Genomic DNA, 71,630 nt, shown 5'->3' on the forward strand with positions numbered 1-71,630 from the left:
TCTTTTCAGGTGTTTGGTGGCCACTGTGAAGCACAGTCAGAATCCTAACCCTGACTCTTAGTCCAATTGATACAAAATCTTAAAGTTAATATTCTGATGTGTCATTTCTTTTATTACCAGCTTGTTTGATATTGGCTTTCCTGGACTTCACACATTGAGAATTCTAAGATGATTGCTTCTCCTCCTCTTCCTCCTCCTCCTCTTCCTCCTCCCCCTCCTCCTCTTCCTCTTCTTCCTCCCCTCCCTTTTCCTCCTCCTCCTCCTCCTCCTCCTCCTCCTCCTCCTCCTCTTCCTTCCTCTTCTTCATTCTTTTGGAAAGTTGGTTTTTCTGAATTAAAGTATCCAAGTTCCTCTGTTTCTCTCATAAGCATTGGAGTACCTGCTAGGGATTCACTAATCCTGCAGCGCCAATTTCATGTCCACACTCAGATGTTTTGTTGCTAGGAGACATGTGAATGACTGACAATTTGTTCAAGTGCTGCAGAGACTGAACTGTCAATTTTTAAAATGAGGATTCTTAATATAAAAAGAAAAAGTTACCTTTGTCCTATAAAACCAAGGAATAGTATCAAAATCCAAGGGTGGGGGCAGATTCTGACCCAGCTGGTTTAGGGCAAAGGAGATTTTTCTAACAGAAAGAACAACCCAGGAAGTCCATGCTGGCTGAGTAGGCTGGCCATGGCCTTCCAGCTTGACCTTAGCTCCCTTGCATCTCTTGAACTGCAGGTATTGGTGCCCACCACTTGGTGGGGGTTGTAAGATGTTTGGAAACTTTTGTGCAAACCATCTGGCTCAGTGCTCAAGTCTGGTCATTCCATTTTATTCTTGAAAAGTAGCAAACACTGTCTAAGGAAAGGCATTCAGGCAAAGCTTGATTTTCACCAAGAATATCCCAGAAAGAGGTCAAAGAGATGCTTGGCTTTTTTATGTGGTCTCCCTGAGTTCTGGGAACAAAGGGGAAACACAACTTACCCAGAAAGCAATGGGGATTCTCATTCCTAACTCCACAGCCACCTGCCAAGGTACCTGCCCCATTGGTCCAACTTGACCACGATGTGTCTCGACATTCCGTGACTTGGTTTCCCCACTGCTCCGCCCCCCTGTCATCCACACTGTGCCAAAACGACTCTCCTTTCATCTTTTACAGAAGCTCTTAAGGGAAAAGGGATTTCTCTAATTGCTTTCTCTATATTTCTCTATCGTCAGACTTGAGGGCAATGATGTCAGCCTCTAATGCACCAGGGTATCCTTCATCCTCAGTTCACACCACTGCCTTACTCAAAGACCTACAAGGCTGAGTGTGCTAGGTTACAGGAATAAGTATAGCAGTCTACCAAAAGCTTCATGAATTGAATAAAGATGATGTGCGAACCTTACCCTTACCACCATGGCTATGATGGAGTTGGGCAGATTGCACTTGAACACCATAATGTCTTTACAGGGACCATGGCATGATAATGCCTCCTAGAGATAGGTAGTTGCCTAACCCTTGCCTATAGGAAGCAGCCTCCTGACTGCGTATCTCTCTAGAACCATCAGTGTGTGTGTGGGGGGGTAGTAAGTGTTCATAGATACTCACAGAGAGACTGGATAAAAGACTGTGCAGCCTTGTCCATGACATGTAGACCTCACTGCTTCTCCCTCAGAAATACGCTTGACACATTTTCTCCTTGTGCCCAACACTGTGCCCATGGCAGGGACACACAGAAGGTCAGAACTGAAGGGAAGGTCAGAATGGACGGCTATTTTGTCTCACTGGTGATAAAGCAGCTTCCGACGTGTGACAAAGGAAATAGATGAGAGCTTCTGTGGGCCCCTGCACTGTACACTGGCCTGGGGCTGCAGGGGAGATGAGACCTCTGTGATCTGCCAGGAGCCTGGTCAGATAAAGTAGCAGGCAGCAAGAGTTACCAGGGGATTTCATACACAAAGATAGTCTCCATTTTGAGGATTCCCATCAAGGCATCTTGTCTTTTAAATTTCTCATTCTCAACTTGAACAATGTACCTCTTCCCCCCCTCCCAAAATTTTCTATTTGAACATGTACCTCTTTTTCCTCTCCAAATTTTCTGTTTATTTCTTACTTATTTATTTTGAGAATTTTCTTGTTTTTGTTTTTTTGAGAGAGACTACAGTTTTTTCTTTTTAACTCAGGCTGGTTTGGAACTCACAATAATGCTCCTGCCTTCACCTCCCAAGTGTTAGGGTCTCAGGTGCGAGCCAAGATATCTGGCTTCAAGTTTGCAAGCCTCACAGCAGTGACAGCAATATATCCTCAACCGTGAGATGCACTCAGTCTTCAGAGAGACACATAAGACATGGCAACCATAAGAAATCTACTTTTCAGAAACATTACAAAAGTAACAGAGCGTGCATTTTTAAAACTGCATTTTTTCCATTAATAATTGATGAACACAGAGTGTTTTATGGCATGGATTTTGCCAAAATAAATTAATAACCACTTTCCTTCCTTCCTTTCCTTTCTCTCTCTCTCTCCCTCTTTTTTTTTTTTTTTCCAGAATTAGGTGGTAAATGATCAAGTCTGCTTCTATTTTTCACTTTTGGTCCTTCACTGACATAAAGTCTGCACTGGTGAAGCAGTGTGTAAACTCTTAGTGAAGAGATCCACCCCTAAGAGCCCCTCCTCTGGGTTGCCATCCAGGGACTATCTGAGCATGCCACAGAACATGCTTTCTCCGCTCTGCAAATGATACCATGTGCTGGAAGTGCCTGGTCAGCACCAGAAACAGTAAAACTCGAGCTCCCCACACTTGGTTAGATTTAAGCCTCATGCTAATTCAGCTCTGGGTTTTGAGTCAGCAGAGAGGCTCAGTTTGGCCTTGCTGCCTGTGGCTATCTGCAGAGATATCTCTACAGGCTCCACCCCAAGAAGTCTGCACAAGAGCCTGGCCTAGACAACAGCCAGCTGCACAAAGTGAAGTCAGGTCTCTGTGTAAAGAATCCCTGACTAGAGAGAAATTCCCAGGAATCAACAAGGATAATCCCAGCTAAGACCCTAAGCAATAAAGGAGAGGGGGGCCGAACTGGCCTTGCCCTGCATTCAGACTGATAAATACTTTAAATATCCATAGAACCTTCAGCCAGCAATGGATAAAAAGAGAGGCAGAGACCCACATTGGAGCACTGGACTGAGCTCCCAAGGGTCAGTTGAAGGGTGTGGAGAATAAAAGTATGAGCAAAGAGGTCAAGACCATGATGGTTACACTCACTGAAACAGTCTATCCGAGCTAACGGGAGCTCACCAACTCCAGCCAGACAAGCATAGGACCAATCTAGTCCCTCTGAATGTGGTTGACAGTTGCCTGGCTGGGGACTGAGGAGTCACTGGCAGTGGCACCAGGATTTATCCCTACTGCATGCACTGGCTTTTTGGGAACCTATTCTCTTTGGGTGAATGCCTTGCTCAACCTAGATATAGTAGGGAGGCCTTGGACCTTCCCCAAAGCAATGTGACTTACCCTCTCTGAAGAGTGGATGGGGGTGGGGCGGGGGATATGTGGAGGGATTGGGAGGAGGGGAGGGAGTGGGAACTTGGATTGGTATGTATACTGAGAAAAAGAATCCCTGACTATAAAAAAGCCCCCAGAGAAGGGCTGCTGACGCGGGAGGACGGGCTGCTGACCCGGGAGGATGGGCTGCTGACGGGGAGGATGGGCTGCTGATGCGGGAGGACGGGCTGCAGATGAACCCTCCCGCTCTCACAAGCATGAGGAGAGCACAGGGTAGTAGAGAGGCAACTGGACTTGAGCAAGCTTTAAGGAAAGGGAGGTCCTGACAACCGTCCGGGGATGAGAGAATGAAAGGGGTTGTCAGCTCTGGATGTAGCCAGAGGAAAGGGATCATGATCACATTGCAACATGTGTGCAGAATTCGGTGTTTCTCTTTACATGCAACATGTGTGTTGTAATAGGAGCTGCGGGGTTGCGTCCTGGCCGCCCCGGCTCCCGCATGGCCAGCTTATGCCCTGAAATAATTACACAGAAACTGTATTCTTTTAAACACTGCCTGGCCCGTTAGTTCCAGCCTTTTATTGGCTGGCTCTTACATACTGATCTAACCCATTTCTGATATCCCTGTAACACCACAAGGTGTCTTACCAGGGAAGATCTTAACCTGTGTCTGGTGGGAGAATCATAGTGACTGCCTGAATCTGCTTCTTTCTCCCAGCATTCTGTTCTGTTTACTCCGCCTATCTAAATTCTACCCTATCAGAGGGCCAAGCAGTTTCTTTATTAGTTAACCAATGAAAGCAACAGATTAGAAAGAAATCACTCCCACATCACATGTGTGCACAGAATTCGGCGCGTCTCTTACTTTATATGCAGCATGGGTGCTCAGAATTCGGTGTTTCTCTTACTTTTGTCTCTTTTTGGAAATGCTAGATTTTCTATCATGTTTTCTGTTTTGTTTTGAGTTGTAAAACACAAACTCCATATTTTCAGGTTTGCAACAATAACAGTGAGGATGATGTCCTAGAAGGCAGGAGATTGAAGTGAATGTTGTCATTCAGTGAGACATCGTGGTGACATCCTTTATGGAAGAAAGCCACCAGCTTGCCAGGCTCAGAATAAAGCACCATGCACTGTATGTCCGCTATTTTCACACGCTTTTCATTACAATCCTGTAAAATGGGCTGGCATTCTTATCCCTGTTTCAAGGTAAAGAAAGAAAGGAAGGAAAATAGTCCTACAGGTAAGTGCCAATCACTTGCCTGAAATGTGCCGAGGAAGAGCATGAAACCAAGAAAGGGGAGAGCTCCTTTAATGGCGGCCTCTCACTGGCTGGATCCGCAGCCCGAGAGGATCTGTGGAGTGGGCGACAGGTGGAAAAGCAGAGGACGGGGCTCTATGTGAAGATAGCAGCAGGCAAGTTCTCCAGCTACCCCCACGTGCCCCACTGAAGAAGCCGCATGTGGTCCTTCTGCTGCATCTTGAAAGGGGGAATGATTGCATTCCTGCATTACTGTGGTATACCTACTTAGGTCGCCACCTCGGGAAAACTGCTTGCCATCTTTATCTATGGAAGTCGGCATCTCAGGGAGAAAGTGGGAGTTTAAGCGCCATGGCTGGTGGGAGGACGGTCTAGTCTGCCCTGTTACCTCCAGGATGAGGAATCATGGGAGGGAGGAGGCAGCCTCAGAGCCCAGATGGAGACATAAAGTTAGACACCCTGCATGGTTATAAAACACCGCACCTGCTGAAAGTTTGGATGACTTCCTACTGCCCTGGAGGGCAGTGTTAAGGGCCGAGAAGGGAAGCTCTGCCCTAGATGCTACCACAAAACCCTGCAGCACCGCAGAGCAGCCCCAGGCATGTTCCTGACTTTTAGCCCTGTGTGGCTGACCTTTGCAGCTTTGGTGAGAAAGGCTGGTGGCTCACAGCTCTGCATTCTGTGGGCCACCCGACTCCCCTCAGATGTTCAAGGAGCACTGAGTTGTTGCGTTCTCACAAACCCCAAATTTAGATGTCTACATCTTTTAGTTCTGATTTATCTCAATCTTTTGCTTTTATTGGCCTCAAGCTGCAACATTCAGAGAACCCCCTCCCTCCTATGTACTCAGCCCCATCAGCACAGCATGGAACCCAACTGTCCCTTGTCCAAACTGCAAACCTGGATGCACTGAACGGTGATTCTCCCAAACGAAAGCACTCAGCCCCGAGAAGGGCCACCTCTGTGCATTGCACATCAGAAGGCACAAGGCTTCCCATGCTGTGGTTAAGGCTAGAAATCCCAGGCTTCAGGCAAACAAGCAGCAAGCAAACCACAACCAAAACCGAAAGTAAAGTCAGATGTGGTGTCCTGGGTGGGTCACAACTCTGGTTCTAATTCCATGGAAGATGGTCACTGAATTTTGGTGTTGCAGGAGCTGGGGACAGTCTTAGAGCACTCAGACTGCTCATAAACCCCTGCAACAACGCATGGGATTCCATCCAGGAAGCAGGATCTTCTTTTCCTTTAGCTAACCAGCCTTCCCGCTCAGTCTATCCTAACAATAAAGTGGGAGCTGGCCTCACCATCTCCAGCCCGTGTATATCCACACGCCAGAGTCCTGCTGGTAATTTTCGCAATCTCCACACACGGGGTTCTGCTACTTGTCACCCAAGGGGGGGTCTTCATTCTGTCATCTGGGTACAAACTAGTAAGTTTGGGTCTGGGGAGATTTTACATGCATCCCCTTGATCTACTGTGCACACCGTCCTCACTGTCTGTGCTCTGAACACACTAAAGTCAGCACGAGATTAAGCCATGCCATGGGACCTCTGAAAGTCAAAGGCATGAATTTCCTGCCTATCCTGCATCGTGGTTTTTTAGTTGTTTCACCCATAAGTGTGGAATTTTACTTCTCTGAGGAAAAAAAAAAAACAACTTAGGTGTATGGGTGTTCTGCCTGCACACACAAATACACACACACACACACACACACACACACACACACGGAGATACACACACAGAGAGAAAGAGAGAGAGAGATAAACACACATACCAGTGCTCAGAATAAGAAAGAAAGATGGGGGAGGGAAAGAGAGAACCAAACAGTATATTATATTGAAGTATACCCTAAAATGTAATGAATTTTGAGTACTTTCACTTCATAAAACAAATTATAGCCAAATCTTCCTAAGGTGCATATCTGAATCTTTGTTTCTTCTTGTGCACCATCCAAACATGGCAGGATCTACAAGTAGAGATAATTTGGGGTTGGCATAATATTTTTACATGCTGTAGAATCATATTGCCACCTAAAATAATCTACTAAGTCAAATATCTCTTATATCTTATTAAAACAAATGCCAGTTAAAATACATCTCTACTGAAGTATTCCTGAGGATGTGTGGACACCGAGCAGCAGTGTGGCTAATTCAGGAATGAGGACAAACACTTCCAGGCTTCTGTGTCCGGCCCCAAGGCTGAGGATGAGCAGCTGCTTGCCCATCAGACCTCATCCTTCATAGCATCTGTAGCTTTGGGTTTATTGTTCTTTAGTGGCTGCAGTATTGGTCACATTTCTTTGGGGGATATCAGGCTACAAAAATATAAAGTGTCTTCCTGGCCTTGTCTGAACAGCATCCTAAGGGTTCCTGTGTCTAGGAATCTGAGGATCATGTCAAATCACTGGACTACTTGGTGGGCAGGGCTCACGAAAGATTTTTAAAGAATCGTAATCAGTCAAGAGGTCGCCGAGTCAAGTGGCTGATGCCAACGAAATAACAGTTTGATGCCCACTAATACAGACTAAACGCAGCCCCGTTACCCAGCAGGCCACTTCTTACTGATTTCATCACCTTGACAGCTTCACGTCTCGTAATCTGCAAAGCTTCTAGGTGGGAGAAGCTCTGTCCTCCCCTAGGATGTGTGTGGTGGTAAGGAACAGCAACTGCGCCTTGCCCTGGAGGGGGACATTCTTTCCTGTTCATTCTTTCCCTACAAGGTGCTGCTTCTACTCTGTTCTGTAACAGTAGCGATTACTATCAGAGAAGCTTCAAAACAAGATAAACTTACAGACAGATAGAATAGGGGTAACTAGATCAGTATCGTATGAACAACTTCTCTAAAGACAATAAGAATCCCACATTTTACTCATCATTAGAAAATACGCAGACGGCTTCTTAGGGTGACAGGTGCAGGTGAAAATACAGATTATGGGGTTCTTGTAACCCCCTCGCCTACCAAAAACTCTAAATTTGTACCACAGCTCTTTCGGACACTGTGCTGATAGATATTTTAATGTTACACCAAAGAAATGTAAATGATTTTTTTGTTTTTCTGCGTCTATTCTAGGACAGGGAGGATGGTTGTGTGGGAAAAGCACTTGTCAGAGCATGAGGTGAGGACCAGAGTTTGGACCACCAACATCCAGATAACTGGTTGCACGGTAGGCAGAGGAGTCAGCAAGCTGAACTAACCAGCGAGAGACCCTGCTTCACATATAAGGTGAAACATGACCAGAGAAGATGACATCAGCCTCTGGCCTCCACAAGCAAAGGCACCGAACAGTGCCTGGGCACACCGCCACGCGTGTGCCCTCACTCACATACATGTGAGTGCGTACTACACATCACATACAGAAGTACACAAAATTGCCTGTTTCAAAACTGAGTTTCTCCTCTGGTATGATCTCATGTTGAATTCAATTAAATCGTTTTGTGAGAAATGAACTTTTAAAGTGTTAGCTAAAATGCTAACACTTCGGATCGTCCTGTGGCCAGCCACCCCATTCTTGTGTGTAAACGGCATCTCTATGCACTGGACCATAGGGCGGGATTCCTGACTCCGGACAGTTGTGATAGGTTGGAAAACTGTTTGCCTTTAAAGCCATGCTTTAAACTTCAGTGAAGTGTTTATTCTCGGATCTTCGTCTTCCTCTGCTTGGCCACCTACACCTCATTCCTCAACCAAGTCAGTAAATGTCTAAAATTGGTGCTGGTTCTGGTAAACACGATGATGACATCAGCCTGTGTTCCAGCTCCAGAACAGTGACCACTCAGCCACTTGTGGCCAGTTAGGTCCCAGCAGCACTGCCTTGTCTGCACAGGCTCCCTGACAGTCACCATGGGATTCTCAAAGGCTTGCTTTGTCAAGATCAGGGATCAGGGAGGGTGGAGGAAAAGAAGAACCACAGAGCTGTTTCAAGGGAGATCTAACATCAGGTTGCACAGCAATATGACGTCCCTGACTTCACTGAACTGTACATATGTGATAAGTGGCGTGCTAACTTTGTGAAAAGCTGTACGTGTGTGTGTGTGTGTGTGTGTGTGTGTGTGTGTGTGTGATGGGCAGCAATTGCCCACACCGCGGGGCTGCTGCTCTGGTCATCTGTTAAGTCAGGTTGCCTGCATCCTAAGTAAGCATCCATTCTTTGCGAATTAGCAAACCGCCCTTAACCACAGAAGTTTCTAGCTACAAGTGCCCCAGAAGAAAACCTCAAAAACACCATGTGAGAGTAAGGGATAGGGATCATGCGGAAGCACCGCTTCCTCTGGCTGGTTCTTTGATGGACGGTGTGGGGAGCCAGGGACTGAGGCATCCTTAACCTCTGACTCTTGGATCACATAGACTTGCCCTTAGGAGCACAAGACCCCAGTGATAGCTCGCCAAAGGGAGGGTGTTACTGGGCTGAGAGTCCTCCACTGCGGTGTACACACTGTCTACTGGCTTTCCAGAGGTAGAGGCGACTAAGCCTTCCCAGTCTTCCCCACAGACAATAGCTAACTGAGGAAGGACCTTTAGCGTCTGCGCAGAACTACAAGGTGCCAAGGTTAGCTGCTGAGTGGAGGGGCGGCGGCGCGGCTGAAGCCCTAAGAGCGGGAACCTGCCAGGCTCTTGGGTACTGAACTTCCTTTTGCAGCAGAAAATCAAGTTCGGGATTAGAACTAAAACACGGGTCGTTCGACTAAAGTTGTTATCACATCCGTGTTCATAACGCAGGGAGCAAACGTCAGGCTTCACTGGCCCTGAGACGGCCCTATAGACTCCTGCGCCCAGGTTGTCCACACTTTCATGTGCGCCTGGAAGGTCCGGGCAGGCTGGCACTTGCAAGCTCCACAAGCGGCTGAGACGCTCGGCTGGAGGCTGCAACCCGAAGCTGCAGGAGCAGCGGCCTGGCCAGCACTCGGGGTGCCACACACTTTCAAAAGTTTCCATTTAGCGCTTATCGCTACTAACGCCCCACCCTCACAAAAACTTACCAATAGTGGAGACCAGCAGACAGACAGCACACACATGATTCCCATGAGTTGGATGGCGGTCTCGGTGGTAATCCGGCCCCACTGGGCGCTGGACTGCGAGGCGGCGGCTTTGGCCCGGCAGCGGGATACTAGGGCTTTGATGGTCGCCAGGTTGCAGGCAAAGGTGACTATCAGAGACAGCAGCCCCAGGCATGCAAAGGCGGAGGCGAAGGCCACGCTGCCCGGCTCGCGCGCAGGGTCGGTCTCGTTGCCCGTGGGCCCGGTGCTAATGAAGCACCACGTGCCGGGCCACTGCACGCTGTAGCGGCCCACCCCCAGCACCGGCAGCAGTGCGAAGGCGAGCACCGCCAGCCACACGCCTAGCAGCACCGCGCGCGTAGCGCGAGTCTTCATGTGGCTGGCGTACCAGTGCGGCGCGCGGATGGCCAGCGCACGCTCCACGGCCATGGCACTGGCCACCAGGAGCGAAGACAGCCCGAACACCGTCATGGCCAGCCCGAAGAAGGTGCATAAGCGCCCTGACGGATCGAGATGCTCCCAGCGCCGCTGAGACAGGTACACGAGGATGACCACCGGGCTAGTCAAGAGCTGCCCTACCAAGTCGGTGAGCGCCAGCCATCCAATGCACAGCAGGAAAGACTTCTTGCGCTTGCTCTCGCGGCGCCGGTAGCTGCGCGACACTAGCAGCATGGCCAGCGCGTTTCCCACGAAGCCGGTGACCATCATGGTAATGGGGAAGGCCACGGACACCGAGCCGCAGTCCTCCGCAGTGCTTGACAAGTTGCTGCGCGTTTCGGCGGAGCGACCCGGCGGCCACATGCCGGCCAGAGTAGCGGGGCCGCGGAAAGGCTCGCGGGGCGAGGGTCTCCTGGTTCAGGTGCGGGGAAGCGGCGCGCGCGGGGCGACGGCGCGGGCTCGGGCTCTGCTCTCCATCACCCGCCGTCGCCCGCGCCCGGCTGCGGGGTCTCTGCAGGCGCCGCCCGACGCTGCGCGAGGCTCCACCCGCGGCTGAGAGCCCGAGGGGCGGTGCCGCGCGTGGGCAGGCTAAGGGCGGTGTCGGCCGGGATCACCTGGCGCAACGCCCCCTCGGCCACACTCACTAGCTCCGGGGCACTTCCCGCGTCCTACTCTATAAAGCGCTCAACCGGTTCCACGTCTGACACTGAAGAAAAGTAAGGGCGAACAATGCTGATTTCTAATCACGTTTGGCTACCATTGAATTCTTTTTGTATTTGTTTTACTTAACAATGAGACCCACAGCTGGAAAAGAATAGGGATGAGCTTGCGTTTTAAGTCCTCTTCATATTCATATTGCCTTATTTACTTTGAACCAATTCCAAATTCATATTGGGAAAGTATTTTTCTAGGATAATGTCAGTTTAAAAGTTTAACAACAGCTGACGTCATTCTTGGATGTAAAAGCAAGCAACCACATGGATGAGAGTACACACTAAATTCACTTTTCCAGCACCGAGTGAAATTCTAGTATAAAAAATTTAAGAGCATTTCAGAATTCATTCATCAAAGAAAATAATGCCATCCTATAGTTAAGTAAAAAATGTCTATTTACTAATAGACTCATAAATTAAACTCTATTAATTTGTAATATTAATTAAATATTAATGTTTATATAATCTCCCGCGTCCCACCGTGTGCGCTTGTGTGTGTGTGTGCGCGCGCGTGCGTGCGTGCGTGCGTGTGTGTGTGTGTGTGTGTGTGTGTTTGCATGGAGGTCAGATTTCAACACTGTGACTCCTGGGGACTCTCTCCCCACACCCAAACACTGGGGTAATAGCACAGCAGCTAGGTTTTTACTCAGGTGTTGGGAAATCTCAATTCAGGTCTTCATGTTTTAATGGCTAGCAACTCTTATTTACTGAGCCATCTCCCCAGGTTCCAGAGCTTACTGAGAATGCCCACAGTGTCTCTTCTTCACCTTAATTAAGTTTCAGTAACCCTTTCCTGTTACAGCATTTTTCCATCCCTTGTTATCTACTTTTTAGCTGTTCACCTTGCAAATAAACAACTTTGAGTCTCTGATGGTTGGTTTCCTGTTGGCACTTTTTGCTATCTGCAAGAGTTGGCTGAGTTCGTCTGAAACAACACTCCCCTCTAGTGACTGAAAGGCTAACATGCACTCAAAAATTTTTAACCTTCATTGCTGTGGCTCTATATTAGAGCTTGATGTCAGGGATGGTGATGCCTCCGGAATCTTTTATAGTAGAGGATTGTTTTGGCTACTCTAGGTTTTTCCATATGAAGTTGAGTATTGTTCTTTTGAGGTCTGTGAAGAATTGTGTTGGGATTTTGATGGGGATTGTATTGAATCTGTTGATCGCTTTTCATAGGATTACCGTTTTTACTATGTTGACCCTACCTATCCAAGGTGTGGGAGATCTTTCCACTTTATGCTATCTTCCGTAATTTCTTTCTTCAAAGATTTAAATTTCTTGTCGTACAGGTCTTTCACTTTGTTGGTTAGTGTTACCCCAAGATATTTTATGTTTTTTGTGGCTATTGTAAGTGGTGGTGTTTCTCTGATTTTTTTCTCTGCCCTTTATCATTTGCATATAGGATGGCTACTGATTTTTCTTTTTCTTCTTTGAGTTGATCTTGTATCCTTCATCCAGCAACTGATGTAAACAGATACAGACATCTACAGTGAAGTACTGGGCTGAGCCACCGGAAACTAGTTAAAGAGAATGAGGCGCAATGATATGAGTGGAGGGGTCAACACCATGATGGGGATACTCACAGAAACAGCTGATCTGAGCTAGTGAGATCTCACTGACTCTGGACTGAAAGCAGGGGAACCTGCATAGGACCAAACTAGGTCCACTGAATGTGGAAGACAGTTATGAGGCTTGGGCAGTCTGTGGTATCACTGGCAGTGGGACCAGGATTTATCCCTAGTGCTTGAACTCGCATCTAGGAGCCCATCCCTATGGAGAAATATCAGTCTAGATATGGGGGGGGGGGCTTGGTCTTGCCTTGAAGTGAAGTGTCAAACTTTGTTGACTCCCCATGGGAAGCCTACCGTTTCTGAGGAGTGGATGGGGGAGGGGTGGGAGGAAGGGTGAGGTGAGAGGAGAGGGAGTGGGAATGGGGATAGCTATGTAAAATAAGAAAAGTGTATTAAAATTTTCTTAATAAAAAAAGAAAAGATTAACCTTGTGTAAGTATATGTGTAAATGTGTTCATGTGTGTATGGATGCCCATGACTGTGGAGGCCCAGGGACAATCTGGGGTATCATTCCCAGCAATGCTGTTTGTAATGCTATTTCATTTGTATTTTAATAAATAGAGTTTGCCTGAAGATCAGCCCTGCTGGTCAGCTTTACAGATCAGATAGTGGTGATATGTATCTTTAATCCCCGTAGCAACACTAGTTTGCCATAGAAACCGGGCAGTAGTAGTGCACGCCTTTAATCCCAGTCCTACAGAGGAATATAAAATGGGAAGAGACAGTCTCATTCTGAGGATTCCTGGAGGCAGAATCATCATTTAGAACTGAGGTAGAGGTTAAGAGCCAGTGACTGGCTATTTTGCTTTTCTGATTTTCAGGTTGAACCTCAATTTCTGTCTCTGGGTTTTTGTTAATCGTGCTACAGCTTTTCACTTTCTTTGAGGCTGGGTCTCTCATTGCCTGGAGCTCACCAATTGGGGTAGAATGACAGTGAACTTCAGGGGTTTTTGTCTCCCATTCCCCAGTGCTGGGTTTATACATCCACACCACTAGACAGAGCATGTCCACATGGGCTTTGGGGATTAAGCTCAGCCTTGTACTTGAAAAGACACCATTCCCCCTTTCCTCGTTAAGGACAGTTTGCCAATGGTCACTATCTGCTTTTCTTAGGGAATCTGATTTCTTTCTTAGAAATTTAGTCATTAGTAACAGTAATCATTGCCCTCACCCCGAGTTCACAAACTTGCATCTCGTATTTGCCAACCAACCAGTAGAGACTGAAATTTAAGGGTCGTGTTTTCATGTTTCAAAAAATTTCAAGCTTATATTCACATATCATATTTTAATATTTAATGTATATGAACTTACTTCATATTGAACTTCCATAGTAACACTAGCCTCGGAACTAGACCCATTGCCTTGTGGAGAACCTACAGTTAGTACTGAAGTGTATTTTTCATTCTTCGCCCATTTGGTGAGCACTCACTGGACACCTGGTCTGTCAGATACTGTCTTCGTCTTAGAGATACCAACCAACACATTGAAGTTTCTACAGTTAGCGAATTTAACATTAAAACATTGATTTTCAAAAGCCCCACGAAGGAAGGGAAGGATTCAGATCCCAGAGGCTTTTGTCTTTGTAGAGTGATTTGTTCTGGAGGTGGCATCCTATAACTTAGTGAAAATTATACATTGTAGTGACTCTGGATTGCACTTGCTTTCCTCCTGTGGACACTTGGCTGTCCCACTGGGAATTCCTGTCCTGAGGTTCACACCTCTTTCTATCTCTTTCCTTCTCTCAGACCTGCTTTTATGGCTGTGTTCACTGCAGATGGACTTGCTCTGTGCTTCTGTAATTTGCTGGTCAGTGATGGGGACCACATTCTCTGGTTCTGATTCTAAGGTACTTCTTTCAATCTCCTGCTGTGTCCTGAATTGGCTGATGTGGGAGTGTCATATATCAATCTGTTGATTTCATTGGTTAAGTAATAAACACAACACTGCTTGGCCTCATAGGTTAAAGCATTGGTGGGAGGAATAAACAGAATAGAATTCTGGGTGGAAGAGGAAGTGAGGTCAGACTCTGCTCTGCTCCCGGAGAGACTCTGCTCTCCAGAGCACAGACACCATGCTCCACTCTCCCAGGATGGACGGAGGCTAGAATCTTCCTGGTAAGCGCACCTTGGGGTGCTTACACACATCATTAGAAATGGGCTAGTCCAGGTGCGAGAATTAGCCTGTAAGGGCTAGAGTTCATGGGCCAAGCAGTTCTTAAATGAATACAGTTTGTGTGTTGTTATTTCGGGCATGAGCTAGCCAAGCGGCCGGGGTGTTGGGGACGCAGCCCCGCTGCCGCTCCCTATTTCAACAATTGGCCATGGTGGGCAGACACTCCTTTAGAACCATCCATGCTGTAGACATGGTCGCCAGCCTAACCATGTCAGGTCTGGCTTGTGACTGTGTTTCTCCTTCATGGAGTCTCTGCTCTTTGGACAAAGTTGAGCTGTGAAACATGGATCAGTGTGGGTTCTTTTGCATCTTTTCTGTGGGCCCAATTGTGAGAATCTCTTCTTAAATCTGTGACTTCAGTACTGGCACCTCTCACCTGTAAGGCTGTGTCTTCCTTGTACCTGCTGTCCAGAGTGTTCTCATGAAGGTGGAGCAGCAGCCTCATTCTAATAACGGTTCTCAGTCCCAGGCTTCCCTTTTTCTTTTAAAATTAACCCCATTTTGTCTTGAATAAAATTTAATTTAAATATTTTTGATATTTAAAAACTAACATTTATTGGCATCTTCAAGGCAGTGTGATATTGGCATACAGAGACATTGCTCTTGTTAAAGCGTCAAAACGTCTTATGATGGTTTCAGAAGTAAAGGATATATATATATATATATCCTTGAGCATACACTATTCTATCCCAAGTACATGGAAGGAACTAAGGTAGATATAAAAGTCAGTGAACGTTCTACAACTATACAAATGAAATAGATATGAGTATGAACTCTTTATTACATATACACACACCACAGTAATCAATTATTTTTTTGTCACAGGTGTTAAAAAGAACAGTCTCCAACAAATGCTATTATGAAGTTGATTATAATACTGCACAACTGCAGTCTCAGCACTGGTGAGGCTGAGGCAGGGGAATTTCCATGAGTTTGAGGACTCTGGTGAAGGCCATGTGACAAGATCATGTCTGAGACAACAAACCTCTGGATCAAAACAGATTATATGCATAGAAATAAAAAATAAATGAGCCTTCCTACACATAGAATGAATAAAGATTTAAATGCATGTTTGAGGGCTGGAGAGATGGCTCAATGGTTAAGAGCACTGGTTGCTCTTCCAGAGGTCCTGAGTTCAATTCCCAGCAACCACATGGTGGCTCACAACCATCTAGAATAAGATCTGGTGCCCTATTCTGGCATGTAGCCATACATATAGGCAGAATATTGTATACACAATAAATAATCTTTAAATGCATGTTTGAACTATGAATCTATACTAAAACAAAAACATTTTCATAACTCTTCAACAACTCTAGGAGAAGCCCTGTAGCATATTTTGTTTAGTAGCATATGATCACCCCTTTTCTGAAAATCTTTCATCCTTCTTGAATGCTAATAATCTGACCAATTATTTCTGAATGTTTGGTAATTTATTTTTACTGTCAATTTAGTATTTAGTTGCCTAGAAGACACACCTTTGGATATGTCTGTAAGGGTGTTTCTAGAGGATTAACTAGGGATGGAAAACTGGCTCTGGGTGTGGGCAGCTCTACCTACTGAGGGCCCTGATCGAAAAGGGAAAGGAGGAAGCCAGCAGATCTAGGAGCATTAATCTGCTTCCTGACTGTGGAGTCAATGTGACCAGCTGCCTTGTACATCTGCCAGGGTGACTGAACTGCACAATGGACTGTTTTCCCACCTCACCCCACCCCACCCCAAACAAACAAAAGCTGTTGTGTGCTGGAGAGGCTAAACTGGAAGGTGGATCTGCCAATCCTGGTGGAGGCCAAATTAAGACAAGTTCCTCAGATGCTAGCTGCTAAGATTTGATGTTTGCCCTGCTGAGTTTTGGTCCCACTTTTATCCAGTTTCCCATATGTCCCCTTCCTCCCTTTTAGAATGTGAATGTTTATTCTGTGCTGAATATTGGAAATATTTTAACTTACATTTTTGATTTTTGTAAGGTATGGTGATTTGAATAGGAATGTCCCCCATAGACTATTAGTTGTGCCTTGCTGGAGTGGGTGTGGTCTTGTTGGAAGAAGTGTGCCAGCCACTGTGGGGCTAGATTTTGAGGTCCCATATGCTCAAGCTAGGCCTACTGTCAATTTCACTTCTGCTGCCTCAAGATAAGGATGTAAAACTATCAATTCCTGAAAAACAGTAACTGTCTCAAACCAGAAGAGAACAAAATATTTAGGGCAGTATTCTTGGTTGGTTCCTGGTATAGAAAAGACATAACTGTAAATTAGTGAAACCTTATTAAACCTGAAGTTTAATAATACTGGTTTCTTAGATATTACCTATGTACTTATAAATAAAACTGGATGAGGACATAGGGAACTCTATTGTGAGACAATTTTTTTTTTTTTTTTTTTGGTTTGGTTTTTCGAGACAGGGTTTCTCTGTGGCTTTGGAGCCTGTCCTGGAACTAGCTCTGTAGACCAGGCTGGTCGCGAACTCACAGAGATCCGCCTGGGATTAAAGGCGTGTGCCACCAGACAATATTTTTGTACACTGTAAGATGTGTCTCTGCCTAAGGCACCTTCTGATTGGTTTAATAAAGAGTTGAATGGCCAATAGCTAGGCAGGATTTCCAGGGAAAGAGAGGAGCTCTGGGAGGAAGAGAGGTGGGAGACACTAGGGAGACACTGGCAGGAAGTCAGACTTATAAAATGGAGGTGAGAAGTCACATGGCAGAACCTAGATGAATAAAAAGGAACAAGCCTAAGTTAAAGCCAAACTTTCATAATTAGTAAGTCTCCATGTCTTTATTTGGGAGGGGGTTGACGATCCAAGAAAGTCTGACAAACAAAAAGACCTGCTACAATTTGTGTCCAATGTACATGTAAATCCACATAAGACCTGAGAAAGTTGCAAAAAGTTCTAAACATGGAACCAGACACGGTTTTGCAATAACTGCATATTCACATGCAGTCTTGCTGCTTGGAGGCATACAGAGGCATGGCTTCTTTAGGAGGCTTTGCTGTTCAGCTGTGCATTTGAGCTGTCAGCTTGCTACTTGATGCTAGGTAACTCAGACTCAGCAAATTCGCAGAGCTGGGACAGTTTGGTGTGGCTGGCACAGTTAGGTCAAGTGCTATCAGGGTCAGTCACCAGCACCGTGTGCTAGTGGAGCCAGGCAGTGGGTGTTCTAAGATTTGTCTCCCATGGTCAGAGACTGCATAGGTGCATGGCTGCAGACATGCAAAGTCAGGCCCAAGCAGAAAGAAACCTCTTAAATAGAATGCTTAAAAATGTGCTTAGGTGCTGAAGAAACGGGTAAGACAGTCACAGAAAGTTTCAAAATAATATAGTCGTTTAAGAGAAAGTAAAGTAAGGATGAGAAATACACAGGGCATCTGGATCCTCTTTGGTGCTTTGTTGACTTTGAAGTTTTGAAATGCTAATGAACAAAAACCCAGCATCTGCTGATACTGGATTGTGGGGAAAACTGCTGTATTAAACCAACCTATGTATTTTAAGCAAGTCCTAAATTTAGAAAGGAAGTCTGAAAACGTGTTGCATTGGGGGAGATGTATAGAAGGTTAGAGGCATAAAAGCTTAAGTTGTTTATCTAAGAAAATAAGGTTTAAAGATATTTTTAGGTTGTAATACAAATTACAATAAAGTGGTTTAGGTATAAAACTTTGGAATCAAGATAGGATAGATAAGTTCTTCAAATTTGCCAAATACAAATCAGCCATTGTAATTTTTTTCTGATAACTGTTCTTATTATAGTTTTTACTGTGTTGGAGTTAAAAAATGTTCCTTTTTATTTAGAGAAATTAAGGAAATGTTGTAGAATTGTCTTATACACTGTAAAAATATGTCTCTGCCTAAAGCACTTTCTGATTGGTTTATTAGTTTTGTTGAATGGCCAATAGCTAGGCAGGAGAGATTAGGAGAGATTTCCAGGGAGAGAGGAACTCTGGGAAGAGAAGTGGGAGATGCCATTGAGACACTGAGGAAGTCAGATGTACAGAATGAAGGAGCTAAAAAACCATGTGGCAGAATTTAAGGTACAGAAACAGGACAATTTAAGTTGAGCTAGTTAGGAACACACCTAAGCTAAAAGTCAAGCATTAATAATTAATAGTTTCCCTGATTCCAACAAAAAAAGACCTGCTATAGTCTGCTGTCTTTGCAACCTTTCTGTTGTATGGGTTTGGAGTATTTCCCATTATCTTTATATTTAGTTCCAATGTTTGTATTTGTAAGGAGAGTACTAACATCTAATGCATAGCCCAGAAATGTTATATATAGGCATTATTTTCACACAAGTATGCACAACTGTCAATGATCTGGATTGGACACACACAGTTGATATATAAAACTTGAATTCAGTCACCAATCATTGCCTTGACTCAGAGTAATCACTGATTTCTGTTGGAGTAGCTAAAATATGGTCTTGATTTTTACGCAAATTCCTATGGTAAGTATGGTCTGGACACAGTCTGCTACTAGGTATGTTGTCGGCTCTAAAGAATCTATAACCACTCGGGTTAACAGTCCTTTTGGATGTCTACTGGAGATTAACCTGATTACAGCAACTGTTAGGCAGACTCATCCTAATTATGGACGGGACAATTTGCTAAGCCAGGAATTCTCAAGAAAGGGAACTAAGTAGCAGCATCATGCCCTGTGGCTTTTTGTTCATTCTCTGCTTTGAGTAGTTTTGAGTAGTTTCCATGAAACTACTGTTAAAAGTCTGTATTCCTTAATAAGTACTTGGGATAGTGTATAGGTCATTTTGCAGTGTTCTTCAGTGACTCAGGCCAGATCAGCTGGTGGTAGTTTTCTTAAGTCTTCTGTCATTTTCTACTTAATGACATCAAAAAGAAATCTGTATTTACCTTACCTTGTTGTAGCTAGCTTTTGCTTTATGTTCTGAAGGTAAAGATGTGTACCATGAAATGCCCTTCAATTCATTGATCTTTTATTATTCACAACTTCCAAATACACTTCAGAAGCTAACTCACTTTTCTCTTTCCTCTTAATTAGAACCCATTTCCATACAGTTTAGCAGACAGGCACAACTTTTCATTAACTGGGGTGTTTGCATCACTACCAATACTGTTTGGCTTTACCCATAATACGTTTCCCTGCAGTTCTTCTTTTCAGAGTATGCAGGATTACCTTTCTCATCCACAGGTTCATTACCTTTTGATTCCATTTTGAGGCCGATTTGGGGCTCAGTGTAAATTAGCTTACATTCAAGATGAGCTGGATCACAGTACCATACAGCCAAAGTACAAAGCTTGCAAAAGCATATTGCAGCTTCTCCCTTCCTCAATGGCATGTTGCATACTTTACTAGTACATGAGACCCACCAGACTATGCTTGCTAAACATTAAGTGTATTTATATTGTCTTATGCCATGAAAACTCTATGACAAAAAAATATTTTTTTCATAGGCTTTTTCAGAGACATGGTGAATTCTTTTAGCTCTTTAATAGTAGGTTAGTACCACATCTATACTGTATTTTAAGTTGCACGCTTGGCTTGCCTTGCATCTGCTTAGCTATTATCCTCTTTAAAGACCATCTTTCTCTATTGCTGGCTTCATTACACTTTTATTATTCCACTAGCGACACTGGATACTAACTTGTCCAGTAGCTTGGGAGCACTTATCCTGGTATCTTTCATTGTCTTACAAAGTTACACATAGCAACTATTGTATCTGCAGGCAGCAGGGTCCAAACTCCTAACACACGTATCAGGCAAGGCTTCTTTGAAGCAGTCTCCCAACTCCACTGCTACAGGTCCCACTCACCCTTTGACAATTCTTCCACCTACTTCCTTTCCGCTGGAAAAGCGACACATCAATGGACACATAGGCCAACTTGAAAGAATTCTCAATGACCAAATATAAAACGAGTAACAAGTGTAGGCACGTGAAGAGATGAGTACATGGAAAAAGTCTGAATAACACCTCCAACAAGAGGTACATTTTGCCATTTCTTTACTGGTTAAGTACACTTATTTAAGAATGCTAAGGGAAAGGATCAAAATGCCCTAACTAAATGCCGAGGTTAACATTCCCAGGGAATGTAGGCTTCATGGACCAGAAGGGAATGCCTTCCCTGTGGTGTTCTTTTAAACCTAAAGCCCTAGTTCATAGGGAGAAAAACAAGCCTAACCCAGTGGGAGTAGGAAATAGTTATATGTGGTGGTTTGAATAAAAATGGCCCCCACAGATTTGCAGGGAATGGAATTATTGGAACCATGGCCTTGTTGGAATTGTCATCAGCACGGGCTTTGAGATTTCAGCCACTAAAGTCAGGCCTAGTGTCTGTTACCTGAGGATTCATTCATTTGTAGAACACTTGGCTTCTTCTCCAGCACCATATCTGCCCCCACACTGCCATGCTCCCTAACACGATGACAATGGATTAAACCTCTTAATTATAAGATAGCCCCAACTAAATGTTTTCCTTTTTAAGAGTTGTAGTCATGGTAATTCTTCACAGAAATCCCTCAAACTGTCATCAATGACAAACTACCAGCTAGAGAATAAGAAGGCAATATAATTTCACTTGTGAAGCTGAGGCAGGAGCACATGGAGTCTGTCTGGCCACATAGCAACTGTCTTCAAAAAACAAAGCCAGGATTTCATGTTAGCCCAGGGTGCACTGGCTCATTTTTCTTGTCAACTTGATATAATACAGTGTCACCTGGTAAGAGGTCACCTCAGTTTGAAGAACTGCCAGATCTGTATTGCCTATGGTCATGTCTATGAGAGACAACTTTAGTTGATGACTGATGTGAAGGGCCCAGACCACTAGGGATGGCACTATCTCTGAGCAAGCAGACCTAGGGTATATAAGAAAGCTAGCTGAGCACAGGGCCAGTGAGTAGACCGATAGCAAGCAATTCTGCCTTTGGGTTACTGCCCTCCCTCCTAAGTTGCTTTTGTTCAGAATGTTTTATCACTGCAACTGAGATTAAACTAAAATTGGGAGCCATTTTTCTTCAGCAAGCTAGTTGTTGGTAGGCTGAACCATGCTCATGCAGCAGTGACTGGGCTGTGGGTTATTTTTAAGAGAAGGCATGAACTTCCAGGTCAATAAAACCATGATGGCATTCTTATTTTAAAACATTTAACACCTGGGTCAAAAAAAAAAAAAAAAAAAACAAAACCCAACAAAATCTAGGAAGCAGAGGCCTCCTTATCCTCTACCAGACTCTGCAATAGTGGTCCTGAGCACCAGGCAACCAGGAGAAACAAACTGGCAGTAAGCACCCAATCATCTTCCCACCTGTGAATAGATGGCCTTGTGCTGACAGCTTGTTCTGAATTACACTGTTGAATGGTAATTCTAGGACACTGATATTCTCTAACTGACCCCAGAAAGTGAAATCTGCAGTGTCCTGGTAGTAAGCAAACACAGATGCAGATTCTGAGTAACATCCCTAAGCTGTTACCATGTTTGTTATGTCTGAAAGCAAGGATGATAAAGTGATCAGAAAAAAGCATAAACAATTAACACAAGAAAAACCACTATGATCTTAGAAGTGAACATTCAACCAGAGCTTAAAATTTTCTAGTTTATTTCTAATAACCAACACTTGATGCTTGACTCACAGATTTTATTTACATTTGTCTACAGTGTCATTTCCTTATGAAATGAACTAGTACAGCTCAATTAAACCAAATCAAATCATAATCATCTGAACTGTTTGTAAACTTCTATTAGCTAAATTTATAATCTTGTATTTGCCTAGTACAGCCCAAGTGTTAAATACAGAAAGCACAAGAACAAACGAAGGCTAACACGTTGGATCTAGAAGATCTGGGCAACTGAGAAAGTCGACTTTTGAGAAGTCTGAGGCACAATCACAAGAGAGTAAGAGCTCGTGTGCAACCTACAGTAAATGCAGCAAGGAAAATAAGACAACACAGGAAAGCTTGTAAAAATATTACGAAAATATTTCTACATACGATATTCTGTTTTTATCTTTAGATCAATTGAGGTGAAAAACACTCACTTTAAAATAAAAACATTTTGTTTGATCTGTCTCTGAACATCCTAGAATGCTTTACTTATTTAAACTGCAGCAGACAATACTAAGAAGGGAGAAACAGGAACCACAGTTCCTCTAACAAGGAGCTCCAACACAACTGCTGGTCCCTTGTATACTTACCTTGTTTTGCTGCGGGAGAGACTGTTAGGAGAAACCTTTCAACTTTTAAACCAGAGAACAAAATGGATCTCAAGTGACTAGATTTTAATTTTAGAAATAAAACTCTGAAAGCATTTTAAGCCATATGTTTTTTCAGGTGAGAAAAAAAAAAGACTTTCCTTAAATGATGCAGAAATAAGGATTCTGTTACTTAGATATCTACAGTGTTGGAAAAAAAAAATCAGACATCTCAAGGCAAATCATTTAAATTCGCGTCTCTGTCAGCCTGTCACTGAGAAATAGGCTTCAAAAGCTTTCTTCAATTTGCTCATTAACTATGATTTGGCCTTTTTTAAACCTTTATCAATCAAGCACAATGTTTGTTAACTAGATTTTAAAAACACCTATCCTCTCGCGTTAGAAGTGGCGCAGAGCTGCTGAGACAGGGATTCTAAGGCACCCTCAGTAGAGAGAACGCAAAGTTCCCGGTTGTCAGCTTTGTGATGTCGTTAATTTCTGGTAAGAAATTACTAGCACAAGTAAACATAACCAGGTTGACCACTCCTCCCATATGAACATGAATTGGTTATTCCAACAAGTTTATTAGCCTTGCCCACGTGTCTGGAGTCCAGGCAAGCCCAGACAACCCTGTCTCAGTCAATAGGACATTTAGAAATGAAATGGACAAAGAAACCAAGGACTCAGTTACAGCTGTCTTTAAACGAAGCGAATGGTTGTAATAATGAATAGAGAGCATTTGTCTGGGGAACAGTATGGCTTAAAATGCAATTTACTTCAATTTCACAAATAAACACAGTTGTACTGTTTTGAAAAGCAATAAAGGCATGCACCTCTACTAGCAAATGTAGTAGCACTTCTGACCAAATGAGACATCAACTTCCTAAAAAATATGCTTCATGCACTGTATTCAATGTTTTTAAAGATGTAAATTTTAATACATTATTTCTTTTTTGAACTTGACCGGGAACCAGAATGGGTTGATCCAGAAGACGACCTGTGGTGCCTGTAAGACACAAGAGAGCAGCACAATCTGTAAACAGCACTGAGCCGAGCAAACACCAGAAAAGAGCAGAGCAAACACTAGGTATCTCGATGCTGGCAGGAGTAATTAAACCTAGGACGGCTGATATACACTTTTGGAAGTGAGCCCAGAATCGATGTGATTTTAACTCAAACTCCCTACAAGTTAAGAATAAACACTCATTTCAAATATAGCCACCTCTCAATTATTCCAGGAACGAAGGGGAAGCCCTGAAAAAAGCCTGCAATCATACACATGTACAAGAAAGGCGTATAATAAAATCACACCAGGTCTCTATGCACACAGCAGGTTTCTGGTGTATGAGAAGGTACACTCAAAGCAGTGAGGTTTTGGAAGTCTAGATCACATAAGGTGACTGTAGAGTTAGCTAAGTGCTAGAGTCATGCAGCCAATATGAGTAAGTCAGTATCAACCTGGGCAAAGTGGTGGTGGTCCGCAGGGGCTGGCCCTGGGCTCAGGGTTGTTTAATGTTTTCACCAATCACCTGGCTTATGGAATAGAGAACATGTGAATTAAGTTTAGATGACAACAATGGGGGTTTATATGTGGCTAAGATAAAAATTTGCAGAAGTGGTAAGAAGGCATCAGAATGAATTTCACTTAAGTACACAGTAATTTTCTTATAAAGAAACAATGTACAGAAAGAAGACTGGGCATAATCTTGAAGTCCGGGTACCAAGGATATCTAACTCTTTGAGAGCAGGAATAACATGATCCCTACCCACTGACCCTGGCCGTCACCAGACTCTATTGATCATTCTTTTCTTTCACAAGCTGAGAAGATATGGAAAATTTGCTAAGATTACAAATGCAGCTACAAATCATAAGATATTGAGAACAAGAGAAAATTAGTGAAACCGAGTAATCAACTCTGTTGCAGGCTGACTACGCTCATGACAAGTGCATTGTAGGTACAGGCACCCAGTGAAAGTCCTTTTCAAGAGAAAAAATAGATCTGGACGGCAAGAAGAAAGAGGTGCTAACTACAAGGAGTAATTTCCAAGGGCATAAGAGTCACTTGCTATGGAAACACACTTATTTGTATTTAAATGAGGATAGATTCCAATGATCTTGCAAGTTAATCCTGATTAGGTCCCCTAGAATCCCTACCATTTTGAGTATTTAATTTAAAAAACAAACACATAAGTTATTTCAACACACAGCTTTTGGATTTCAACACAAAAATAACCGAGAGTTGGCTATAATAATATATACATGGAAATAAAAATTCAAACAATAAAATGCTCAGTGAACAGTCTGTCCCATAAGTTTTTCTAAAGTTATTAACAAGCTAAACAAAGTAATTTGATTTCTGAAGTTTAAAGATGAAAAATATAAAGAACAAAGGAGAAAGAAACCTAACCCTAGAAAGTCCATCTACTCAATACATGTAAGAACACCCATTCTTATGCTACAGAAACCCAAACCTTTCGGGTGACCGTGATCTCGTTCGTCTTTTTTTGCGAACGGCGGGTGAAGAAGGTCTAGAGCGACTCCTCTTCCTGTCTCTCTCAGGAGATGATGAAGAACTCGAGTAAGATCTTTTTCTTGGGGAGGAAGAGCCCCTGTGGGACCTGGAGCTGGATCTTCATTGATTGAGAGACAAAGCAGACGTTTCATTAAGGGCAGAAGTGCAGACTGTCCAGTTCCCAAAAGCAAACAGGACTGTGACTATGAGAGCTTTGTAAGAAGGAATACTTACTGCTTACTCAGCAGAAGACTTCTGGGTCAACCTTCAACATGTTCTATTTATGCACAACCATTTTATCTTTAAAAAAATTCTAAATATTTACCCCTTGTAATTAAAAAGCAGCTTACGGAATTATGACAGAATAATTTTATAATTGCTTATAGCTTTACAACTTAAAATATATAATTAGTGAAATCAAGACATAAGTTCAATTCTGTGACTTCATGGTCAGAAATTAGATCCTTCCATTTTGGGAAAATCCACACTATATAAAATCTACTGAGGACAATGAACTTAACTTCTTACAGGTAAGGTGCAGCAGAGAACCCAGGGACACAGCCCAGAAAGACAGAACACTATGTTGTAAGTAGTCAAAGAAAATGGCAGCTTTAAAACTTGGTTTGTGCTTAGATCTGTGCCATGAAACATGAAGTTGTGACATTCACGTTTTAGGTGGAAGTAGATGTAAAAATTTTAAATGCAAATCTATGTTCATTTACATACTGTGGTTGAAGGAATTTAGCTCAAACTTCCCAAAAAATTCACCTTTGGGCTTAAAACAAAATGAGAAAGCCCAAAAGGAGAATTCTTTGGAAAGTTGTAAGCAATTACAATGTTTGGGAAGGATATGGAGGGACCCACCGAGACTCAAGGGTCTGAAGGAAGCCCCGACATGTCAAGACACATAGGAAAGCACCTTTGCTCTACTGCACTGGCTCAGTGAGGGCACGCACCACTCTCCTCCTCAGTGGGACTCAACGGTAGTTGCCCTCAAACGCTAGAATGGACTCAAGTAAGTGAACCTTTCTCCAGAAGAGCTGTTAGGAAACTTCAATGTCAATTCCCACAAGTGGGATTTTAGAGGCTTTCGTGTTAATGCTGCGTGCCTGCAGTAGACAACAATACAGTGACTTAACATAAAGGCAGCATATTTTGATGAAGTACAGAAAATGTTTTCAAGAAAGCAAAAAACTAGCGTTTCAATTGCTTCTTTACCAATCATTTCCCTTTGATATCTGAATAAACACAACTGAAATGTTTACAGCACGGCTTCTATCACATATGAGCTAACATCCTATTTGACTTAAGTTTTAAGAGGGATGATTGTTACACAGATAACTTACAACAGTCTTTAAAGTCAGGGAGACACTCAGTAGAAACCGAGATAAAAATGGCAAAGCTGTTTCTGTAAACAGCTGCCTGTAAAAAATCTATTCTAAAAACTGCATACCGGACTGGTCTTCCTTTTTTGTTTTGGCAATAATGCATCATTTGTATGTCAAATTAAATAACGACTGCAAACACAATCTTACACTAGCTACCTGGTGGAGTAACTTGGCCTCACCTCCCCACATTACACATCTTGGCTATGGATGTCCTTGCACACACTATGAGGTGAGACTGAGCCCAGGCAAGGGCACCAGCTTTCTAGTGCTAAAATACAACTGCAAATAGAAGCCGTGATGAGGGAAAGCAGCAGAGCCTTCGGGAGCCTTAAGTACTTTCCTCTCTGCCTTACAGAGAGGGGCTACCTCATTCACCTTGATTTCGAACCACGGGATCTGGAATGTTCTCTGGAACCGGAGTGAGACCTTGACTGCGAGCTGGAAGAGCTTCTTGAACGGGACCTGGAACAACATGGAAGCATTTTTTTCCCTAGGACCACATTTTTGAGCTCTGTGATATGAACACTGAAAAAAAGACATATTAAAAGTGCATTTTTTCACATAAAAGATATCTATGCAAGATATTTTTCCAAGCAAAATACTCAAAACAAGGTTTCTTATATTAAAGATTAAGCTTAAAACAAAACAAAACAAAACACAGTGCGACTTTCTGCACCAGATTAAATCTAAGGCTCCTAGACTGTAAGCAAATAGCAGCACGGGCTCACAATGCCACAGTTCACAATGGAGTTCTCCAGTGCTCAGAGGCCGGAAACACTACTGCTGCAGCACACCTCTGACGGCTACTCTTCACCTGTTTGTCTTAGAGAATTAAAGATAACAAACCTAGCAGTGCTCTACAGTAATTACATTACTGGCAAGAGCGAAGCCCAGGAAATATAAGATTTATACTCTGAAAACCACAAGTGACATCTCTGACACCATCTTTAGTTTGTCCCCACAAATGGGAACTGTCACACTTTTATTTCAAAATTATTCTGTTTTAAGGAAAGGGAAGGATTTGAGTTGAGCCTAGGGCCCCATACATGCTAGATAAAGCTGTATCACTGATGTATACTCCCCAGCCTTCAAAATTACTCAAATAATATCGTTAGGCTGTATAGTACTAATTTAAGTAGTTGGTAACACATTTTATTCTTACATATGTTTAAAAATAATTAGCCATTAATTCTGAACTGTATAATACACCATTTTTTTTATTACTAAATACATATTTACAACAACCTAACAGCCTGCTTTAATTTCTGGTTACTTGAGAAGCATTAAGTACCCAATGGCTAGATTTCTTCCTTTATTCAGAAGAATACCAAAATAAATTATCAGAAATTTTGCAAGTGTCATTAATGGCCAGATATCTCCAACTAAACCTCTAACATACTGAAACAAATATCCACTTGATAATGTCTGAAAATATGCTATCTACTTAAGTATATATCACTTACACAGTGCTTTTGAACTTAAGTTATTCTAGTCAAAGCCAAGAGGGTGACACAGAACAAGCAACTTCTAAGATTTGAAATTTCTGAAAATACAGGACAGTATCTGTAGGGTACAAAGATAAAGTCTAGCTAAGGTGACTTGACTGAAATATTTAAAATAAAAGGCGTATTTAAGTAAAATAAGGTTTATAAGTAGAAAGTTAGATACTGACATTTTGACTGGTGTTACCCTTGGCCTGCACCCGTTTACCTGGACCTGGACCTTGAACTTGAGGGGGAGGATGAGCGTGATGAAGATCTCGAGTGAGATGATCGAGACTTTGAGCGACTCCGCCTACTGGCTTTCTTTTTGTTACTGTCTTCTTCTTCACTGGCATCAAGATTATATTTTGAGAGATCAGCATCATCTTCATCCTCATCCTAATAAAATTTTAATTCTATTTAGATATTTACATATGGATGATACCCACCAAAATAGACGAATCTCCATTATACAGGACATTATCAGATGGATCTGTTACCAAATGCTTCAATGTAAACTTGTTTTCCATCTGAGGGTTCACCCACTAAACTCATTTGATAGAACCGACTTGAGAACTGGGCAGACAGTCTAGGCAAGATCCTAGAAGCTACCCCACTGGCTCTTAGAACATTTAACAAACTGTCAGCAATTTTTAATTTTGGCTTGAGTTCTTGGTCCACCACTACCAGCCTTAGTCTGGAACACCATTTTCTCATCTCTCTGCTACAATAACAATTTGCTTGGTTCTGTGCCACTAACACTTCAAGGTGCTAATCACATTGAAAAATAGGCACCCACTCTTCCATCAGCTTGGCTTAGAAGACTAAAAGATTTAATATAATAAAGAGATAAACACGTACCATTTGTTTCTTAAAACACACACACACAAACAAACCCCTTACATTCTAAGGTCTTAAGATAGCTGGACCATAAACTCATACTATGGCTCACTCCTTAACTCTTTACCTCAACCCCCCCCCCCCCCCCCCCAGGTCTTAAGATAGCTGGACCATAAACTCATACTATGGCTCACTCCTTAACTCTTTACCTCAACCCCCCCCCCCCCCAACAAGATAGTGCTGCAATGGTCCAGGTGTCACCTGAGCTTCAGAACAGTTCCAGTAAGATAAAGGGGAATGAGGGCAGGGTCGTTACCTCATCCAGCTTATACTTAGACAGATCTTCATCCTCATCCTCTTCTTCTCCCTCTGATTCTTTATCTTCGACTTCCTTTAATATAGATGCAGGACCAACTGCCTTCCCCCTGTATTTTTTCTTTTTACGTCCAAACTAGAGAAAAACAAAAAAATATTTCTTTAGGCTGAAACACAGGAAAATCATTTTATTTTCTAACACTATTTGTGTCCATGTGGAAAGACAGACGTTGAAACTTGAGCCTTTAAGTCCCTGACTTGCAGGTAGAGATGGAGGATCCCTTACTGGCCAGCCAAACCAGCCAACAGTTAAGTTCTAGGCTCAATGAGAGAACCTGTCTCCAAAAACAAGGTAAAGATACCAAGAGGAAGATGTCCAGTATCAACCTACAGCTTCTACAGATGCACAAATAAGGGCACATACACGGCTACTAAAAGGCACTCGTGCAAGAGCACATGTGCGCACACATACACAAACACAACTCTTCTGAATTCCAGGTTATTCTATCTATTTTTTATCATTTCTCTAACATAAAATGTAGTTTGTATACAGCTATTGAGAGCTTACCTCATCATACTCCCCATCGGATTCTTCTCTTTCTATATATTCAACATTTTCTCTTTCATTAAAACCACCTCCATATCCTTTAAAAAGAGGGCATAAACTGCTGTAACAACTCAAATAACAAAATTTGTATGCTCATACTATTAGATGAAAATCTAATCAATGGTAGAACTTGCAGAAGGAAAAGCTGCCTCTGGAAGTTAAGAGGTGGAACCCCAGGAAAGAAGAAAAAACCAGTGAATGTTATGTAGTAAGTGTCTTACATATTAAGAATTAAAAACAAACAAGCAAGCAAAGTGAGGAAAGAAAAGCTGGAAGGACTTGAATAAACCAAGTGTGGTGGTTCATGCTGGTAATAGGTAGCACACAGGAGGGTGAGGCCAAAGCTATTCCTGGTTATACACTAAGTCTGAGCCCAGCTAAGGCTACATAAACAGAACACAACAAAGCAAAGAGAAGACAGATTCCTTTTTCTCCCCTGTGCTCTCTTGAGAAGGTAGTAACTTCCTTTAGAAATTGCAATTAGAACGTGGCTCTATTTACCTGTTCTTTCTTCTAGCTTAGCATACTTTGGAGTATTACACATGTTACACTCCGATCTTCTGGCCCAATTCACATTACTGCAACTACAATTGTAAAAAATAAAATAAAATCAGAAGGCTCCCAAACATTGAAGAAATATTAAAAGAAATAACCAGTACCAAGCAATGTTCATAAGAAGTAATGAAAATTAAACAAAATACAACTTTGTTCTAGAGAACATGGATTCCCAGAACAGCCTGAAGTATGTAGGCAGAGAACAAAACCTATTCAATATAAATAATAGTTCGAGAAGTGACATAACTAGAGATTCGGCTACCTAGGGGAAAAACACTACTTTAATTAAAGATCCCATTATTTATCATCTCTGAATCCACCTTTCAAATATGGCTACCTTCTTATTCCCCTCTAAGGACCCCTTTGGAGTACACTAAATCCTCTGACTTACATTTGTTGCTCAACAATTTACTTGTATAGATTCAAGGTCTATCTATAGGACCAGCGCTTTATCTAAGATGCTTTTCTGGTCTGGTGCTTTTTCATATATGAAGGATTTATGTATATTCTATAAAATGTGGAGACTGGAAAAAAATCAATATAAAATGAAATCTAAATTTGAAAGACAAAAATATTAAGAAACTTGAGGCAATTTTTATGCATCTCAAGTGACTTTCATTTATAAAGAGGCAATTATCACTAACAGGAAGTAGACTACTTGGTGCTGTCAATGTCCCCATCCCTTTGGGTATCAGCTCATAAACACTTCACCACAGCAACAATTGGTAATACCCCTCAAAGATAAACATTTCCTTGTCACTATACTTAGGATGAAGACCAATAAAGTTGTGGCTGAAAAGGATACACTGTCTTGCCATGGAATTAGTAAGAGTTCACCGTATTAACGAGTGGTGATGGAAGTATCTTTACTGTGGTAACGGCAATCTGAAGCACATACGTTTTGCATTGCCAGTCATTTGCACTAAACAAGCCCCGGCTCTTCTCTGCCAGTGTCTTTCCTATTTCTGTGCCCCCAGCTTTCATCATCTTGGCCTCAGTTGTTTTCTCTCGACCACATCTGTTACAGCTTGTTCTCCTAGCGAAGTTCACATTTCCGCACCTGCAGATAAAATGAGAAGCACGTAAAGAAGTGATTCCTAAATATTAAAACTGTCTTACTACACCCTAGAACACAGAACAAGCTTACCCCATCATCTTCATCAGCATCGTTTGAGAGAAACAAGGACTGGATAAAAATCTCAACCTTGTATTTTCAACGACAGTAACCACTTCGGGATTGAAACCTTTCAACTCTAGACTAGCACGTGTCATTAGCTACACTAAACTCCCCTGTCCCAAAGTGCCACCTGACTCTTCCTCAACAACTAAGGTACCAGAGATGGAAAAAGAACACCGAATCAACTCTCAGTTAAAGCTGTGATGAACTTTAGAAGCACAATCCTAGGGACGGACCCACCAGGAAACAACAGGGGTTCCGGAGAACTGATGAAATGTCCTTTCAGAGGTAGGATGTGGGATGATAAAAAAAAAAAAAAAAAAAAAAAAACAGGCTATGTTAACTAAAAGTATACACTAAACAGTTAAGAAATTTAAGTAGTATAGTGTTTATCAAACCTAAAACATATCGGAAACCAAATCAAACCACGACCAATGAAGTCAAACCTTATATTAAACACTAAAGGTTTTATATTTTATACACTTACATGACCTTACTGATTACCAATTAATGCATGTTAGATACTCCAAATAGCATTTAATGTTTAAATTATGAAAAACAAGGGACTACCCGATTTAAAAAAAATGAATGTCAATGGAAGTGTAACACTAAACTGAACGGCACCATCCAACTTTTAGGTTGCTCTTCTGTTAAAAGATCCAAGTAACCCTGAAAATATGTTCTGAAAAAAAATGTTTCCCTGACTTATATATTCAGTAGAACTAACATTTTGTTTCTGTCAATGAGTTTAGGTGCACAGAACTACGAACGAAGTGTCCTCCCGAAATATCTGGGCTGGGTTTTCAGTAAGAACACAGAGAGCACATTTTCTACAAGTCACGCAAGGCACCAAGTCAGAAGCTGGTGTCCTGATCTCTGAATGGTTCCAAAGTGTCACGCCGTTCCCTGCAATGTCCAAGAGGACCTCGGTTCTACTCTGCTAGACGGTTATCAATCAGGTGAATGTGAGCGTCGTCATTTCCTTGCTCTCCACTCACACTACCTATGTTATTTCGGTGTTTAACTGTAAGCGAGCGGAGGGGCTTCAAGTTAGACGCTCGGTAGCGGAGAGAACTGGCAGGGCACCCGGGCTTCCTCCAGCTTTGGCTCTGGTTAAGAGCACGAGCTGGTACATCCCGGAAGATTTCCACCGCCACCAGCCGAGCACTCCGGCTTCACAGCCACGTACGCGCCCGGGCCTCTGCCTCCGGGAAGGAGGGTGCGGGGGAAAAAAAAAAAAAAGCCAAAGTCACTGGAAAGGCTCGGCAGGCCCGAGAGCAGCCCCGGCGGCTCCCGGGCGGGGACGGAGGTCGCAGCGCAGCGGCCAAGCTCGGAGGAGGGCGACCGAGCACAGAGCGCCGAGCTCCGGGCGGGGGTCACGTGCGGCCCGCCCGCGACCCGCTCAAGGCCGGCGGCGACCGTCCCGCCGTCCCCCACCCCCACCAAGGCCGTAAGCCCCGCCGCCGCCCCACAAGGGCCGTCCCCGGCCCCACGCCGCCCCGCCGCGCTCACTTCTTGTCCGGGCAGATCCAGTCCCCGTCACTGACTCGGAAATTCTTGGTCGACATCTTGGACGCCAGCAGCACAGCCGCCCGCAGCGACGTCCCCGACCGGAGCCGCGGGGCCTCGCGCCGGGCTGCCCGCGCGCCGCCGGACCCGCCCTCCGCTGTTGGGAGGGGGGACGGGGTCAGACGACGAAGGCCACCCGGGCCGCGAGCTTGCCGCCGCCGTGAAGAAACAACGCCCAAGACCCCGCCGCTCGGCCCGAGGCTCTGCCCCGAGGAGGCCTCGCCGCGTTCCGGATCAGGCGCTGAGGAGACAGTCCGACCTGGTGGCCATCGCGGCGTCGCGGGCGCGGCGGAGTGTCCCGTAGACTTAAAAGGACCCCGGAGCGATGCGCTTCCGTTTCCGGGGTGGGGCTAGGGTCGCGGAGGCGGAAGTGACTCGGCGGGGCTCGGAAGCATGGGCTTTGGCGTTGCCTAGGGTTCACTGGGGCGAGCGATAAGGTGGGCGGTTCGAGTCTTTGGAGAAGATATTTTGAGTTTTGAACAGGGTGTGAGACTAGTCCAGGGCGCCCTGGGTTTCACTGTGTCGTCCAGGCCGGCCCCGAACCTCCCTCAATCTTCCGTAGGCCACGTCATCACACCAGGTGTTTCTCCTGTTAGGTCCAGCTGGCTTCGAAATCTGCGTAGCCAGGCTGCTTAATATTTTACTAGAAAAGTCGTTATTAATAAACGAAAGCAACTCTCTTCTTTGGGATGTTGTTTAAAAACTTAGCTTTTAAAATATGTAATCTGTAAGGGATATGCCTGGCACAGGCTTATCGAAAGGGAGCTATCCGAAGGTTTTTAGAAATAGGACATTGCCAGTAGTGGTAACGATTACCGGTGTCTTCTGATGCTACCCCACTACCGCTCTCCAGTCTTAACGCTGGCCCTTACTTTAAATTTATTCTCTCGCTTTTTAAAAGATTTAGTTCATGCACCGTATGCTTTTTTAAAAATGAGAAATAGGAGTAATTTGCTGTTAGGGTAGTTTATAGTTCGGCATGGTTTCTGAGTCTGCAGGTCGTTGCACGTTGCTTACCTTTGTTTCAGTTACCCGTTACAGCTGCCACGTCTTTGTGACAGTTAACTCCCCAACCCCACCCACACCTTGTTGCTGTAATTAACCCTCATGTGAACATTCTTAAGCTAACCCCCACGCCACTGTAATCAGCACACGTGAACATTCTTAATGCACGAATTCTGCTACTTACATGAGAAAGGTTTTCTAGCATGTAGCTTATGTCTAGGAGAAAAACTGTTAAGCTACTTTTTGGTTTTAATGTCTACACCTTTGATAATTGTAATATCTTGATCATCTCAGTTGAAAACTGTTGGTTATCTTTTTATTTTGACAGTTGTTCACATCTTCCCAGTTATTTTGTATTGTATAACCACTGATTTTTTTCCTGATTTTTTAATCCTAGGTAATGTGGAATTTTTATTTTCTTTTAGCAAGCAATCCTTGCGTTGGCATCACAGGCTCAGTCTTGCGTGTGAGTACTGGTTCTATATCAGTTGACTCCTCTGAGTATTGCTGTGCTTTAAAAAAAAACCATTTTTACATGTATGGGTGTTTCGTTTGCATGTATGTCTGTGTAACGCATGCATGCTGGGTGCCCTCAGGTCAGGAGTAGGCGTGAATCCCCTGGAACTGGAGTTCCAGAAGGTTCTGAGCTCAGAGCCGTCAGTACTCTGAACCACTCACCGAGCTGTCTCTTCAGCCGGTGCTGTGCTGTTCTCTTGAGTCTCCTGTACCTTAGCACTTGGGTTGTTTGGGTACCTTAGCAGTACTTTCAGCTGTAGTTTATTACATGAATCATTCCCATGCTGCTTTGATTTGTTCTGCACACATTCATATATGTGAGTGCATAACTTGAGTGAGTGTGAGTTCATACTAGATTTGGAGAACATGCTTTCCCATCCTTTTTTTTTTTTTTTTTTTTTTTAGATTTTGCTCACATACTCTGTCTTGCAGTGTAATTTTTTTTCTGGTCATTTTGTGAGAAATAAAAGATTTCCCTTGAAGTTTTGGCAGCTTGTCATAACCTATAGCATTTGACCAGGGTCCTAATATAAGGTGAAGTGGTGAGGGAAAAGAGAAAGGTGTGGGATTTTTTTTTTCTCCACACTTAAGACTACAGAGATTTTCTTTCCTTGCTTTTATACAGAAATACAATTTCTCCTATACTCTCACTCTTTGGATAGGAGGAGAGCTGTGAAACAGTTTAGTATTTCCTTACAAACTGGTAGCTCACAAATGTGTCTTTCCCCAGTTCATATGGCTAGAAAAAGAGAATTAATTATTACAGATTGTGCTATTACTACAGACTTACTAGCTGCCAAGTCAGCTACAAGAGAGAAAAGGAAATGAAGCAACTGTCAACGAACCCATACCACTAAGTTCCGGTCCTCTCTGCTGCTATTTGTCCATTTTTATTTCCTTCTTGGTGCCCTCAGATAAGGAAGGGCTTTGAGTATTTTATCCAGGTTTTCCTTGTGATCAATGGGAAAGAGAATTAACAGTGGGCCTGCCCCATCCTCTGTTACAAATTAAACCATAATGAGGTGCTAGTACCCGTCTATCAAAGTGAACAAAGGAAAGCTCAGGTAGTCCAGGGGTTAGGATGACTAGAGTTCCCATGGACTGCAGGCTGTGTGTTCCTTCACATGGTACCCAGGGTAGTAACAGTGAGATAGCATGAAGGTGGAGGACTTAACTCCACCTTGTACAGTGTACAGTGTTGCTAAGCTATGGTGTTCAGTCAGTTAGGTATAGTCAATGTGTTTTCAGCTTACAATTGGTTTGTTATATGATATTTTCAATCCAGTGAACTTTATGCAACCTCAGAACAAGTCAAGTAGCATTTTTTTTTCCTCTGGAAAATACTTGTCACACTCTACTAAAATCTGAACAAATGCATGCACTATGACCCTGAAACTCCTCAGGGTGTTCCCTAAGCCCTGCAAATATTTATACTGGAGATGCAAGTAACAGTGTTCATAACTTCATTATTCATGATGTTCCCAGTTGGAAGTTTTCTGCCGTTCTAATGGTAGCCAGAGTAAAGAAATAATCATACAGTTGTTTAGTGAACTACAACATGCAGCAGTAAGAGTGACATTGAAGCCACATTGAATACTGATTGTAACCCGAAATACAACATTGAACTGGTAAATCCAGACACAAAATGGAAAAGTCTACATCATTCCATTTATGTTAATTTCAGTAACTTCAGAGTTAGTCTCCCACAGTGCTTACCATCGAGAACTGGAGATAGTGACTGGGGCTAGTAAAATGGCATGCAGTTACTGGAATAAAGGAGGGAGTGTAGCTGGTAAGGCTCTGGGAGAGTCAAATCAGAAAAGTGGAGACGGATTTTTCTGCCCCTCCTGCCAGCTCCCAGATCACAACATGAGACCTTGTTAATTATAAGCGTTCACCCAATAGCTTAGGCTTGTAACTAACTAGCTCTTACAACGTAATTCATTTTTATCTATCTTTTTGTCTTGTGGCTTTATTACCTTTACTCTGTCCTGCCCGCGCTGCTTCCTTTTCATCTGGCTGGCGACTCCCCCCTTCGTCTTTCCAGTGTCCTGTGTGTCTGAAAATCCTGCCTAACTGTTGGCTGTTTAGCTTTCTATTAAACCAATGAGAACGACACATCTTCACAGTGTACAAAAGGATTACTCCACGACAGAAGAGTCCTTTACAGTGAGTCTGGGATAGAATAAGTACAGTTGAAGTGTATGTCTGCCATAACTGCAGCAGGTGAGTTCAAAGACCATAGGGGGCTTTTCAGGGAGGGCCATTCCTAGAGTAGAAAGTGAATTTCTTTGTATTAACATGAAAGAAAAACCCAACTACCCATTATTTTTATTATAATTTTTTGATTAGTAATTTTGTCCCATCTCCTGGGTACACTTGACCTATCATGGTCAAACATTCAGAGTGAATTATCCATGCAAGTTACTCATACATGAAGCTATACTTATTGATTGATAAATAATCATGCAGACAAGCAAATCTTGGTCCCTAAGAGGTTAATCAGGTATGGTGGACACATCTGAGATTGTGAACTTACATAATAAAAAAACCTGTCTTTACTCTGTTAGGGCTCTCTCTACTTGCCAAGAACCAACATCAGAATATATGCTTTAACCCCTGCCCCCAAAGCCAAACCAAAACAGACAAAAGAGCTGGGGAGGTGTGTTGTAAAAGGTAGTCTCGTGGAATGTTGAGGCAGAAGTATCCTCAGGTCTGAAAAGGGCTAAGAGAAGCTCCTGTGTTTCAATAACACATTCATCTAAGACAACTGTTTCCGTCTTTAGTTTACAGGATTCTCAGGCTGCACTACGATGCTTAGACCTGAGCAAGCAGGCTTTTAGCTTGTCCTGACCCCATGTGCGCTTTGGAAAACCTTCCTTGTAGAGATCCCGGTCTCCTGTGTCTTGGGCCACACTAAACTTGGTCCTGTGTGGCTCCTATGTCTTTCATTACCCATGGTGGTAGTGATGGGGCACTTAGGTTGTGAGGTTCTCCGGATGCTCTCTTGTGTATGGTTCCAGCAGAAGGTCCGTAAGCTCTGGGGCTGGCTTCTGTGAGGTGAACTAGCGACCTATGGCCATGGCAGGCCCTGGAGGGAGGCTTGATTAAAATTCCCACTGACCAGGGCAGAAGTTTTTTTTTTTTTTATTTGGTGGGATCATACAAGTTTGGACCACTGAAATGGTGCTGATTGACTGATTGATAAGTGATATATTAAGAGGAGCGTATAGTGGGCAGGCCACAATACACTTTCCGTGAAACACGATTAATAAAAACTCAGAGGCTGTAATCAGGGTTCAACCTGAAGATCCAAAAAGCAAAACAGCCAGCCACTGGCTCTTACCTCAACCTTAGTCCGAAATGGCAATCCTGCCTCCAGTAATCTCAGAAGCAGACTATGAGTGAAAGCTGTCTCCTCCCGTTTTACAGTCCTCTCTAGGTCTTAGATTAAAGGAGTGCACCACAGTTTCAATGGCAGACTAGTGTGGCTATTGGGATTAAAGGTGTGTGTCACATTGCCTGGTCTGTAAGGCTGACCAGTAAGGCTGTTTTACTCTCTGATCCTCAGGCAAGCTTTATTAAAATACAAATGATCTTTGGACCTGAAGTCACCTTTGTGAGGTTGTGTGGACTCTCCTCTTTCCCCAAGGGGAATACAGGTAGTCATAGATCCCTTTTAATTTGCCCCTGCTGCCATTATTTCTACATCCAGGGCTGCAAGTGGCATGCTGGGTAGCATTTTTTTTAATGGTTTTTCTTGTCTCTTCCCAGGGCTCTTCCTGACTGTGGTAGTGCACAATCAGCTTGCCCCTTTCAGCCATACCTTTTCTTGCTTTTAATTGACACAGTATCTCCCTGCTCTCCTAGGTGGTTGAAAGTCTTGTTTAAATGATGGGCATTGCTTACCTCAATGAGAAAGTGCTTCCTCACCTGCCTAGGGCCCCTCACCTGTCCTTACTGCTGGTAACTGTGGAGAGAGCCAGGCTCCCAGTTGGCACTGCAGTATTCAAATTCCAGGGTTGCCGTGAGGAAGGCCCAGAAGGGTCAGAAGACGATGTGGATGGAAGATGGACTGCCCTGTAAATGTAAATGCTACACATTCTATAAAGACCAACAATTATGTTTTCTTCCATTTTATGGTGACACTTGTGTTTGCGGTCCTCCTCCACAAGTTCCTTGACAGTGTTCTGGAGGCCACTGTAAAGTGGCTCACAGACTGCACAGTGGATGTTGTGGGGTATGTGTAGTGACTCAGTAGGCACCAAGCAGATGGCATCAGAGAACCCAAGAGGCAAAGCAGCCGTACTGTCTAACTAAGAGACTGTAAGAGGGTGTCACTGGATAACACTGTCACCATCTTCTCCTTGCAGTAAGAGCTGTGAGATTAACCAGGAATGGTATTTCCGACAAAAATATAAACAGGTTCCTTCTGGGAATGGGGAAAATTTTCATGTGTACTGACTCAATAAATAGAATAGCCAAGCAATGTGTTTTTCTTACCCCACACATTTATCAACGAGTTGGCACACCTCAAGTGGGCCCTGTAGCTTGTAATTACTTTTATAATCAAATTGTTGTTAGAGAGAGCTCCTCCCAATGTCTTGGATGTCCTCATAGTATTGCTGGGCAAGGCACTTCTGCTAAACAGTCTGCACTTCAGACCCCAGTGAGTATCTTCCCTGTAGCTATATTTCCAAAGGTTCTGCTTGCTCTGGTTGGTTTCTGTGTGCACCTGTGACCCAGTTGGTTATGGTATTCAGGGCCATGATAGCCTCTAGGCAGTGCCATTTGGGAAAAACTACACAGGGAGAGGTAGCTTGTTTTGTTTTAATTAATTGATCTTTGTGTTTGTGTGCTGAATAGCAACTTAACACAAAATTAGCTCAAAAATTTAATCTCAGTTTATGTGACTGAGAAGGTTGGGAGGGGCTTAGTTGGTTTTTCTGCTCAGTGTTTCACCGTGCCGCGATCAAGCCGGCTGCAGCAGCTGTGCTGGCGGCAAAGTCATGGATGAGCAGCTATCTCATGTGTTTGTGCCCCACATTGGGCACAAGGTGATGTGCTTATCTAATTATCCTTATCAATAAAAGACCAGGAGTCAGATATCAGGTAAGAACCCGAAAGATCAGAGAAGCAGCGGAGCAGCTCCCAGAGGCTTCCTACCTCTTCCATCCCTTCCTCTAAAAAGGGCAGAAATCTTCCCTAAGCCCTGCCTTAACTACTTCTTCAGGCCTCTAAAACCTCTGAGGTTAACCTTAGTCAGCTAGTGGCTAACTCTGCCCTCTGATTCAAAGCAAACTTTGTCAGAATGCAATCAAAACATCACACTACAGTGTAGATTTGTAGTTGCAATCCCAGCTGAAGCTTGGAGTCTTTTTCTGAGCTATTCTGGTTTTTGGTTTTGTAGAACTCTGAATACTGAGGTCATCGTTTTCTTTGCAGATTCTGGCCAGGGCTTTCTCGCAGCTCCTAGAGACGGACCTCAGCCGTGCATCATGTGGCCCTCTGAAAGCATGGAGCTTATTGCTCCGAAGCCAACAGGAGAGCTTCTCCCAATTCTGCTACTACTGCTGTTGCAGCTGCTTACAACAGCTATTATTGTTGCTAGAGTCTTATATTCAATGTGACATCATAGGCGAAATGATTCTATTCTGTTTGCTGTACTACATAACCTAATAAAAGAAGGGACATCCCGTTATACTAAGTGCGTCAGGAATCTTAAGAGCCATTTTTAGGTCTCACTAGCCATGGTTCTTGAATGGGTAACTGCTGTCAGCACATGAAATCCTTCTTAAACAGGTTGTCTGCCTTTTTTTGACATTCTTTTGGGAACAGCCACTAATTTATTAGTGTACTTAAAAAGTATGAATTTCCAATGTGAATCTACATCGACACTCATGTCTCACAGACTTCAAAGGGACATCTCTGAGCATGTTTTGTCATACTGAGTTTTCCTTACAATTTAAAATAAATGTACTCTAAGAAATGATTAAACAGTGTGTATTTAATATAATTTATAACTGACATTTCAGAAAGTCAGTGATAGGAGACTGGGATGCACTCACATGCACACATACTTCATAACCCTTCAACTTAACAGCGTTTTCTTATTCTGTAGGAATCATTGGTGGAATTTATTTGCCAGCTGGTGTTTCAGAGTCCTTTATAAATTAATTATAGTATTTACTAGCCGTGTGGAGGTGAAGAGATCTAATTAGGTCAAGGAGCCTGGCCCTGCTGGAGACCCAAAAGCAAAGCCGGCAAGGTGTCAGCTGCAGATCCCTGTTGTGCTCTCGTGAGTACATGTTTAGAGGTGGGTAGTGGAACAGCAGAAAGGATATGTAAAAGTTTATAATAAAAATAGTTTTGATGAAAATTATTGAAGCTCGGGCGATGGTGGCACACACCTTTAATCCCAGCACTCGGGAGGCAGAGGCAGGCAGATCTCTGTGAGTTCAAGACCAGCCTGGTCTACAGAGCTAGTTCCAGGACAGGCTCCAAAGCCACAGAGAAACCCTGTCTCGAAAAACCAAAATAAATAAATAAATAGAAAATTATTGAAGCTGTCCATCAGTAAATGAACAAACAGACAAAATTCGAAAACCTTTTCGCTGACCAAAGCCTTCTCAGGTGTTCTATTACAGTGTAAGAACTGGATGTACAATGTTAAACGCATAGCCATGAATTTATTCCCTTGGTCAGTGAACAAAGCTGGTTGTGGTAGGTAAAGAGGATTGTATCACAGTCTCCTAAAGGAGCACAAAGGTGGCAAACACGTCTGTATAAGCATGAGAGAACTGGATTTTAGGCAGACTTAAGGGTAGGGGAGGTAAAAGCATTGATGTTACTCCATCACAAGTGTCAGAACTTAATCAGACAAACTTTAAAGGGTTGGGAAAGGAGCGAGGTCACAAGAACACAGAGCAGGAGTGAGCCTGGGGTGCTGATCCTGGAGGCATTGCCTGGTTGCTGAGCCTTTTCCCACAGTTCCCATGCTCTTCCTCTATTCATTCTCTCTCTCTCTCTCTCTCTCTCTCTCTCTCTCTCTCTCTCTCTCTCTCTCTCTCTCTATGAGAGACCTTTGAGAAAACTCATTCATAGTGATGTAAATAACCTAGTTTAGTATTTACATTCTTATAAGGGATTTCCAAGTTACCAGAAATAAAACCTCAAAATCAAAACCCTCAAAATTTACTGGGGCCTGTCGTCAATATAAATGAACGGCCAAGGGCCCGATTAAGACACTGGGGAGTGAGGGGGACTGTGACAGACTATTTGAGGACATGAAAACCTGAAAACAAATGCTGTTTCACCTGAAGCAAAAGTGCCTGCTAGATGATTATATCAGGCTAGTAGTTGCCCCTGTATCTTGCCTTTAAAGTTATGTTTCTAATTTTGTGGTAAAGAAACAGATCCAAGAAGAGGAGACAGTGTGTCAAGCCCTGCACACAATATTTTTCCTTCACCTGATCTGTTGCGGGGAGGTTCTGGCCAGCATCCCCCCAGCTCACTGTCTCACAGGCCCCCAGTGTCTGGCCCACCTTCCTGTCTATTACTGCTATTTGTTTTTCGTTTGCTGTAACCTGAGAGCATCAGAACAGATATGGAGACTTTTTACAGACAGAAACTACAGGAAATAGATGAACTAACTGTAGGGGTTCACACCATCAGCGCTCTCCAGCTTCTTGTCTGTGAGGAGCTGTGTGGTCAGCTCCCGTTGAGACCCTGCCTGCTCTAGCATCTCCAGGCAGTTCACACTTCTTTAGCCTCAGGCACAGTTTTGGATTTCGGGGCCCATGAAGCACAGTCAGAATATCTAGTCCCCTAATGAGGAAGAGGAAAATTAGCTTCTCCATAGGCCATTCACTTTCTTTCCTAGAAGGGCACCCTAGGGAAAAGAAAAGCAAGCTGATAGCCTGGTTGAATCCTTTGGTCAACAGAAAACCAGCTAAATGGAAAAATAGTTTTAAAAAGGAGGTTTTTATCTTGTTTTTCTTTTTTCTTTTCTTTTTTATTTTCAAGACAGGGTTTCTCTGTGGCTTTGGAGCCTGTCCTGGAACTAGCTCTTGTAGACCAGGCTGGTCTCGAACTCGCAGAGATCCGCCTGCCTCTGCCTCCCGAGTGCTGGGATTAAAGGCATGCGCCACCACCGCCCAGCCTTGTCTTGTTTTTCTAACACCATCCTGAAGGGGTCCCCTGGAGCAAGGATTAGTGGATTTCTGAATTTAGCTTTGCATAAGTCAGGTCTGCTCACTGGATGTTCTAGTCACACGGACCAAGTTTGAGTATTTTCTTTTTGTACAGGATTCTGCAACTTGGGACCACAAGTTCTGATTAATATTACAATGGCATTTTATATTGGCTGCACCGAGAGAGTCTAAGGACTTAGGACTTAGTAGCCTGCTAGGCAGGAATGGCTCTCAGGTGATTCTGTGATCTGAAGACTATATATATCGTAAATATTTCCTGAAACAGTGGGCACATATCAGATCTAATTCACACATAACCATTATTGAATTTTAAACAAGATTGCAGGCATTATAGTAATATTTTAAGCATCTTACTCTATCTACTTATGAAGGAATATTCTGCCTTATTCTTTTGCTAGATTTACTTTATGTGTGAACTTATTTGGGACTGTGCGACCAGGTCATAGGGTGTTTTATAAATTTGTCTTTGATTTAGGAAGCAAAACTCTAACAACTACTTTTAAAAAATATTTTAATTGTCTATGTGTGTATCTCCAGTTCCTCATAGACAGGGAATGAGTTTTATGTCCATAATTGGAACATAGTTGGTGCTCAATACTTTTGAAACACAAAAAGAGAAGAATTTTTTTAACCATTACTGACATGTACAAATCTTTCTGTACAGCCAAGGTTTCCTTCACTGTCTTCCAAATGTGCATAATTATTTTACTTGGTATGAAGCAAGCTGAAACATTTGCAGCAGTGAGCTGGCTCGCTCACACTGTCCCATAGTTTGGTCAGTGATGAAAATCCTGGCACTTTGGATCTAGAGAGCTCGTTCTGCCTCCTGATAGCCTTGCAGCCACAGCCTCCTTGCCTGGCTACAGGAGTGGATAAACCCTGTTCTCAGTAGTGAGAACTGTCTGTAGAACTGTTTGCTGGGGATCATCTAGACACAGTCAAGTAACAGCCAGGTAAGTGCCTGTTCTGTGGTCACAGTCATTGTTATTTCTAGACCTCATGCTCATCAAAGTGAAATGGAGACAATACTCTTTAAGTGTGTGGATTTTAAATGAGTAATTCTCGTGAAATGCCTGGCAGCAACACACTATTAACAATTTTAATAACCAAAATAGGAGTGTTGAATATTTAGTATAGCACACGCTCAGTAATAACCCCTGTAATATTTGTGTTAACAGGTAGACATCTGTACCAATCTGTTTGGATTCTAACCCATTGTTTGAGTGACTGATCCTGATCAGGTTATATAATGTCTCAGGATCATATGTAATAAAAAGAGAATAATGATAGCATCCGCTTCCTAATGTGGTTTGAGGTTTCATTGCCAAGGTCCCTCTAAAGTAATAAAGGCAACAGCAGGCGAACAGCACACAGCCAATAAACCTGAGCTGCCGGTACCTCTCTCAGCGTCAGCCCCTGCCAGTGGAGAAAGTGATTACGTCTGCTTGTCCGGGCTGAAGTGTGGTAGAATCTGATGGTGCTCATGGAAATAGCTAGTCAGTGGTGGGCACCCGATAAATGCTGGCTTTCTTTTCCTGTTTTTGATTCAGTAGACAACACAGAAGTTTATGATGCTTTGGGGTTACAGTATGAATGCCAACCTCATCTGTGTGTGATTACAGGACAGAAAAGACAGATGGAATTTTACCAGTGACAAGTATTAAACACTGTTCACTCAATGGACTATTTCATTGTCTGGTTTTCTTCTCAAAGTGGCTTCATCAGGAATATCCAGTAATTCTTAATTCTTTTGATTCTGGTCACAGATAGGGTGATTTACTCTCTGCAAAGAAAGATGGAGAAATAGGTTATTTTTCAAGTTTTTGGTGGCAAACCTTGACTCACAGCCTGCAGGAGCTGCAGGAAGGTGCTGTCAATCACAGGGTAGTCAGGGAGCTCAGGACTCATTACTTCTGGTTTACTTCCAAGACTTACACCCGCAGCTTCCTAATGAGCATGCCCTTTGGAGACAGCTGGCACTCTGCAAGGTGCACGCCTCGCTGAGCTGCTTCTTGTTTCAACTAACTTGTCTTCATGGCTCTGTTGGTCAAAGTCTTAAATGATGTGAGAGCCTTTGCTAAGGCTATAATTGGCTGAAACAGTTTTTAACTGGTCTACAGGAGCACACACTGATGGACCTGGTCTTCAGAAGCACACATTGCTGGACAAAGAATGGCAGGATTCGGGATAGTGTTAACAAAGAGCTTGGGGGGCGGGGGGATCTTCAAGGCGTTCATTGAAGAGAGAAGTTTATAGCAGATAATAAGATGTGATAGGCAAGAAGTCCAGCAGGTGGCAGCTTAGTAACATATAATCACAGGTCGTTGTGGGTGTTCAGGACTTTAGAAAAATCTCAAACTATGTATCTTAAACAGTGCGTATTTATTGTAAGTTTGTGTGTGTGTGTAAAAGTTAGCACATACCATCTCTGCCTATGATCTATGCTAGTTTAGAAAATCAGAATTGTCATGAGAAGTAACCCAGCTGAAGGGACATTGACATTTTCTGGGATTTTCTACTGTATTTAAACTAACATTCCATTATTTTGAAGCACATATATGCATTTTCCATGCTCAAAAAGATGGCTGACTTGAAATCATTTCTCAAGTAAAATGACATTGCAACCAACAATTGATCACTTTGAGAACTTGTCTGTAATTTTAGTACTTCACACATATTTTCTTTTAACAGTTAAGGTATTCAGGAAACTAAGGGATACAGCGAAAGAAGCTGAGACGCTTAGGGCAGCAAAATGAGAAGGCAGCTTTCCCAACAAGTTTTGGATATATAAAAAAGAAAGGCCAGCTATTCTTAAGATACAAACTCCAGAACTTGGCTTCTTCTTATGTGCATTTACCACAATATCTGGGTATTGAGAACATCCTGATTCCAGAGCAGAACCCCATAGTGCCTGCCGAGACAGCATTAGATCACCACACATTGCGGTTGTTTAACTGAGCTTATGTTACAGCCTTTGCCAACAAACCTGCACTGCATTTTACCGGGTGCCAAGGCCTGATAGAGTCCTCACACAAGTAAGGTGTTGGAAGTGCTGTGGCTTTGACATGAACTGGGTTTATATTTTGAGAGCCATCAAACAGGGCTTGTGTGCTTATACTTTTATAATAAAATTAAAGTCCGTCTATGGAAGGCCATTTTAAAATACATCACAGCATTTTAAGTGTGTAGGTCTCATGACATTCGTTCCAATTTCCTGGTGACAGATACTTCAGAGTTCCCTAGGAGATGTGTGGTTCTGGGTACTCATGTGTCACTCTAGGTGACCCAGGTTCAGAACAACATCACCATTGTTCTGCTTTCGAGGCTCAGCTACTGCACATAGTTCAGCTCTGTTTAATTGAAAAGGGTAAAATTCACAAAGTCTAGTTTATTTAAGTTAATATGACAGAGGAGGTTAGTATGACCACTAAATGCTATTCTGCTAATTTAATCAGCCTGACCCACATAATCCTACAGAAGAGACTTCCATCCATTTTCAGGATGATCATAGAATTTGGGGTTTGGGAGTGATGGTGGTTTTAATAAGAATGGCCCCCAAGGCTCATCTATCCATCACCATGGAATGATAGTGGAGAAAGACAGATGTTAGAATGGGTTTTTAGAAACTGAAATGACAAATCTTGATGGTCAGTTGCCAGGGAAAGGCAAAAATTATGGAGAAAAGTCAAGATAAATTTAGCTAGATCTAGGCCACATAATTAATATTGAAGTTTAGATAGGTGTTTACTGGATCATGTTCAAAAGTTTCTGAAAATCATAACACGAGGCTCTCCAAAGTCATTGCCAGTGGAAATGCTGTGAACTTTTGTGTCCTCAGACCATATGCTTGGTTCTAATCCCCGCACAATGGTGTTTAGAGATGAACCGTTGAGGAGGTAATTAGGTTTGGATGTTGTCATGGGTTCTCACGAGGGGATTAGTGTCTTTACAAGAAGAGGCCAGACAGACAGCTTTCCCTCTAACATGTCAGGATCCAGCAAGGAGGCGGCTGCCAAAAGCAAGCCCTCGCCAGAACTGGAATGAACTCGTACAGTAACCCTGCATTTCCAGCCTCCAGAACTGAAGTCATGAGATGTGTGTTATTTGGTCACAACAGGCTAAAGAGACTAGAATTATCAAACTGTTAAGGACTCATGAAGGCCATACAATCTCTGAATGATTCTGAAATCTAACCTCTTCATTGTTCTGCGTTTAGTTTGTGTCTGGTCCAGGGAATACAGGAGGAAAAGCACATTTTCCAGGGAGGATAATGTGTTCTTTAACATCTTGAGGCTGAAGGACCTTGTGGGTTAGGCAGTAGATATATTCAGAAGCGAGCTGGAAATAACAATCCAGTTTTGAATTTCAGGAAATAAACAGAGGTCAGAAAGTTAAGGTGTAAGAGATAGTGAACAAAGTCAGAATAGCGACCCTGAAGGCCCAGGAAGTAGACTTAAAGTGAGAAGAGAAGGGAAGGAAATTGTTCTGAAAATTCCTGAGGCTGTGCAGCAGGAGGGGTCAGTGGAGGATACTGAGAGGGAACACGAAGATGGGAGGAAAACTCCCTGTAACTGTGGCACGCATCCACACAATCCTGGGAAGAGTTGTGTTCTCTCCTGTGACCACATGTTGAGCAGAAACTTGGACCAGGATCTTAACTGTCTGCTGTTTCTGTAGGAGCCTTATTATACCCGAAATTTCTCATCTACAGCCTCTCTTCACACTGAGTTTCCCTCCACATAGATCGTGTAGTCATTTGAGGCAAGCTCACACCTCTTCCGTGATCCTCCAACCCTCCCATGAACTCCTGGGCGATATGTGAGCCAGTTTCTCTCCCGCCATCTTCATGTCTCTGTGAAAGCTCAGCTTATGGAATGTGTTTGGAATTCCCGTGGCCGAGCACGTATCTCTTCCGCTTGCCCACCGACTTCATTCACAACATACTTTAGTTGCTTTATTGATGTCCTGTCACTCAACCATGCCCCCCATCAAACATCTCACAGTCAAGAAGGAAGCATGCGTCCGTGTGTGATTAGTAAAACAATGGTGGCATATTACAGGTGCGGTGATGAAGGAAGTTGGAGCGATTCTACCTGAGTTAAAATGGGAACCGTATTGTTTAGAAGTTTACGGTTTAAATTCTGATCCTCAGAGCAGGCATTGGGTACGGATAGAGCAGGTCTCACTGTCGAGGGCCTGTGCTGTCTTTATTCTGCCCAGCCTCTCCTGTGCTCTTAGAAAAATTTATCAGCCCATTCCCTCTGTGGACATGCAATCTCATCACGTCTTCAGCTTTGTGCTTTGTAGATCATTTTTCTACCTCACCGAGACAGTCAGTGTTACACACTTTTACATCTCTGCCTCAAGGTCGTTTGCTCGCATGGCCTTGCTGACCTCATCACTGTGACAAGGTGGACCTGACCTCCCACCTCCTCTGAGGTGACTTGCAGCTCTCATCATCATTATCTTCTGCTCTTCTGACACAGTCACTCTGCTTTCTTGACTTTTGCTCCTGTCCCCAAACTTCTACCCCTGGCTAGATGTTGCTCAGAAATTATGCCATTTATTATATGCTCGGTTTCTGTCTTTTTACAGGTTTCCTTCCCCTTCAAAGCATGTGAAAGTATTCTCTATCCCAGATACATCCGTGTTCTTTCATACCCTTTGCCTATTCCTCCTTCGTTCATGTTTACTCCTTAACAGCCTGGCGCTTGACTTCAGATCTTGACTGAACAGTAACTGCTCAACGCACACACTACACATGTGTGTGTGTCTGATTTTCTAGTTATGTGTTTGTTCTCTCATTTCCATACTGGGGTAGAGCTTTACTGTCCATCTTACTTGTAGTGGAAGGTGGAGTACAAATCCAGTCACAAGGAACCTGCCCTTAGAGCAGTGGGAATTGGCTTGGCCATACTCACATGAGGGGTGAGGCCGACAAGATGCCTTTCAAAGCTCAATTGCATTTTCTTGACATTTGATTTTCAGAGCCTGTGCCGTATCATGGGTCAGTGAGTTGAATATCCCTGTCTCCCTCTTTGCTTACGGCTGCTTCTTGTGGTATAGGCTCACTTAGGGAGTTGAACCATGCATGCAAATCATCATTATTTTATGACCTGTGTGAAACATGGTGCTTAGTTGGCTCAGGGGAATCAAAGACTTTAGAGTCTAGACTTTCCCTTACGATAGACAGATTTCTAAAACAGAAACTTGGCACAGAGGAAGGGATGGGAGGTTTTTTTTATGGATTGTAGAGATGAATATTTTTATAGGTGAAACGGGGAATTCCTTGCACACACACATAAAATATATTTCTGATATTTCTAAAGGTATTTGTCATTACTTTTTAAATTTTTCTGTGTCTGAGTGCTTGTCTGGATGCATGTCTGTGCACTACCTGTGTGCCTGGTACCAGAAGAGGAGTTAGATCCCTGGCACTGGAGTTAAAAGTGGTTGTGAGCCACCATGTGGATGTTAGGAGCGAACCTTGGTTGTTCGGAAGAGCAGCAAAGCTCCTCACTGCTGAACTGTCTCTCCAAACCCTGTTTCGGATATTTTTAAATCAAGTATGCAATCCATTGTTACGGCTGAGAATGTTCTAAAATCCTGACTGTTGTGCTATTGTTATTAAAGGAAAATACAGTCTACAAATCAGGACAGCAATCCACAGGATTTGTTTTCTCTGGTAAATCTCATATTAGAGTGTTGTTTAACTGCAGTCTACCCATAGAAACACTAAACTCATGGGGAGTTTGAAAGCTAGCTACTGACTGGCCCTCACCATGTGTGACTTTCATCTTGTAGCCTGTGAGCTCATTTAACAGGAGAGGGGCTGGGATCTCAGTCTCCCCGCCCCTTTGGGAACTTGTTCTCTAACACTGACATTCACTACAGCCAACCTGACGCTAAGATGAACCATTATCCCACAACACTGCCGTGCCTTCCATTCTCCTCACACCCCAGAGCCTGGCTGATGCTCCCTTTGGGTCGAACGTGCACACATAAAGCACTTCATCAACAATTCTCTGCATTTTCTGTTAAATTGTGCTTACTCTTCTTACAGGAATTTTCCCCTAGGTACTTTTTTTTTTTTCAAATAATACATAAAGTATTTGAGGTAAACTAAAACTTTATAATAGGAAACTTTGTGACTATAAAAACTGAAAAAAGAATATTGAAACACTTTGGAAAAATTATAAAGCAAAAAAACTAGTCTAAATATTAAAATCAAAATCTCCAAGAGCCAGTGCTCCTTAAGTGGGGCTTCTTTGGTGTCTGCTCTACAAAGTAGCTATTTTACCATCAGAATTATAATAAAGCAGAGGAGCTGGGGAGCTGGTTCTGATGGTAAAGAAGATCTGAGTTCAAATCCCTCACATCTGCATGAAGAGTTGAGCTGCTCACCTGTCATCCCACAATAGAAGGAGGCAGAAACAGAAAAGTCCCTGGAGCTTGTTGGTCAGCAAGAATAGACAGTCAGTGAGCTTCAGACTTGGGGAGAGACTATGCCTCAAAAATAAAGTGCAGAAACAATTGAGAAAGTTAAACTGACCTAATAAATTAAAAAATTCCTAAATTATGTTCCTTGGAAGTTTTATCTTTTAAACACCACACCACACACACACACATACACACACACACACACACACACACACACACACACACACTGAATTTTAGTTATTTTCATACCGTTTCCCTCTCTCATACCGCCTTCTGCTGTAACTTACCTTTTCCTCAAGAACTCACCCCCCCCCATTTCATGTCTTTTTGGTGTATGTGACCCACTGAGTTTAATTATGTTTCATTCATTCACTAATTAGCTTAATTAGGGTTGTCTGCATGAGCGTGGTTGGGAGGCTTTTACCCGAGCATGGGCAACTTTGCAGTGGCTCTACCACTGAGGAAAGTTACATCGTTTCCCTCAGATGCCATTAATTGCCAGCTGTCCTCCTTGCTGGTGCTCTCTCTCCTTCTGCTCCTGATTTGGACCTTGAGATTTCAGTCCGGTGCTCCAATGTGGGTCTCTGTCTCTGTCTCCTTTCATCGCCTGATGAAGGTTAATATTCAGGAGGATGCCTATATGTTTTTCTTTGGGTTCTCCTTCTTATTTAGCTTCTCTAAGAACCCGAATTATAGGCTCAATGTCCTTTATTTATGGCGAGAAACCAAATATGAGTGAGTACATCCCATGTTCCTCTTTTTGGGTCTGGCTTACCTCACTCAGGATAGTGTTTTCTATTTCCATCCATTTGCCTGCAAACTTCAAGAAGTCCTTGTTTTTTACTGCTGAGTAGTACTCTAATATGTATATATTCCATACTTTCTTCATCCATTCTTCAATTGAAGGGCATCTAGGTTGTTTCCAGGTTCTGGCTATTACAAACAATGCTGCTATGAACACAGTAGAGCATATACTTTTGTTGTATGATAAGGCCTCTCTTGGGTATATTCCCAAGAGTGGTATTGCTGGGTCCAGGGGTAGGTTGATCCCGAATTTCCTGAGAAACCTCCACACTGCTTTCCAAAGTGGTTGCACAAGTTTGCATTCCCACCAGCAATGGATGAGTGTACCCCTTTCTCCACAACCTCTCCAGCAAAGGCTATCATTGGTGTTTTTGATTTTAGCCATTCTGACAGGTGTAAGATGGTATCTTAAAGTTGTCTTGATTTGCATTTCCCTGATTGCTAAGGAAGTTGAGCATGACCTTAGGTGTCTTTTGGCCATTTGAACTTCTTCTGTTGAGAGATCTCTGTTCAGCTCAGTCCCCCATTTTATAATTGGGTTGATTAGCTGTCTGCATTCGTTTACGCCGTTACAGAGATCAAGCAGCCATGGCATCTCAAGTTGCTGGAAGCCTAGGCACCTCCTCTCCTATTAAGGCTGGACCAGACAACCCTGTAGGAGTGGGTCCCAAAAGCAGTCAGTAGAGTCAGAAAGAGACCCTGCTTCTAGTTTTGGAGTTCCATAAGAAGACCAAACTACAAAGCTGTAACATGTACGGAGAGCCTATGTCAGTCTTAGGGTGACATCTTTAAGGGTCTTAGACAGTTTTGTGGGGGGTCTTTGCCAATTTGTCCTTGCACTCTTCTTCAGCCCAAGGGCACCGATGACGTCTGCTTATATTTTATAGTTATTCCCTTATCGTAGCTGACAATTTGTTGTGCGAAGCTTTCCTTGTTTGTCTCTCAGCATGGCTTGTTTCCAGACTGGATCTAGGCTGACAGATTTGGTGTCAGGCTTCCAAATGTATGACTGGGATCAGTGTCCTCCTGGCTTTGTCTCCCTTGGGTTGTAGCCAGCTTAGCCAAACTCCTTTCATGTGGTTTCATATTTATTTTATGATTTTGATGAGGTCAACATTCCTTTTTCACAGAAGGCACAAATTCAAATTCCAGCAGTTTGCCTTGGGTTCCATGCACACCACACACTCACAGTGTGAGTGAGGACTGGAATTCTTCCTCTCTGCTGATCTGGACTCTGTGAGAACCACATTTCAGGGCATGTTACTTACAACACACGGCTTCTAACATCGGATTTTACATCAATTTTACAACAGAGCTTTACTGTTGCAAGTGGCATTAACTTACCCTAAATCAAAGAGAATTTACTGGTTCATGACCCGGAGAAATCCACAGGTGAACCTGGATTTTGTGTGCTGTTTGATTCTGAGCTCAGATGATATCCGGAGGCTCCCCAGGGCTGCCCATCTTCCCATGCTGACTTTCCACATGAACACAAAGGACAGAATGGCTCCAGGCTTCTGAGCTTCAGGCACAAAGCAGTCAAGCCAGAGTTTCCCTTTTCCTGAAGTAGAAGTCTCAAGGGTTGCTATCGTAAGGTCTGAGTTAGGAGGTCAGTTGGGATGCTGTTATGGTCAGCTCCTAAGAATAATGTGGCAATAGACTAGCTAATCAGAGGTACTAGGAATGGTGGAGTTGAGGTATTAATTCTGTAGCATGTGTCTCCAAGCAGCAAGATTGTCAGTGAGCAAAGTGTGAAGTTGATGCAGTTATCACGCTCATACTTAGGTAGCGGTCGGGATAAAATCTTAGTGGACCTGTGAGAAGGTGGAGGAATTTCACTGAGGCTGTTTTGATTCTGAAAGACACTACTTGACTTATTAAGCCACTTACCAGCCTAGTGTTTGAATTTTTGACCCTCGTTATCTTCCGAGACTAATTTTCACTATTAGTGTTGGAAGATCATTCTTGGAACATGTGGGGTCTTTCTGGGAAGGAAGACCTAGGGCAGTAATGGGCAGTTAAACCTCCTCTTCCTCAGTGAACTCGGTCTGAAGAGAAGCCTTGCAGTTACCCAGACCTGACAGTCATGGTGTTACCATGCTACCCAGACTCACCTGGTCTGGGAGTTCGGGGAGCCTCAGTTATATAGTTGTGAACGTGATTCTGGTCTGGGTGTTTTCTTATTACACCGACATGAACTGTGTTTTCTCCTGTTTTCAAAGAGCACTCACTGTTCAGAGGCAAGTGCAGAGGGGGGCACAGATCTGCCCCGGGACCAGCACCCACCTTACCTGAATCACATCGCAGCCCAGGTGTGTTATTGCTCTGGCTGATTTATTTGTAGACACTCCTGGGTTGCCTGTCTAGAGGAGCCTATGCAATTATCCTGTGGCCTCATGTGCATTTCAGCACAGCCTTTCAGATAGAGGCTTGGTTTAATATCTTTAGTGATATTTCATCTGCCACTGTATCTGGAAAAGTATGACGACTCATTAAACTGTTTATATTGCTTCTTCCAATGGGATGGCTTTGACAAATGCTTCATCTTAAATTTGTTCTTTCCAGGACTGTGACTGTGCTTTCATAGCTCACGGGTGACACTAACAAGAAACAGAATTAATAGTATCTTATATTTCCAGCTACTTTAAAATTTACAAAGCACTTTTTACATCCATTATCCTCCATTGCTTCATGAGTGAGGTGTTATTACTTTGTTTCACAGATCAAGAAATGCAGGCTCAAGGACATACACAGTGTCACAGCTACTGGCTTGTGGAGATCAAATCCGATTTCCTCCTGTGAGGCTCAGTGCCATTTGGCAGTGACTCTGCCGTGATTGTCTTTCGTATCTGGCTGCCGATTTCCCTATTATCCTTCCACTGTTAATCAGAAAAACATCCTTGCCAGGTGAGGATTACGTGTATATTGAGTACATAGCATTTGACAACAACAGCAATTCTCAGAATTAACAGGTTAATTTACTAACCGAACGCAGCCACACGTTCATCTTCTTGCGTAAACTGTGCCTCTTACTGTCTTTCCGTTTGCCTCGGTAATCCTTGGACAGTGTCAGCGTAAGTCTCTGGGCAGTCGGGTTTGGCCAGTGTGACTGGACACCTGTCACGGCTCCTACATGGTACTGATAAGAGTGGTTCCCATGGCCTGACTATGTCATTCGAGAGTTGGCTTTCATCCTAGTCTAAGAATAAAGGCAACACACATGCAACAGTTTTGCTCAGTCCTCTTTTTGGAAATAGAGTCTTCTCTCTGATCACAGTTTCCCCTCCGCCCACTCCTCCAAGCCCTCCCCGCCTCCCCTCACTCCGGGATCTACTCGGTATCCATGTAACTTCAGAAAAGAGCAGGCCTCCACGAGACAACAGTGAAGCATGGCGAAACAAAATACAACCAGAGAAGGGATTAACTTGGTAATAGAGTCACAGGCTCGGAGTAGAGAAGCATTTCAAGGCGGTCCTGCTCTCCTTGGCGTGGGATCCTCTCTATCTTCCATGGAGTAGTAGCCAGCGTCTCTGCTGTGCTCTCTGAGAACAGTCCCTCGTCCCACTCAGTAGCCCTCACTTATGTTTCATTTCTGGCAGCATTGCGTGGTTCTCTCTGCTGCCTGAGGCTCAGTGTGAAAGCCAGTCGAGGTCCTGCCGCACCAGCAGAGAGGGTGCTGATGAGCCCTGTGCTGGATGGGGCACAGCAGTCGGCTTTCTCCCCCGAGAGACTTCGCCTCTATTTCCTGCCTTCATGTTCTTTAAATGAATTGCCCTGGCTCTTCTTAGTACCAAACCGAGTCTCCATCAATTCTGTGCACGACAATCAACTAGGGAATGTTTTCAGAATGAGAATTTTCAGACGCACCCTCCTGAAGCGTAGTTTAGCCGCACAGGGTGGTACACGAAGCCAAATGACAGCACATTTCAGGGGGCCACGGATGCAGGCAGAGTCCACGCTGGACTGAAAACTCATGTTCAGATGCTAGAACTCAGCTGAGGGTGGAGAGGATTACCCAGTGACTCCCAAAGGTGTGAACCTCAATTCCTCCCCTCATTCAGCAAGGCACCCACAGACATTAATATATACACTGTGAGCACGGGGGTGATAATGTCCCCAAGACTGAGGCAGAGAAATCACATTTGGATTCCTAAGTCTCGTGTACGGCAGGCGTTTTCAACAGCCTTAAAAATAAATGGACGAGTGCCTACGCTGTATGTCTCTATGTTCCACATTCCTCCAAAGTTTACAGTCTGGAAGTTTTTTTTATTATAGGCATGTTCCTTCCTACTGGTTAAAAACAAAAGTAAAAGCAAAACCAGTAGTTTCCGCTCTAGTTGGTTGGGTTTAGAAAAATAATAATATTGAGTCACGCCAATGTACCGATTTGAAGGAAGAAGTTCTGAGTTTTACTTCTCACTTGGCTCACAGATATACACAGATGCAGTAGGGCACCTGCAGGGCTGGGGAGGACGTGAAGAGGTTCAGAAGCATCATTTTGGAGAGTGCAGGAAAACAGGTTTATGTGAAATTAGTCTCAAACTTCATGATTTTAAAGGTTATTTTAATATAAATATCTGATCTTAAATTTGAAGATCCCTTCTATTGACCTCTACAATTTCTCACTCTAAACTTAGATAATTATAAAATGTACAGTCTATGCAATTCCTAGCACAAAATTTTATCTTTTGAAAAGAGTCTGTTTAGGATTAATCAAAGTCCAGATTAAAACACTTCAACGGATTCATCTGTTAACAGGCCTTGTATATTCCCTCTGCCTAAAAGTCCTTTAGGGATCTTTGCCTTCCTGCTGTAGAAAATATATGCCCATGCAAAGGAAATTAAACTCTGTGACCATGAAAATGTAGACGCTAACATTTCCTCTGAATTATAACTTCAGTATACTTAAATAACACACAATCTAAACCACCTAAATACTTTTGAATTCAGATAAACATAAAAGTGTATTTCAAACATCCATCCATTGCTCTGACAGTCGGGCTATTTTTGTTCAATAAACATACGCCTCTGAATATCACTTATTGCTAGAAGGAGACAATGACAGCATCAATCTATCCCACTTCTCGGATATAAGATCCGAGAAGATGCATTTCCATAAATAAGTAGCTAGGAGTGGAGCATCGGTTTAGCAGAACCACTCAAGCCGTTGAGCTCCTTCCAAGTTCCATGCCCACAATCACATCACTATCTATCATCAAAATTATTTTTAATGATCTACCAGCTGTCAGCTCAATTAGGACTTCTTTCAACTTTATTAAAGACAAAGAACTGAAACAATTTCAGAGCCATTATTCAGTTATTAGAGTCGTTTTCTTTCTCCGCACAGTTCCAATATTTTGAGCCGTACTACTGTTTGCAGCTAGAGGTTTTCCCACTTGCTGTCAACATCCATTAGTAAAGTGGCCAAGGGTACGATACACTCCACCCCTCCCCCCTTTTAAGTGTGACAAAGACAGGAGCAGCCAGCATGAGTAGGCTCAGGAACACATCTTAAGTTCATAATGCAGAAGTTATATTTTTGAAATCACTCACACATCCATAGTGTACAGATTGCAGTGTGAAATATGCTGGTCTGAGTACAGCCCCTTAGAAGATAGTCATTACTCATATGTGAAAACAGAGACAATTGGGAGCCTGTAGACTCAAGATCTCCTTTCCCAGGCTCCTCAGCATGCACTGTTGCAAGTAAAACCTGTCCTTCCTTGCTTTGGACTTGGGTGTAGGCTGTGTCTGTGATGTTGAATGGCTGGCTCATGAGGCTAGGCCATTAAAGGGAAGTTCTGTCTGGTCTTGGAGACATACTGCACAAAAGCCAACCTGCTCTTTTAAGTAATACTTTTCCTCCCACTCCTTTTGTATCGACACTCCCTTCCCCCTCACCAATTAAAGGTCTCCTTTCCCCCCTTTCTTCTTCCTATCACTTAAATCCTGGTATCCCCCCCTCTATTGTTCTTCCCATTGTCCTTTTTTACTTGCCTGGTTTCTTCTGTTCTTCCAGGCCATATACTCACATCTGAAGATTTGGAGCTAGGAGCTCCAGATGGGAGAGAACATGCTACACGTGGCTTTATGGTTCTAGGTGTCCCTACTCAATATGATGGGTTTTAGTCCCATTCATTTACCTGCAAAGTTCATGATTTTGTTTTTCTTTACTGCTGAATAGTATTCCATAGTGTGTTGGCGGAGGCTGCTCATTTGTTTCCTGGCTGCCCAGACCTGAAATAATCCCTCAGAAACACCATTAATTAAAATATCACTTGGACAATCACTTAAGTGTATTGCTAGCTAGTTGTTATATATTTTCTATTATTTTATATTTTACTATGAGTCTCGTGGCCTACAGGCAAGGTTCAGGATGTCTTTCTCCTTTGGTGGCTACATGGCAGCTCACTGACTCTGCCTTATTTCTCCCAGCATTCAGTTCTGTTTTCCCACCTAGAGAGAGCTCTATTCTGCCCTATCACAAGCCAAAGCAACTTCTTTATTCATTAACCAATAAAAGGAACACATATACAGAAGGACTTCCCACATCAATAGTGTATATGTACCACATTTTCTTTATCCATTTCTTGGTTTTAGGACACTTGGATTGTTCCCATTTCCTAGACATCCAATGAACATGGTCGATCAGGTATTCTAAATCATTGGGTATGTGCCATGGAATGGTAATAGCTGGATCAGACAGTACATTTATTTTTAACTTTTTGAGAATTCTCTACACTGATTTCCATAGTGGCTGCACCAGTTCCAATCCCATTAACAGCAAATGAGGGTTCTATTATCTCAACATCCTCTTCAGCCTTTGTTGCTGGTTGTTTTGCTGCTCCTAGACATTCTGGTTAATCTTAAAGTTCTGATTGCACTTTTCCAATTGCTAAGGACAGTGAAATATTTTTATATATTTATTGACCAATTTTTTTGAGAAGTCTCTGTTTAGACCCCAGGATTATTTTTTTAATTAATCAATTTATTTTCTAAAAAAACACTTTTTCATTTTACATACCAATTCCAGTTTCCACTTCCTCCCTTCCTCCCAACCCCCTCCACTTTCCCTCACAACCTACCCCACATCCTCTCCCCAGGGAGGGTAAGTCTTCCAATGGGGACTCACCAAAGTCTAGCACATTGCTTTTGAGCCAGGACCAAGGCCCTCCCCACTATATCTAGGCTGAGCAAGGTACTCATCCAAAAAGACTTGGTTCCAAAAGTCAGTACAAGCAGTAGAGATAAATCCTGGCCTCACTTCCAGTGGCCCCCCAGTCTGCCCCAGCCATGCAACTGTCACCCACATTCAATGGGCCTAGTTTGGTTCCCCTACTGTCAGACTAGAGTCGGTAAATTCCCATTAGCTCAGGTGAGCTGCTTCAGGGAGCATCTTTTTTATGAGTCTTTACAGTCTGAACATTAATCTTCTATGGGTGATACGTAGCTGATAAGATTGTCACCTGTCCTGTGGGCTTCCTCTTCACCCTGTTGATTGTTTCCCTAGCTGTGCCTCAGATTTTTAGTTTTACGAAGTTCCCATTTGTCAGTTTCTGGCCTTAATTCCTAGGCAAATGAAACCCCATTCGGAAGGTACATCTGTTTCTTGAAGGGTATTACCTATGTTTTCTTCTAGAATTTTCACATTTAGGTCTTTGATCAATTTGGAGTGCGCTTTTGTGCAAAGTGACAGATACTAGTCAAATTTAATTGACTCTATGTTCACAACTTAATTAAAATGCAGCCAGGGATACAGCTTTATATTAGAAATATTTTTTCCTTAGAATTCAGAAAGCCTTTTCTCTTAGCTTTTTTCAGCTTTATATACTACAGTCTAGGAAAGCCAAGATTAAGGAACTGTGGGTGTATCCGTGGGACAGTGTCACGATTGTTAACTGATTTAGGTGGACCCAGCCTGCTGTGGGTGTCAACATTACTATGGGTAGTCCTGGCCTGTAGACGGAAGCTAGCTATACATGAGGCTTTGAGGGAGCCGATAAGTAGCATTCCTTCATGGTTCCTGCTCGAGTTCCCTGGATGAACTATGACCTGACGTGTAAGTCAAATCAGCCCTTGCATCCTGTAGGCAGCTTTTGCTCACGGTGTTTCCACAGCAACAGGATGAAGCCAGGACACCCTGCTTCGCTAGGTTCTGCCGTCTCTTCCTGCAGTTGTTCAGCCTGACGCTCACTTGGATGTCTGATGATTGGTTTCCATTTATGAAATTTTTTGTGTCTTATCCTTCATGTTTTGAAACTTATGAGGGGCTTTGATATTGGTCTTTTAATCATGTACTGTGTTCAACTTCAGTGGTAAGCTTTCAGTATGAAAAGTTATTTTTATTATTTCTGAAAACAGTTATTTTTTGTTAAGTTTGGTAACTTTTTCTTTCTCATTAACTTCTTTTTTTTTAAGATTTATTTTTTTATTATGTATACAGTGTTCTGTCTGTCTGTATGCTCGCTGGCCAGAAGAGGGCACCAGATCTCATCTCATTACAGATGGTTGTGAGCCACCATGTGGTTGCTGGGAATTGAACTCAGGACCTCTAGAAGAACAGTCAGTGCTCTTAACCTCTGAGCCATCTCTCCAGCCCTCTCATAAACTTCTAGTTGGATGTTGGGCCTCCAGCAACAACTAAAATTGCCCGATTTAAGCATATATATTTGTTTTTCTACATTCCTTTTCCTCTACATTTTCAGAAGAACATCCTTAAATTTATCACCTATCTTTTTATTGACTATTTTCAATTATTTAAAAATTCCCATAACTATTTCTTTTCTTCAAGGCTTTTCCTCCTCCTCCTCTTCTAGTTTAAGAATCATTCTGATGCTATGGATACACTGATTACTCTTATCCCCCTAGAAATATTTGAAATGTATAGAGAATTTCTGATTACCTTATTTTCTCTGATTTTTCCCATTCCTTTCCTTTACTTTGATTTATGTATTTATTTCTAGAAACTTCTTCCTCGTATCTCTTCATGCTTTGGCATTTAAACCTGTTTGAGGTAGAAAGATCTGAGTAAAAATTTCTGGTTCTCCGTGTGGAGGGAGCTTGTGGACAACTGCAGAGCCATCTGCTTTGCAGGGGGAGGGGAGCTCTAAGATGTCAGCTCAGTGGATATTTTCTCTCAGGCCTCTAAGTTTCCCTGCTGGAGAGTCTTCCACTTTTCCTGGAGGACAGAGCCCATCTGGGTTCATTTGGACAAATTGGTTTGTTGCCCCCTGGGGTTGGGCATGCCAGTGTTTAGTATGAAGCATATTTTATCACTACCTCCAAAACAGGCTTCATTCCTAGAGTCAATAATGCCATTGTTCTGGGGTGTGGAGGTGCAGGCTCATCTCTAACAATGACACGGGCCATGTGGTACAGTAGAAAAGCAAGTCTTCTGAGGATACACTCTGTCACCGTCAGTTTTCAGTCCCTTAGTCCTGCCTGCACAGCCACCTGGTTTTGGAACTTCCTGAGATGGTTTGGGAATTCATTTGAATCTTTGACTTCAGATGTTGATACTTGGCTGTGCCTGTCCATGGTTGATGTGGGATTTCCCTCTGTATGCTGTGAATACCATTGATTAATAAAGAAACTACTTTGAACTTGTAGCAAGGTAGAACTTAGTTGGGGGTGGGGACAGACACGGACCACGGATGGACGGACTATGCTGAATGCTGGGAGAAAGGAGGCGGAGTCAGAGAGAAGCCATGGAGCTGCCTCTGGAGACAGACATGTTGGAACCTAAATACTGGAAATGGGTTAATTCTAGATGTAATAGCTAGCTAGAAATATGATTATGTGATTGGCCAAACAATGGTAATAATATTGTTTCTGTGTGATTATTTTGGTCTGAGCTACCAGGCAACCGGTTAACAAACAAGTGGCCTGCCTACTACACATGGTGTTAGTATCTCTTGTTTACGATCTCCACTGCCTCACCCCTTCTCCTTTTCTTTGTTTTATTTTGTCCATTCCTCATTCCTTATGCTTAAGCTAATGGTATTTCTGACTTAAATGTGTTTAATCATGTTTAGCTCGTATTCTGAAGCTTCTCAGAATATGAAGCCGTTCCATTAATTATGTCTCTGTAAGTTACTTTTTAAATCTTAGGATTTTGAAGTAGTCAGTGAGCATGTGCTTCTATGTGAAAACAGAAACACACTTCTTTATTCTTGTGTCTTGATTCATTAGCCTTAAGAATGGTGGGAAAGATGGCTTAATGTTCTTGTAGAGGACCTGAGTTCAGTTCCCAGCACCAAGATTAGTTGGCTGATAACCATCTCTTACTCCAGCTGCAGAGCATCAACACCTTCCTCTAGTGTTTGCAGACACCCACACCCACACCCACAACTTTAACAAAAAAGAAAGTGATGATGTAAGTTTTTTTTTTTTTTTTTTCAGGAAAATGGGAAAACATTTAAGGAGCTGCAGTGATACCTCTAGAACACAAGGAACAACAGGGAGGCTGCGAGCTTCTTGGCTCACTGACAGTCCGACTGGAATACTCAGGACTGGATCACAGAGCTGAGAGGTCACAAAGATCCTGCTTCCCTGTGACTCTCGCATATTTTCCCAAACAGCCAGATGCCACACTCACACAGGGAGTCCTGTCACTAGGAGATGGGACTCTCTCTACTGCTGGAGTCAGAGCCCAGAGCATCACCACACCTCAGCATCAGGAGGCACTAGGTCAACATCACCGTGAAACCAGCTGCCTGAGAAGGAACTCCAGCCTGTGCTTGCCCTGGACCGCGAGGCCCTTCTGTGCACCTCCCCAAGCAGAGTACATGTCGAATGCATGCACACACACTTGTACACAGTCACACTGACACACATAAACACATACTCACATATTCCAATCCATGCACACTCACACTCATACAGACATTTACACATGCTTCCATATACATACATACATACACTAACACTCAAACACACTTTCACACACACACACACACCCCACTATACACACAATCTCACACACATACACACACTCATGCACACACACACACACACTAGAATGGAACCATGCTGCCTGGGAGGGACCTGTATGCTGCATTCTTGGTTATCTTTCACACCATCCGGAAGACACACACATTTACACATTCACACACACAAGTACACTCTCATACCCACTTATATGCACACTCCCATGCAGAGCCCCATGGGAAAGCAGCTGGCAAGGAAGCCTGTCAGATGCAGTACCCAGGCTCCAAGCCATGCTGTGATACAGAGGAGATTCCAGAAGGCTGGGAAGGCTTCAGGGAGCCAAATGGTGCCCAGCCAAGGCAGACGTTTTAAAGGAAAAGGCAGCAACTGACTTGTGAATCTTACTTTCCATGAAGGCACGTCTACCTGGCATTTCCTCCCAGCGAGACACATTTCTAAACACATTGTGGGTTTTTTCTTTTTTTTTAATAGTCAGGGAGACTTTGAGAATAAAGCCTGAACTGCTTGTGGCACCGAGGTCTGGTACTTTTCCAGTTGTGGAGAAAATGTTACTGGGTGAGGATATTTCATTGATTGTTTTGGCATTTTCAGCACTTTTCTCACACAGGCTGTTTTTATTGACATTTGCAGAATTTAGATCAAGCATATCAACTTAACAGGTTGCTAAATGGGATTTTCCCATTGTCTCAGATTTTGGGTGAGGTTTAAAAACTGAGTTTCAGAGTTGTTAACTTCAAGGCAGGCAGTGGTGGTGCACACCTTTAATCCCAGCACTTGAGAGGCTGAGGCAGGCGAATCTCTGTGAGTTTGAGGTCAGCCTGGTCTACAGAGCAATTTGCAGGGTAGCCAAGGATTTTCTTATGAGAATCCCTGTCTCCAAAAGTCAAAATAAGGGAAAGAAAAAAAAAAAAGAGTTACTAAATTCCTCACATTCTAAGATCACTGCAAAGGCACCAAAATTAGCTTCAGAAATGGATGAGGTCCAGAGGGCTAGGACTGGGGCCAAGGCTGTCAGTATAACCTGTACGCCTCTCCCACCCCAGAGTGTCCTCCTCTGGCCCCAGCACACAGGTGAGTGGAAGTTGAACAGGTTTCCTCCTTGGGTTTTGTTTTGTTTGTTTGAGGCACGGTCTCTTTGTAGGTTAGGTTAGTCTTGAATTCACAGATTCTCCTGTCTCCACTTTCTAAGTTCCGGGATTATAAGTCCACACTAGTCCACATTTTTCCTTCTGAAACTTGATTATTAAGGTGTTTTTTAGATGAAATATGTGTATTTTTACTACCTAAGCAGATGGTGAATAGAATCCTGATGATCAGCTTGTAATCCTAGAAAACAAGAGTGTGTGAGTGTGTTGTCTGGTTCATGGTAGACACCTATGGGCTTCACTGTGAGACTTATCCAATATCACTTAAGAAATGAAAACTACCTTCAGATGCTTGTTTTGAAAAGGTTCCTCAATATTTTTCATTTTAACAAAAGCTGGTTTATTGTTTTTTAAATGCAGCTTGATGGGATTTAAATTCCTTTCTTTGTCCTCATATTAGTGCTGTAGACACAGAAGCAGTCCAGGAAATACCCTTTCTAGACTAACATGGTATCTGACTAGATGTTTTGGAGAAGTTCAGCCCAGGCGATTGAAAAAGGATGGCAGGCTGTGTTCTAGGAAGGCCGCTCTGATCACCAGCCAGTCTCCTAAGCAGTATTGCAGAGCACAATGAAAAATAAAGGAAAGATTGTATGTTCTTTCAGTCAGGATGCTCTGCTGTACCGCCTCGTTCCACCCACTCATCGGCTCTGTAAGGAGCCAGCATTATGATCTGTAGTTCATAGGACAGACAGCTGAGGGCCAGAGGACTTAGGGAGTCTGTCCACCTCCCCCGTGTCAGTCATGGCAGAGGTACGATGTAAACACATTGCACTCGACTCTCTGGCTCATAACCCTGATCATCACTCTCCTCTGATGGCTGGGAAATGTCTTTGTCCAAGAGAAAAGGTGTCTTTCAGATGAATCTTTGGAAAATAAATGTCTATGCTTTGCAAGGGGGGCTTACAGTTTGGCACTCTACACTCCTTTGTAGAGTTTAGATGCCCCCAAGACCTCCAGGTGGTGCTGTGGCTGTTGTGCTTACTGTTGGGTCTGATGTTCATTCTCTGGTGAGAACAGTGACTCACTTGTGTGTGTGTTTACATGTATGTGTGTGTACACACATACGTACATACATATGTGTATATATGTATATGTAAATATATATATACACACATGAGACCTATGATTGACTTCTTGGAAACAAATTTTAAAATGTTGTAATAAAGCTGGGTGGGTGTGGTGGTGCACTCAGGAGGCAGAGTAAGGCAGATCTCTGTGAGTTCGAGGCCAGCATGGTCTAGAAAAAGAACTTCCAGGACAGCCAATGTTGTTATACAGAAAAATCCTGTCTGAGAAACCATACACACACACACACACACACACACACACACACACACACACACACCATGTGTTTTAATAAGTGGACACAGGCTATTTTGAAGGGACTGAAAACCCTGGATCAAGTGTACTTCTACTCTCTATTTTACATATGTCTGTGATTTCATCAGGATTTTGTTTTGTTTTGGAATAGTGAATGGAGTTATCTTAACTGAACGCGAATGTGGTGAGTGCCAGGTGAGAAAGCCAACTGAAACGCTGTCACAGATTCCTTTGTTTTCCTGACAGGAGGTGTTGTGTTCTCTCCATTCCCCATGTACGGAGTGCGAACTGATAAACAGTTGGGAGATGAAGCTGTCAGTCACCATTATTACACTCAAGCAATTATCTTTTCTGATGGCTTGCGATGTTAGCCATGAAATTTAGGTTCTGAGTTGCGGAAGCAAAGAAAAAGTAAATAATAATGATAATAATGATGATGGTGATAATACAGATGTGATCAAAGACGGAATAAGGAGTAGGAAAATCAAGGGCTGCAAAATAGGAAGAACGACTTTCTGGTATTTTCGAGACCATTAACGGAAACAGAGCGAGAGAGAGGTGGACCAGGCTCCTAACGCGATGGAGACCAAAGCAAAGCCTGCAGGGAGACTAAGGATGATGAAGCGATATTTACGGCCACAAGCAGCAGCTCCTGGATTTTCCACTTTGGCTTCTCTCCCACTGTATTTCTCTTGCACTTTTCGGTCCTGTGGGAGCTCCATGCTTGTTTCTGAGGTGTAGCTAAGGACGGGTGAGTGGAGTATACATCTTATTTAAGTTCAGCGGGGTTACATCTCTGTATTTCTCATCGTTACTGCCTCCTCACTGTGGCACAGCCACACTTCCCGACACATCATGTGGTCAACTTGATGAGTGTGGTTACTCCCCGGTTGTGGCCAGAGACCAAGTATGTGACATGAGTATATCTTCAGGCTGTGAGAGAGCCTTGAAGGCACCGGTGTACACGATAGAGCCACGGTTTGAAGTGAGCAGAGCTAGCAGCTAGTCTACGGAATGTCTCTTATACTCAGATATATATAGATACATTTATATAACTATATATATAAGACTGTGATTGGATTCCTCAACTCCTATCAATCAATATCCTCACCTGTCGGGCACATAGTTAATAATGCACCATGAAAAATATATTCTTGGCTTTTGGAGGAGATCGGGGTTTATATGAAACACAATCTGCCAGAATGGCTATAAGCCACCTTGCCTCCAACCTGTGGCAGGTGGGACAGGAATAGCAGAACTATTTATTTATTTATTTATTTATTTATTTATTAAAGATTTCTGTCTCTTCCCCCTAGCCGCCTCCCCTTTCCCTCCTCCTCTCCCAATCAAGTCCCCCTCCCTCGTCAGCCCAAAGCTGAACATAGCGGTCAATGAGGACTACTGAGACCTCAAGAACAATGGCAATAGGTTTTTGATCCTACTGCACCTATTGGTTTTGTGGGAGCCTCGGCAGTTTGGATGCTCACCTTACTAGACCTGGATGGAGGTGGGTGGTCCTCGGACTTCCCACAGGGCAGGGAACCCTGATTGCTCTTTGAGCAGAACTTTTTTGGTGCATGGCCGGGACCTGGTTTTCATCTGTGGACGGCTGTCTGTGCTTGAATGTGGGATGGGCCACTGATGGAGTATTGTCAGCAGGAGGTGAGTTTATCGTTCTCAGAACAATGAACTGCGCCCAAAAAAATGCCTTCGCAAGGAAGCTAGAACAGGAACAACAGCTTAGTGGGATGCAGAAATGGGAGACCTTGGAAGACAGCAGGAGGGTCATTCATATTTCCATACACTTCTGCCCACACTGACGCATCCCACTACAGAGCAGCCTTCCCAATTCATCTGACACTCTATCGCCAAACCCTGACCTAGTGCTAGGAGGGAGTCTTCCATGCTCATAGGCTACCTATGGGCTGGTCCCTGTGGAAGCAAGGCCCAGCATGCAGCACCTTGACTCACTATAAAGACCATGCAGTCATGTGTGCTTCCTGCTTAAAAGTATGCCTTGGACGACTGAGCGGAGTTCAAGGAGCGTCAACGCCCGGAGTTCATACACAACAAACTCTCCCAAACTGTAAAGGGAGGCTGAATTGTTTAGGACCTTGCCAATCCATTTAGTCAGGAAAACTGGATCTCTCCCTGTCACATTTAAAGAAAGATCCTTACTGAAGGCATGGTGTCCTATTTTTTTTTCTTTTGGTTGCCTGAGGAATTAAAAGAAAGTCTAATTTAGGAAAGCTTTTCTGTCTTAAGAAAAATCAAACTCTCAGTATGTTGGAAAGCATCTTTGAAAAGTGATCTTTATCTGCATTGCAATTTTATTGAAAATATAAAATATTGAGATTTTATGCATTTAATTTGCAGTCTACCCTCTCTATAGAAGTACATTACAATATATGTTAAACCTAGGTGATTTGTTTTTCTCCTAGAGATGAACAAGTTATCCTTGGGCAGTTGCCTAATGGAGGGAAAACACCTCAACTTTGTATCCAAGCTATAGTTCGGAAGAAGAGTTCATTTTAAATCCCATCTCTAAATTTGGTAATTGGTTGAATGCTGTGATTAAACAGGATATTTCCAAAAAATACTCAGGACACAGATGAGCTTCTCATTCTGTTTTTAATTAGTTGCACGGTCTACTAATGTCCCAAGGCTTTTCTGTTTATATTCCCTTGAGATTTACAGCATATGTTGGAACTGACAAAGGCACAGTAGTTTTTCTGGGCGTGGTTGGGAGGACATGGGAGATTAGCATGATGGCCAATGACAAGATAGTAAAAATATAAGTTATAATGAGGAGCATTATATTCTCAAATGGCCTCTCCACTTGAGAGTGGGTTTTTTTTTTTTTTTTTTTTTTTTGCTTATTTCAGACTCCCCATTTGGTTGTCCACTGGATGAGATTTTGTCTTTATTTTAATATTTCTTCTTTCTCATCTGAAATGCAATGTAGTGTTTTGTCGATCCACTTTCTGGACTGATTTTTTATTGACCTGACCTTTCTTTATAAAGTAGAGAATCTCTTTTTTCTTTCTCTTCTTGCCTGACTGATGCGATTTCTCCTGCTTTAGCTTTTATTTTGAAAGGTGGTTGAACCAAGATGAGCATATCTGTCATCCTTCCCCAGATTGGTCTTCAGACAGTAGCTTCTATTCTGGCACCCTTTGCCTCCAGCCATATGATGTAACTGCAGTCAGCAGTGAGGTAGTCACACACTCATCTCCTCACTACTCTCCCCAGCATGGGCCACCACACAACAGGCCCACACTTCTGCTTTGTTCTTCCAGTTTCTCCTCAACTCATCCTGTTTACCCTGCATCATTAGCTCACTCCTCTCTAAAGCTGAAGTTTTACAGAAAACACAAGCTGTAAAATAAAATGGTTAAATTCCTTCAAAGTTTATGAATAAAATTGCTCCTTGAGAGACATTACTCATAAGATGAAAACATAACCCATTTGCAAAGGACTGCTAGACATATTAACAGGTTTTTAACTCAACAAGAAAGTAGATAGAAGATTTAATATTTAACCAGGAAGATCTACAAATGATGTCACTAATCATAAAGATAGTGAAGATTAAGACCATGATGAGTCATTAGCATGACTGGACATGCTTGCGTTATTGCAAAAATGAAAACTATCAATCGTCCTGAGTGTTCAGCAGGTGGAGTGGCTGGGATGCTCTGACAGCGTTGGTGGGAACACATATTGCTTAGTTCAGAAAGCAGCTTGGCAGTGTGAACAAATGCATGCCCTCAGACTGAGAAATTCCACTCCTTGTCTTCCACGTAAGAGGAAGAAAAGTGCATCCCAAATTATTACCATTGATGATGATAGCTGAGAAAAACAGAGGGGGATTGGAGAAGAGGAAGTCGAGGGAGATGGGGAAGGAAAACATCTAAGGAACCTGATCCAAATAAAGTCCGTTATTGCTGAGTAAGAGCACCATTGCCACCTCCATGCTGTCCAGTCCCACTGGGCAACAGCAAGGAAGGCCCATGGCCCATCTTAGAACATTCTGCTGGGCCCAAGAAGCCAGACAGGAATCTGTGCTGTGCAATCTCATTTACAGCACATTTTTAGGGAAGGTAAAACTGTAACAATGGGAAGCAGATCCGTGAGCAGGGGAATTGCAGGGCCCAAGAACACTAGGGAGCTCTGGGGAGATGGAGTATTCTACAGTCTGCATGTGGTTATGATCACCTACTTTATACACTTGCCAGAATCTATTCAACTGGGTGTTTAAACCAGTCAGTTTTTTTCTAAGTTTCTCCTTCCTTAAGCTGTTTTGATAAAGGGATTCTTATCCTGTATAATTTGAGAAACCACGAAATACAATGTGTAAAAGAGAACTTCATTTTGCTGTCGTTTTTAGAATAGGATCATAATATAATTGCACAAGAAGTGCAAGATCAGTCTGTGCAGCCCAGAGGATGCCCACACGTGTGAGATGGTGACTGAACACTAATGTATCACTGCCCACCCCTGCCTGCTACCAGATACCCCTGTGACGTGACAACACAACTTAGCTTCTGGCTTCTTGATTTCCATTGTCAGTTCTGTGGGATTACATGGAAGCTTCATTCCATACTTGGGTCCTTGAGCTGCAAAACACTGGGCAGGGTTTGTTCATTCATTGTCTGAAAGCTCTCTCTGTATTGTTCACAGTATTGATTGCTGTTCAGTGCCCCTGGGATTGGTGCAATGGTCTTGCTTTCATCCCCGTAACCTCTGCTATCTTTCTCTTTCCCTTGCTTAGTGTTGTGACTAGGGGGTTGTTGACTTCACTGATTTTTAAAGCTACATTTTGGTTTGTTGATTTATTTCTTACCGCTGATCTCTTGTTTATAAGTTGTGTCTTCATTTTCATTAGCTACATATTTAAACTTTTTCTTGAGATTTATCATTTGAGTCTCCAAGGCAGGCAATGCCCAAGCAGAGACTTTCCCTGCATTAAAAGGGTTTCATGATGGAAACACTCTTAATATATGATCAATCAAAGTGGTTAACACAGTGTTTGGAATTTAAACCCATATTGTTGTTGTCTCCCAGGACTTTCCATTCTTCTTTTATTGAGTTCTACGTTTTTCTTTGCTTCCCTCCCCATCTTTCCTTCCATTTCAACCCTCTCCCATGGTTCCCATGCTCCCAATTTACTCAGGAGATCTTGTCTTTTTTAACTTCCCATATAAATTAGATCCATGTATGTCTCTTGTAGGGTCCTCATTGTTGTCTAGGTTCTCTGGAATTGTGAATTGTAGGCTGGTTTTCTTTGCTTTATGTCTAAAAACCACTTATGAGTGAGTACATAACGATGTTTGTCTTTCTGGGTCTGAGTTACCTCACTCAGTATGATGTTTTCTAGATCCATCCATTTGCCTGCAAATTTCAAGATGCCATTATTTTTTCTGCTGAATAGTACTCCATTGTATAAATGTACCACATTTTCCTTATTCATTCTTCAGTGGAGGGATATTTACGTTGTTTCCATGTTCTGGCTATGACAAACAATGCTGCTATGAACATAGTTGAGCACATGTCCTTGTGGCACAATTGAGCATCCTTTGGGTATATACCCCAAAGTGGTATTGCTGGGTCTTGAGGTAGGTTGTTTCCTAATTTTCTGAGAAATCACTATACTGATATCCAAAGGGGTTGTACCAGTTTGCAGTCCCACCAGCAATGCAGGAGGAGAGGATGTGGGGATTCTTGCTAGCCTGCATTTAATGGAGTTACCAAAGTCATTTCTCCCAGTGGACCAGCCCCAGGCAAGGAGATCTCAGCTGAGATTCCTCCTACCCACCTGACTCTTTATAATCTTAATGGTTTTCCCTGGGACTGTAGTTCAGTGAAGGAACAACATTGACTTTTAGTCTGGGTAGCTTTTCTCTTCTAGTAAGAATGGAATGAGGACTTTCAAGCTCAGCTTGATATGGTGTTGGGAATAAAACTGTGGTCCTCTAGAAGAGCAGCAAGCATGTTTAACTGTTGAGCCATCTCCTCTTAACAGCCTTGTCTTATTGCTGATTTTATTAACAATTAGGCTTGGCATTAATTAATCTGGAAAATCCTAACAGCTCCCTATCTGGAGAGACGGACTTGGGCCAGACTTCTGCTTTCTGTGTGTATTTACTTCTCTGTTCTCCATTCTGAGAGTCACTGATGCTTTGTTTAGGTGATTTTGTGCCTTGTGATGCAGGGTTAATGAACTCAGCTGTGCTTGATGAATTGGGTTCTTTTTTTTTGGTCTTGGGCTTCTAATACTATCAGAGCTTCTACAGCAAATATATTGCTTATTGATTATAGTCCACTGTAATCTGCAAAAACACTCAATTCTCCTGAAAAATATAAACCAAATAGAACAGATGGATGAGACTTTTTTTTGTTGGATTTCACTACTTGCCTGTACCTGGCTAATATCCGTATTCCAACGAGTTCCATCACAACACATCACTAATTCTGACACTTCTTAAGGAATAAGAACATTCTCATCTCAACCCTACAGGTAGGGAGCTAGCAATGGAGGCTGGCTGCCTTGGTCAAGGTCAGTAAGTGAACTGAAAGTGTGGTTGGCCAGGATACAGCCTAGGTCTCTTGATCTTGGGGCCTACGTGCTGGCCTCACTCTGCCATCAGCGAGTGATTGACCCCACTGTCACCATAGCTGGCAGAAGACTCCCGAGCCAATGTCATCTCTGCGACTTTTATATGAATTGTGTTGCCATCCAGCCAACTTTGCAGCAAAGCAATATTTTCAGAATATGGAAAAAATCTTCTGTAAAATGCTTTTTAAAAGATAACATAGATGGGGTAAGAGAATTCATAAAACATATCAAGTCTTACGAGGCATAGCTTCACAATAACAAAATAACTCAAATGTGCTTCAAAATAGAGCTGGAAACATCCACGATGCACACACCCCACCGCCCATTATAGACGTGTGAGGCCAAACCAATCTTTCTTTGGAGCGTGTCAATTATAAGTTCCACTGTAAATATTATGTCCTCA

The 71,630-nt window shown here is 43.0% G+C and overlaps 2 protein-coding genes and 1 long non-coding RNA gene across 10 annotated transcripts in view; 1 reads left to right on the forward strand and 2 right to left on the reverse strand.

Annotated features, from left to right (window-relative positions):
• The window catches only part of Ptger3 (prostaglandin E receptor 3), a 66,784-nt gene extending 55,890 nt beyond the window's left edge, over nucleotides 1–10,894 (reverse strand). The window contains exon 1 of one of the 2 annotated variants that reach the window (XM_050149501.1): nucleotides 9,708–10,894. In XM_050149501.1, the coding sequence (XP_050005458.1) occupies nucleotides 9,708–10,526 (819 nt within the window). In that variant the 5' untranslated portion in view covers nucleotides 10,527–10,894. The remainder of the gene's footprint in view (nucleotides 1–9,707) is intronic. The other variant, XM_050149502.1, reaches the window with a different exon arrangement.
• An 11,268-nt stretch (nucleotides 10,895–22,162) lies between these two features.
• On the reverse strand, nucleotides 22,163–33,476 carry Zranb2 (zinc finger RANBP2-type containing 2). 4 transcript variants are annotated; one of them, XM_050149458.1, is made up of 10 exons: nucleotides 33,159–33,476; nucleotides 31,368–31,529; nucleotides 30,416–30,498; nucleotides 29,876–29,952; nucleotides 29,309–29,443; nucleotides 28,382–28,551; nucleotides 27,047–27,133; nucleotides 25,243–25,401; nucleotides 24,229–24,303; nucleotides 22,163–23,776 (listed from the first exon to the last, which is right to left on the reverse strand). In XM_050149458.1, the coding sequence occupies exons 1-9, from the start codon at nucleotides 33,212–33,214 to the stop codon at nucleotides 24,270–24,272; spliced, it is 963 nt and encodes a 320-aa protein (XP_050005415.1). In that variant the 5' UTR covers nucleotides 33,215–33,476; the 3' UTR covers nucleotides 22,163–23,776; nucleotides 24,229–24,269. The 4 variants fall into 4 exon arrangements, with proteins under 4 accessions (XP_050005415.1, XP_050005412.1, XP_050005414.1 ...); XM_050149455.1 differs by lacking the exon at nucleotides 24,229–24,303; XM_050149457.1 differs by having other exon boundaries at nucleotides 22,163–24,303.
• Nucleotides 33,477–33,550: 74 nt separating this feature from the next.
• Nucleotides 33,551–40,735, forward strand: LOC126506134 (uncharacterized). Of its 4 annotated transcripts, none has more exons than XR_007593123.1 (4): nucleotides 33,551–33,652; nucleotides 34,646–34,686; nucleotides 36,784–36,962; nucleotides 40,182–40,735. It is a non-coding gene; the product is annotated as an uncharacterized lncRNA (long non-coding RNA). The 4 variants fall into 4 exon arrangements; XR_007593122.1 differs by having other exon boundaries at nucleotides 33,562–33,652; nucleotides 34,618–34,686; XR_007593121.1 differs by lacking the exon at nucleotides 36,784–36,962 and having other exon boundaries at nucleotides 33,554–33,652; nucleotides 40,182–40,732.
• Nucleotides 40,736–71,630: the final 30,895 nt, after the last annotated feature.

The sequence above is a fragment of the Alexandromys fortis genome, unplaced genomic scaffold, assembly GCF_014885135.2.
Source record: "Alexandromys fortis isolate MF-2015 unplaced genomic scaffold, M_Fortis_MF-2015_v1.1 scaffold_68, whole genome shotgun sequence".
Lineage (NCBI taxonomy): Eukaryota > Metazoa > Chordata > Mammalia > Rodentia > Cricetidae > Alexandromys > Alexandromys fortis.

Excerpts from the sequence above, each read along its gene's own strand:
- Zranb2 (XM_050149455.1), bottom strand. The coding sequence starts at position 33,214 with ATGTCGACCAAGAATTTCCGAGTCAGTGACGGGGACTGGATCTGCCCG. Across the intron at positions 27,134-28,381 it reads AGTTCAAGGTCCAGGTCCAG|GTCCCGTTCAAGAAGCTCTT; the intron begins GTAAACGGGTGC and ends ATGTTGTTCCAG. Across the intron at positions 23,777-25,242 it reads AGATCACGGTCACCCGAAAG|GCACCACAGGTCGTCTTCTG; the intron begins GTTTGGGTTTCT and ends TGTGTCTTACAG.